The sequence below is a fragment of the Gigantopelta aegis genome, unplaced genomic scaffold (genome assembly GCF_016097555.1).
Source record: "Gigantopelta aegis isolate Gae_Host unplaced genomic scaffold, Gae_host_genome ctg2316_pilon_pilon:::debris, whole genome shotgun sequence".
Classification (NCBI taxonomy): domain Eukaryota; kingdom Metazoa; phylum Mollusca; class Gastropoda; order Neomphalida; family Peltospiridae; genus Gigantopelta; species Gigantopelta aegis.
Genome location: NW_024532896.1, coordinates 392 through 72480, shown reverse-complemented (window position 1 = coordinate 72480; position 72089 = coordinate 392). Strand labels below are relative to the sequence as shown.

Below are 72089 nucleotides of genomic sequence, written 5' to 3'. Positions count from 1 at the left end.
ATGTGTGGGTAACACAGAATGCTCTACAGAGACAATACAATAATATTCATGAGAAATTTAACCTACAACTTAACACACAATACTTTATATTATAATATTGTCATTCAATCTAGTGGATTTCTATAGAATTATTGACAGAACTAAATGACTCAATTTGTAACAGCTTTGAAGAACAAAATTCAGGTCCCCATATAATTATGATTATTATTACAACTTTATTACGAGATCTCTATTGTATTGCATGTTTTGTGGATAATGATAAGTTATTTCCTTGTAAATGTATTATATCTAATGAGTACAACTATTGCTAACCAGATAGATAATCATTGACACAATACATAGTACATTCACATATAAAATACTATATAAAGTAGATATAACAATGATTTTATTTAGTAAGAATATGCTATAGTAACAGGTACTAGTCTAAATGACAACAGTTTGTATTAATTTAGACTAATAAAACATACTTCTTTGTACATGCATGTGATGTATACACATGTACAACAGGTACATTTAAAATGTGTGGAAGTCCTAAGATATCTAGTAGACAGACTGGAGCTTCTCATTTGGTGACACATGGAGATTAGTAGTATATTTGATTTTATAAGTATTCTTCAATATCTAACTCACCTACACAGCTATTATTACCTATATAAACAGTGACATTTTTTACTATAATAGGAAATTAGACTTGATCAAACCTGTGCTATATTAGATAATAGGATGTTTTTAGTTTGAGGCTGTAGTGTTAGGGGACTATTAAGATTGTTAAGAGATATAATAATAGATAGCAATTGTCACACTATCTGATAACAACATCTGCTCAGATAACAAATTGAAACATGTGTGATGAGGATATCATAGTCATTTCATACATGCTAATTATGTATTCATAGACCCACAAATTAAAGACTTGTATTAAGAAACTAGTTTCTTGCACGACCAAACAATGCTTTGTTAACAAGATATGTATTAGAAAACAACGCTTATTACATATTCATAGACCACAAAAACAAGGCTTGTATTAAGAACAATAGTTTCTTGTACAACAAAACAATACTTGTTAACAAGATGATGTGTATTAAAAACAATACTCATTACATATTCATAGACATAAACATTATTATTTGTAAATCGTAGCCTTTAATTTACAATCTAACAATCATGGACAATACTCATTACAAAACACTGAAATCAGAAGAGGTTAACAGTAATCACTTAACGGCAATTTAATTTAATTTTGACCTTTAACACAAACAGTGATATCATAAACAAAGATTGTTAGTTAGAGAAAGTAATCAGTTACTTTGAAGTCATGGAATCACTATTGAGTGAGTACTAAGTAGCAACTGTACTTCTCTACATAGTTAGTGGGCTAATGTACATAGTTAGTGGGCTAATGTACCTAATCAGTGGGTGAATATAATTTCTACATGGTCAATAAGTGAGTGAGTGTACATATTTAGTGGGTGAATGTATTTCATATATAATAGTTAGTCAGTGAGCAAATAATATTGTAAGTGAATAAATGGTTAGCTTGAGTTCAGAGTAGAATAATTTGACAATAAAGGAATATCTTTGTTAACAATTCCAAGCAGATGTGTCAAAAAAATACAAGAGAAATCGTTAGCAAATTTAAGGAGATAAATAAATCTTCAATGGTCCTCAAGGCATACTTGGAGACTGAGCTAAATAGAAGAAGCCATGGAGTCTAAAGATCAATTGGTCTCTCTATATAGTTGTTAAATGAAGGTGTTATAAGACTGTCATATGGATAGAGTTCCTTTGATGTCAAGATATAAGTTAATTTATAAGTCGTTGTTCCTAACAATATATGAGGTTATCTATAGTTCTTAAATAAATGGCTCAGCAGAGAAAGCAGGTTTATGTCCCTTGGAAGAGCATAGCCTGAAGCATTTATTGTTTTGACTTTAACTTGATGGTTGAATGAATGGCTAAGAGTAGACATGGAAGCATACACTAATAACAAAACATAAATCACAGTCATACAGTCATACAGTCCAATTGCTTTGGTCTCCCTTACTATTACAGGTTCAATTTTGTCTGTTATAATTAACTGAGTATTGTAAGTAGTTAGACAAACAGACAAATAAAAGAAAAGCATTGGAAGAAACAGACAAGGCTGTGCACGACTGAGTGATAAGTTTATCAGTGATCGATGTGATGTTTACATTTAAGTTGCCTGCCAATAAAATTCATGACTACCAACTCAGAGTAAAATAGGTGACTATCTAAACCACAAAATATACATAACTAAACATTAGTTAGTGTTAAATTCTAATATCTGTCATAAGATAAAAAAATGTTATTAAAATAATATTTAATGACTTATTTTTTCAGTACTATTGTTATAATTTACTTGCTTGTTTAAAAAATATTTTGCTAATAGGTAATTCTCACACGCAGTTTGAAAATGACAAATATTTTGACAGTGTCGTCTCATTGTCCTTATAACAACACTTGATGACTGACCTAACAGCAATTAAACTTTTAACTCGACTAAAGTCATACTAGAAGTTTACATTAATACACACTTACTCCTCAAAATTTCACATATATAAGGCAAGGCTGTTAGTAACATATAAAACATTCTATTGAAATCACTCATGTATCAACTATGTTGATATAAACGAGAAAAGTCAACAACAATAAAGACAGAGTAAAATAAATTTAAAAAAAAACACAAAAGTAAAAACCCAAAGTATGGAGACAATTGATTTACTTAAAAGGAACACAGACTGACCTGCATGCAATGGTGTCACTTAAAGAATATCTGTGAAGTATACTTCCAAATCTTCTTGTTTAATATATACATCTACTCTATTGTTCACGACTGGCATACATCTCACTTATAAAGTGCAAACAATAATACAACAGCTGTAGTTTTCAGTACACTGCCTCCAAACAAAACCTGCCATTCTTTACAGCTAATATTCATACACAATAGTTGATAGGATAGCAAGCTACACGATACACTACAATTTTCACTTAGCTCCAACTGAGTTCGAACATCTATTATTGTAGGTTGTTTCTCACAATCAATACACCCTATAGCTGTGTTATACTACTCCTATCAGCAGAAATTCCTCGAAGTAGCCATACTGACGCTTTTGTTACAAATGATATGAATCAGCTGTTTACAATATTTCATGCTCATGTGAATTAAAATGGGCTACTGGGGTGAGAAAGCGAGCCTGAGGCGTTTAAGAATTTTTGAATGAGTATTTATTCAGAAATCTCACAATTCATACTTTTTAAATTTTTCTACAAATACTTTTTTTATGTTTCTCTAAAATCTCATTATTTTAATGTTCATTATTTTGTAGGTGAAAAACCATCGAAAAAAGAGACTCAGTATTGACAGGTGCTCAACAGATAGATCGCTGTTAAGAAAATGTCAAAATATGCCAACCTTAATCCCTATGAGGTAGCCCCTTTAATTAATTATATTAATATATATTAGACTAGCTCAAAACCTGTGTTCTAATTATAGTAACATGTAATGTGTATTTTTTAGTAACTAGAGAAGACAGCTGTCCCAATTATTACTTACTATTATTAGGTTTTAATGATTGATCCGGACACACCTCCTGACAGATAAGGAAGGCTTATCGTAAAGTTAGTAATCTAACATTATTATCATTATTAATATTGATATTATTAATATTGTTATCACTTTGTGTTAATTTTGTTTAAATTGTTATAGTTGTCATTCCTTGTTCATCCAGAACAAAATGATGAAGACAGGGATCGAGCTCAGTCTGCATTTGAAGGTCTCTTTTCTCTCTCTCTCTCTCTCTTCCTCCACTTACTTGTTCACATATTAAATCTTTGATCCATTTTTTTATCTTCCTATCTATCCATCATTCACTTACCTATTGATCTAGTTTGATCCATCCTCCATCCATCCATCCATCCATCCATGGTGTTATGAGAATGTTTACTTTTTATGTAATCAGATATCAGTTAAGGAATTCATTTATTACAATATATGACCTCATTAAGTAATAATCATTTAATTTTAATAAAATTATTTCAATAAATACCCATTACATTAATATGTAGACAGCCGTCTGTTAGGAACATTTTTACTGCCTATAAACTAATTATTAATTTATTAATTTATTAATTATAGTTGATATTCTTTTTTTCAGCTGTAAACAATGATACACGAAGTTGGAAGATCCAGAACAAGTAGAATATTTAAGGTATCTATGAGGAAGCTGTTGCAACAACAGAAGAAGGTAGTATATTATCACCTTATCTATGACTACCATATGTAACTTGTAGTACCTATTGAGGTTAGGATAGCATTAGTAAGCTCTAGACTAGTAAACATCATTACTTACCACGGGTGACCTAGGATAGCTACCATTAGTAAAGCTCTAGACTATAAACAGTCAGTACTTACCACAGTGACCTAGGATAGCTTACCATTAGTAAGCTCAAGACTAGTGAACATCAGTACTTCCCACAATGACCTTGGATAGCTAAAGTTCTAGACTAGTGAACATCGTACTTCTACAGTACCTACGATAGCTACCATTATTAAGCTCTAAACTAGTAAAACATCAGTACTTTACCACAGTGACCTAGGATAGCTACCATTAGTAGCTCTAGACTAGTAAACATCAGTACTTACCACAGTGACCTAGGATAGCTACTATTAGTAAGCTCTAAACTAGTAAACATCAGTAGTTACCATAGTGACTTAGGATAGCATTTTTATTTTTTCAGCTTAAAGAAAAGAGAGCTGCTGCAAAAAAAGAAAGGTGAAGATCTAATAGAGGAAGACAGAGACCCAGAATTGGTAAGTGCATGAACTAAATAACAAACACTGCTACGTACATCTTTTATTACGAAAAAAGACTGATAAAAAAGCCATGACTAAATTATTTGCCGACTCCCAAATCAGGAAAGGAACAACTAGAGGAGAGGGAGACTCAAGAAAAGTGAGAACTACAGTGTTAATGTCCAACAAGACAGCTGTTTATTTCAGTGACAGTATCTTAATAGAATTTTTACCACAGTATAAAGGACATTGTAGTAACACCTGGTACAATCTGTTTACTTAATAAGGATACTATTTGAATATCATAGTTAATGGAATATATATTTCTAATGAGAGTATTTTTATCATATATATATATATATACCTGTACAATGTCTTCTTAAATATGCTCATATTGAGGAGACATTAATTCTAAAGTAATTAATAACTCCGATATCTTATATTTCTTTAAAAGGAAGAGGCAGAAAAAGAGTTAGAAAAGAGGAACTTGATAAAATAAAAAGAGCAAAAGAATACGAAGAATAATGGAAGGCAGAAGACCAATTTACTTTCTTTTTGAAGTATCTTTTGTATTGATAGGCTACTCGTATTGAAAGAGTTAATAGTTGGAGAGATTTTCAGACAAAAGGACCAAAGAAGACAAAAAAAGTATTTGGATACAAACTCCGAAACATAAACAAGAAACAAGGACATAAAGTGGTCATGGAAACACACACACACACACACACACCACATGCACCACACATACTGACACAATACCCCTTCGTCTTTTTATTATGATATCATTGACCAGGTCATTTATTTTAACAAATTGTACTAAACTATAACCAGTGTTAACTACTCATAATTATAATTATAGGGACATCCTCTTGTCTAATGTCAGCCATTACAGGATTGTTATATAGTCCCTGGAAACATGATGACCATTTATATTATCATCCTCTTAAAGAAGTGAAGGATTGCCTACAATTGGTTATCTACTCTAGATTGTAGCATAGATAATCAACTCTGTCACCCACAATAGCATATCACACATCATAGTGTAAACTTAGAGGTCATCACACCTCTTTATGACTCGAACATTCTCAATACATTTATTTGTTTTCATAAAATCTCATATATTGTCAACATGTATTATACTATACATTGCCATATAAATCATTGAATCAGTTGAGACAGTTGCCTTCCAGCTCATTGAACATATCCCATTGATGCTAATTGTTTTGTTAATCTTTGTTATTTTTGGAAGAGCATCTTCACGTGCTTGCTTCATTAAACGCTATGAAAATAACACACATTATATTATTAGCACAGCTATTTATAGTAATAGTTACTATTTATAGAAATTTAGTAGACAATACTAGACATAGCTGATTTCTATTTTTAGCAGTGTTACTATATATAGTACAATAGTCTTACCAACAATTGTTTTTTCCTTTGATAATAAACCTTAGATTTAGCTATTCGTTTCTGTTCCAACCTTTCCATTACATCCTAAAGAGACAAAAACCAGATAGTTGCTATGGACAACAAAGCTATCAAATGTTACGATAAATGATTCACAAGATTAAATAAAACCAAAAGAATTCAATAACACAATTATCCTGTAATTAATTTGAAAATACTAACTTCATAAACACTAACTAGAACTAATAAAACTGTATAGTTACCAGCTGTTGTCTGTGGAAGACTAATATATAGAATGCTAGAAATATAAGTAGAGAAGGAAGCTAGTGAGAAGGTTTGAGCATAGTCGGTCATACTCATCTCTTAGTGTAGAGATAACAAGATTCACTGGTTGCTATGTCAACAGTTTAAAGATACAGTTTAATTCATATGTTGCTCTTGAAAGTTGTATGCAGTAAGTTAGAATAAAAACGTAACACACAGCACACAAAATAATGTATGACCACCTGGTACATCATATGTGTTTCACTGTGACCTTTGTAATGAATGTGATTTGTTACTCATGTAGAGTACTTTTAAGTAATTTTTACACAACAACACAATAATATAATAACATTGGTAAAAACACCTTAACATAATTACCAGAAGAAGTGGGTGTGGTTTACTAAATTCAAACACTAGAGAGAATTAGGTGGTGGTTTACTAAAACAGGCATACATTACTAAAATATACAACAATGTTGTGTCAAAGGTGTTTCCTCAGTAACCAGTTACAATACCAGAGGAGTGAATAGATTTAAAACACAATCGCTATCCACGAGGAATTAGCACACACGCAAAGCACAAAACCAGCTAAGCATGTGACTCTACCTCGTATCATGTAACAAACATGCTATTATCACATTATAAACATTACCTTGTATTTCCAGCCAACCTCATGCGATAATCGCCCTAAGTCACAAAACTTAAAGAAAGAGAATCAAAACAATAGATTAATTAAGAAAAGAGTTATTTACTTTTCTGCCTGGTTTAAGTCGAAGAACCCTCAAAGCTTGAGGTACAACTACTCTCTTTTTCTTGAAGTATTTCGGGGGAATGCCTTCATACACCTAATAAAATCAATATCATCACCAGACCACTGCCTAATTACATACCTCAAGCCTTCCTAAAGCAGCTGCACCTCTCTTTGTTTTATGTGGCAACATACCCCTCACTGTCCGCCAAAATATTTACCAGGAGCTCTGAAATGGATGGGTCCACGAGATGGCTTTACATTACATCTCAAACGAAGAAACTTGAGGATTTAACTAAAGGGAAAAGTGTGGCCAACATGAGAGCAACAACAGTTACATACAAAGACTCACATTTGTTTCTATAGAAACTACCGCTATATTAATATTTTCACAACGAACTATGACAATTTTCTGACCTGTAACAAGATGATAAATATTCATATAACATGGTTGCCATTTCATTACACTAAACTACATAGTTTCATATTAATAACGACACTTACCATTTAATAACTGCTTTGCTACTATAGATGCCAGTCGACCTAGTAGATGACCCCTTTACCATCAATAATAACTAACTATTAATAAATAGAAATACGTATTACATTTTAATCAACTTATAAAACTCAATTTATTGTTCACAATATCATCTAAGTTAAAATATATAAAACTTCATAAACGGACTTACCTCTTGAAAACCCATTTTCCACTACCCTAGACATGTGCTTTCAAGTTCACGCATGCGCAATCTATCACTTCCAAAAATTAAACATGGCGTCTCAGACTAAACATAGCAGAAAAGGGAGTGGGGCAAACCTCGGAAGAAGGAAAAGATTGTTATTGTAGAAAAATATGGACCTTGAGTTGCAGGATGTATCAAAATCTATTTTAAGATCAAATTTAGAGTTAGAAAGTGCATGTGAAGATAGAAGAACTCACCAACAACTGGATGCTTTGCAACATCCAGAAATGCTTGCCACACAAGAGCTAGTTAATATGTTGACTGCAAGAAAGGTACCCTTACCAGTATGTGAAGATGGATCACAAAGTCGTGAAACATTAATAAACCTGTTTTGGAAACATGTCCTTCCACGACCTCAGAGACACCCACATAATCAATACAATAGACATCACAGGAGTCATCAGAACTTGTCAGTAAATAACAAAAAGTCTGTGATTGGGAAGTAATGGAATGGGAACCTGAGAAGATGGTGGACATGGAAAAACAAGAAAAGAGTTCTGATATATCCAGTTCTAAATTACCACAGACAAGAAAAAGGTAATTTTCTTGTCTTTCTCTCATAACATAGGTCCCATCTTTGTAACTAAGGTTATAATAGTGTAGTTGAGACAAGTTTGACTGGTGGTGACCTTACTGGAGGACTTAACTAAGAGTTGAGGCTTTTATAGAAAATCTTTAATCAACAAAAAATAAACAGTAGATCGATCAAGATAAAGTAATAAAGAGACATTGTTAATGATAAGAATAGATAAGAATAGAATAGTTTTATAAAAAAAACAAATAAAGTGCCATATCTGGTAGATTACGATAGATAAAATTTCAAATCATGGAATGTTTGAAAATTTAAATAATGTTATATAAAAAACAAACCATGTGTCTTGCATGCATTTATAATTGTCTGACACGGCTACAATTTTTAACTCTCCAGTCACACTCTTTTGTCACAACAATTATAACACATTGACATTTCTGCACACATAAGCTTACTTTATCATGTGACTACATGTTTACATGTTAATACATATAATTAACAGACATATATCATTTTTGCAATCTTTTAAGTTATTTTTGTTTTTAGAAAATCAAGTCAAGATACTTTAATTACAGTCTCCTCACCTCCGCTAAAAAAACATCATTACCTGCTCCAATCATTACTCCTCTGGCAGTTTCTATGGCAACTAGTAACACTCCAGTACGAAAACTCAAGCGACCAACTATAAATAAAGCAACTGTTTCTGTAAATAAAATTATGAAAACTAGTAGTCAAATTTAAATTAAGAATTAAAATTTTAGTAATGTTATAGCTGCTTTATTAAAATCACTTCATGTTTCTTAGTAGTACACTACAAGTTTGTTCACTTATTTTTTCATCTGTATAATAATTACTGTTTTTATAAAAGTTAAAGTACACTAATATAAACAAAAAAGAGGAGGTTATTATACAAATTTTTATTGGGAGTGGTGTATTGAATTAAGTGAAAGAGTGATTGAATTGAATTGAAAAAAGTTAATTTCCCTAATTTTCCCCTAAACCAAACAAGACTCTGAATTTAATGGATCATGGGATCATTTATTAAACACTTGTATCACCACTACTACCAATAATATACTGCTTTGGTTGTCTACTACTTCCCTGTTCTACATCAACAGCCTCCATTTGGTATTCCTGTAAAACTGGAAGCTCAGTTGAAGAAAGATTTCTTTCCTCTTCATCAATTATTTGAGATCTGATATTCTGTCTACGTCTTAAACCACTATGATAGATTCTGTAGGTAGCACTTCTATGGCCATTTGATTATATTCATCACTAGCAAGTGGACTGTCTTGAGTTGAATGTGTATCAATGGGCAAATCTTTCTCAGGTTAATAGTGACTCTATAAATGGAATCTCATCGATTTCATCTTCAGCTTTATCAGTGTCTGATTCTAGTTGAGCAAGTAACTCCCCCTCAAGATTTACTGCAGGTTCTTCATTCAAAATGATTTCTGGTGTCACTTGGACTACATCTTGTACTTCATATGGTTGAGTGTTATACAATGTGTCTAGTTGAGCTCTTTGTGATGTGTGGCGAGTGGGATTGCCCTGTAATGGATGTAAGAAATAGTTATATCTTTTCAAAAACATTTGCATTGACCAGCTCTGCTTTTTCAGGATATTCAACTATGGGTTTAGTCAATCCAGTGACCATTATTTTTGGTGTGGTTATTCTCGCTATCACTAGCCTCATTGTCATCCTCATTCTTGTTTTCATCCTCATTCTCATTTCCATTGGTTTTGGTTTCAGTCTCTTTCTGTGTCTTTTTTTTCATCATCTTTTGGCGTATAAAGAATAGGAAATATGTATGTATTAGCAACTGTAAATGCAAGAAAGAGTGGCCATAACTTGAAACACCAACTCAAAATAAACCATATACCACCATACACAGACCAGTACTCAGCAACTGATACCAGAGTGAGACGAAGTAAGATACGTTGAAAGGTATGGAATATTTGCCAAGGAACCAACTGAACTAGTAGCCCCTTAACTTCATGAGGTGTATGTATTAACCAGGTTTGTGTAACTGGTAATACTAGAGTGATGAAACAACCTAGAGAAGGAAAGGACATTAACAAAAAATTTGTAAACAATTAACACTAAATTCAGTATACAACTTTATTACATACAATAGTATTGATACAATATATTAGATATATAGATAATACATAATTTATATTGCTCTAATCAAATATAGTGAACTAATATTAATATAATGTACTATGTTATTTAGTGTAGTACATTATGTTCAAATTTCTAGCATTCCAATTAATAAATAATAACAGTTGTTCATGATACTAGTATTGTTAATTATTAGTACTACACTGTTGTTAATTACTAATACTAGAATTGTTAATAATATTATTGTTTTTACTAATACTAGAATTGTTAATATTACTAGTACTATCATTGTTAATTGCTAGGGATATTAGAAACTTACAACAACCTACAATGGTTACTTACATGCCAAAGATCGCTGGAGTAATCGAAAAAACCATAACAAGTAATAAAACCACAATGCAGGCAGTTTTAATTCTTGTATTGTCTCTCTCTCCATAATGACATATCACTATGAAGTTTAAAGACGGCAATAAGTGCTAATATAGCACACACAAGTAGTTTTGTTAATGTTCTAGAAAGTCCTTGTTGAGTTACACTTTGCTGCCAAACAGGTCGATAGATTTTTATCATAAGGACAAATATATGTACATAGAGCCAACAACAGCTAATAGAGGAAATAAGAACACAGATCCATATGATAAAGTAGAGGACGTGGGTGTAGTTATCTGTACTGAGTGTTTTGTATGAGTTCATAACGGACAAGAGAGGAGACTAGACCAACAATAGCTACAAAGAGTATTGATATACTGGTGTGTGTGTCACGATATGTTGCAATGAGAAGAATGACTTTGAAGATACGCAAGATTGGTCTGTCACCTAAATCAGCACGTGAAGGAACTAGTAAAGAAAAGAAACAGCCGTAATAAAAATACAAATACAGAATTTTAAACTCTGAAATGTGCAGGATATCTTGTTAAGAATGATTTGACATCAACATCATTGATATAAAGGTTGTTTAATACAATTATTAGTATGGAATTAGAACTAATTTATATTATTAATATTATAACAAATATGGTGTGTGTATGTATTGTGTGTAAACAATGTATTATATTATGACTAACTGTAATAATACAATATTTTTAATAGCTTCAGTGTTCCAGTACAAAAGATAATTGTTTAACTCAACATATTTATTATATATACACTATTCATATCGTCATAAGACTATAGTGGTATAGTTTTAAGAGGGACTTTAGTCTACACACATAGAGAAGCTTTATATTGCAATACTAACAATAACTTGTATGCATATTGAATGGTACATGTTATGATCTAGCTTTAATGTGCCATACTACTAAAACTAACATGTGGGAGAGAAAGAATAACAAATTACGCGAACCATGCAGCAATACAGGGCATAGATACAGTTTACTTAGTAATATAAACGCATACCATTAACATATACAGTCGTTCAATTTCCGGGATTACGTCAAAGAGGGTTGTACAAAAAAAATGTAGGTAATACTAATTAAAATAGTAAACAAAGCTATCAATTCGTTATTAACCACGTGTAATGTCTAAGATGAATACATTGTGTGTAATTATGACTCAAAAACGTAAGATTTACAGGCAATAACTGGCGTATTGATATCATATTACTTACGTGGAAGATAGAAGATATCACGAAGAATTCGTGAAAGAAGATTGAAGGCTTTTGACATGGCTAGTAGCCATATAATAGGATAAAAAAAAAAACCACATCTTCCCCATTGAAAACTTACTTGACGATTGCGCATGCGCGGGCTTATCTAAAATTAAGGAAACATATTGGTTTTTCAGGTTTTTTTTTATTTTTAGTATAACATGTTTTCTAATTTATAATAATATGAAATAAAGTAATTGACCACACACATATATTGTTCATGTATTAGTATAAAGTGACTTTAGTTTTTTCACAACCTACAAAGTTATTGTATAATGACATTGACTGGCCACCTGGTTAGCAAAATGATCCGCCATAACTTCTCTTAATCTTTCAATCTCTTTACGATTTTCTTTGAACTTGTGAGAGTTGATGCTCAAGACGACAAACTCCTTCTTCTTCAACATCATGACCACTAGCCAGTGAAGTAATTGAAGTTCTTGACTGTACATTACCACCTGTTGATATGATATATGAGGATTATCTGATTGTGATCAAATTACAATAGAGTCTATCCATAGTAGACACTTAAGGACATTTTATTATGAGGTATTCTTACTAATTGTAAAGTTTGAAGTATAATGAACACTTGTTAATTATAGCCCTATACTAATACTTTAGTGTATTATACAACCTACTATATTGAGGACACTTGTTCTAGTCCCATACTATACTTTAGTGTATTATACAACCTCTATATTGAGGACACTTGTTCTAGTCCCATACTAATACTTTAGCGTATTATACAACCTCTATATTGAGGACACTTGTTCTAGTCCCATACTAATACTTTAGTGTATTATACAACCTCTATATTGAGGACACTTTACTAGTCCCATACTAAATACTTTAGTCTATTATACAACCTCTATATTGAGGTCACTTGTACTAGTCTCATACTAATACTTTAGTGTATTATACAACCTCTATATTGAGGACACTAGTTCTAGTCCCCTACTAATATTTTAGTGTATTATACAACCTCTATATTGAGGACACTAGTTCTAGTCCCATACTAATACTTTAGTGTATTATACAACCTCTATATTGAGGACACTACTAGTTCTAGTACCCATACTAATACTTTAGTGTATTATATACAACCTCTATATTGAGGACACTTGTTCTAGTCCCATACTAATACTTTAGTGTATTCCCATACAACCTCTATATATTGAGGACACTTGTTCTAGTCCCATACTAATACTTAGTGTATTATACAACCTCTATATTGAGGACACTTGTTCTAGTCCCATACTAATACTTTAGTGTATTATACAACCTCTATATTGAGGACACTCTAGTCCCCACACAATACTTTTACTAATACTTAGTACAACCTCATACTAATACTTTAGTCCCATATATTATACATACTAATACCCTCTATATTGAGGACACTTGTTCTAGTCCCATTATGAGGGTAGAATACAATAGACTATAGTAAGAGAAGGAGCTCATGACCTCATGCAGTCCTATATGGGAATAGAACAAGCATCCTCAATATAGAGGATTGCTTTAATTTAGAGTGACTTCCACATAAGGTTTTCATTATACTTTGTAAATATATATATCTTACCTGATACACCCAGTAATACAGAGACATTAGGATCTCTTCCTTCAAGTATGGAAGATGCTAAAACTAATGAGTGAGTCTAACTCTTCAAGACAAGAAGATAACTGTGTGTATGTGTGTGTGTGTGTGTGTGAGAGAGAGAGAGGAGAGTAGTATTTATTTTGAAATTAAGGACAGGCTATACCTCTTGCGTTAACTGTTGACTAAGTAGACCATCATCACTATAATCACTGACTGGACTGGCTCCTTTGCTCCCTCCCTACAATAATTGAAATTAATAGTCTCAAACCTATATCACTCATAGTCTCAGACTCATACTTATCAATGTCTGCCTTACAAATGTATACCATTCATAGTCTCAGATCCATTCCATTCATATTCTCATACTCATACTTATCAGTCTCAGACTTATATCACCTATAGTCTCAGACCCATACTAAAGTATGAGACTTGTACCTCTAGTTGCTTGTCTTGTAAACCATAGTGCTTTTCCATTAGAGCTTGATTCTGAGAGACTAGCTGTAATGAAATGTTACTATAAATAGTAATCTGTTCTATTTTTAGACTTACATCACCAATTGATGATTTTAAATCAATGACAGTTCCTTGACTGATTTGTAATTCATTGTTCAAAGCTGTCATCATATCCTGTGTGTGTGTGTGTGTGGTGTGTGTGTGGAGAGAGAGAGATTAGAGTAATCATTACAAGATTACACTAGACATTTCATACCGAGCTCTTCAATAGTTGAAGTTCTAATAATCTATTTCTTTTCGTCATTGCTCTGTATTGTTCTTTTAATTTAGCTGTAGCCTCTAGAAATCTTTGTCGATGTCTCTCTCTCATATCACGAAGATCTTGTCGTTGTTTCAATTCAACATCAGATAAAATCTATTAAAATAAATTGGTAAATATAATGTGTTTAGTAATGAGATATTATCAGTAATACAGTGATTATAATAACTAATTAATTACTGATCATAATAACTAATTATTAATATAACTCTTTATATATAATAACTAACTATTAATATAACAATAATACAGGATTTGTTTTTGTCTTTTGTTATTTTATTTTCTCTGTTATTTATTGCTATTTATTTGTTCAAATGAACTTAGTAGACAGAATTCATTAAAATCAAACTCTCCATGCGTGCATGTGTATGACTGTCTGTCTGTCTGTCCTCTCCTCATTCTCTCTCATGTTATTCCAACTACAGACATTACTGATCATTGGATGTACTATAATCTAATTAATTTAATTTCATTTGCTCCAATGAATGGAGGAGGACGACCAGTCTATCAGGTGTACTCACTTGTTGTGTCTTTGCAAATCAATTTTCAATTGTGAATTATCTGAATGTAATGTAACTATTCTTTGATCTTGTCCTTGAAACTCTTTGTCTACAATAGAGAACAAATAAATAAACAGAACAGTTGATGTATTTGATGATAATAGTCTAATAACAACATGTTTTATTTAACAATCACATTGTAAAGATCACACTTGTTATTATAGTACTATATATTATTATAGAGCCTTTGTTATGAACATATAATGTATGCCTATATAAAACTATATTATAGATGAATTATATTACAAATAAAATAAAATGTCAACTTAAAAATGAAGAAGTTAGTAAGAGAGTTCCATTACTTTATTATAATTATTGTAATAATTGGATTGGATTTATTAAGTTTGTGACAATTTGTTTTAACAATTTTAATATTACATGGATAATTATATAAATTGTTAAATTATTAAGATTTAATAAATATTTTAGCTATTTTCGAAAACTACTCTTAATTGACCTAGTAAAGGTACATAATGCTTAACAATAATAATAATATATAATACATAGATAATAGATGCTTAACAATAACTGATAAAATTGTTAAATGATAGTACACTGCTACACTACATTAGTTAATGATATGCTAAATATAATTCATTGATATTAAAGAATTCAATGTTATCAATATTACAATACTTACAGTAACTCTTTCCTCGTCTGCTCTAGTTCAGTATTTGTTGATTTAGTTCACTTAATGTTTCCTCCTACATCAATATAATTCCATTGGTTAGTGAAAACATTGGAGTGTAATTCAGGATTTTTTTTAAACTGTAATGTTCCTCCATTTTGGGCATTACCAAGATAATTTGTTTTAATAATCTGTTCCTAGATAGTAAGTTACTAAATAGTGCTATATGGTATGGGAAGTATGAGTCACTAGTCTAGAAATTCTAATGGTAGTTCCTAGGTCAGTCTAAGTCTGTACATCTAAAAGTTACTATGGTGTTATTAGGTCTGTCTAAGTATAATTTCACCCTTCTCAGCTACTATTTTACCTAGGGTATTTAATACTAAATTTCATATCTAAATTTTACTTGGTATATCTAGGATGGTCATAATACCCTATTTAAAAATTAATTACTAATGGTAGTTACCTAGGCCACTTTTCCAAAGAGATTCATATTAAGCTTTTAATGGTTTTTATACTGTCATTCATAATACTATTGTTTCATAGTTGAGTTACAATTGGGGTTCCTAGGCCTAAAGTTATGTCACCTCTAATTACAAGGATTACAAAGGGCACGCAAATATGAGGCCCATCTGATTACTAAGTATATTGTCATCAAATATGGGTTGTTATGTTGAGGGCCCACAAGGAGTTACCTAGTCCGTCAATATTTTCATATTAGAGCTTATAAGGCCGGTACCAGGCCCGCAAGCCTATTTAATTAAAAAATGGTTTTCCTTCAGCAAATATAATTAAAATTAGATTCCAAACCATTAATTGATTAATGAAATTTACAAGGTTTCTTTAAAGTTTTACCTTAATTTTTTACCCGAATATTTTTGTAAAACCTTGAAAAAAATAAATAAAAATTACCATCATAAATTAAATACTTAATTCTTAAATTTGTTGTTGAAACTCCTTTTTTTAGCTTTTGTTCATTTAAAACCCCATACCAAAAAAAAAAATAATTAAACATATTTGAAATCTTAAAATAAATTAAGCAATTTCTTTTAAAGTCTCAAGTAAGGGAAAATTTTTAATTAGGAAAGGTTTTAGAAATATAAATACCTTTAGGTATTATACAACCTATATGGGTCATTTTTCTAGTATATAATATTTTATTAAAAAATTATTAGGAAATTGAAGCCTCAATATTTAGGATTTTTAACTCTTTTAAGACATTCAAAAATTTCCTAAGGTGTCACAAGAGGGAAAAAGGTTTAAATAATTTAAAACCTTATTAATAATGTAACAAATGTTATAGAAAATCATAAGTTTAGTATACCCTAAACTGGAATAAATATAAAATATTTGTCTCAATTAATACTTAAATTTTTTATTGTGTTATTTAAAGGGGTAAAGACATAAGAAAACAAAAAGTGAAAAAATTAATTTTTCCTAAAGGATTAAACATTCTCAAATGAAGGTTACCAACAAAAAGGACAGAAAACAATTCCTAAAATTAAAAAAAATATAGTTTTCTCATTTTTTAAATAGAATATTTAATTTAAATTGTATATAAAATCCCAATAAATTACCAATTAACAAGGTTGCTCCAAGTTCAAGAAAGTTGGAAACATTTTTTTTTACAAGGGTTAATATTTGGTAATAATTTTAAAAAATAAGGCAAAAATGTAATATTGTGATTTTAAAATTACTGAAAAGGTTTATAGAAATTTGTAATAATCAAGTTTTTTGTAGACATTTCATTTAAGTTTAAAAAACTAAAGGAATGGTTAAACAATGTAAATTATAAAGAAATAATTACTTTATTTAGGGATTTAAAAAGTTCTCAATAATTTATAAAATAATTTAAACTTAAACGTATTAATTAAAGGGTTTATTTAATCCTTTAGTATAAAATTCCCAAAAATTAAGGTTCCCTTATTAAAAAACGTACTTTATAAGTCTTATATATTTATATTATAATGTTTCAAGAAAGTGAGTCCCAACTTAAGGAGTGTAATTGAATCATTGGGCCGGGGTGGCTGTTAAAAGAGGAAAAATAAAGAAAAATGGGATGAACAATTCCAAAAATTTAAGGGTTTCCTTTACAAAATGTTGTCAGAAATTTTAAGTTTTTAATAAATATATTTTTTATAAACAGGGGACCCTACTCATTACGTGGAATATCGTAAACCCCAAGTGGTTTATGATGAATTTGGATTTCAAGGGAATCGTGTTGAGCATTTTTAAAAATTTGAAAGAGGGAAAGAAACAGAGGAGAAAAACCCAAGGAGAAGGAAAAAAAAAAAAAAACAAATACTTGTTGTATATTAAATTTAAAACAAAAACTTTCCAAAAGAATCATTTATTTCTTTGTATGTCACCGCTCTAAAAGGTTGTATTACTTTCCCTTTGTAGTGGTTTTTGCGATAGGTGGAACTTGTTGGGAAATTGACTGACAATAAAAACAAACCTTGTGCCCCTTTGACTTGAATCTTAAATTGTGTATTTACCTTGGATGTCTGATTTCCTTTGGTTTATTTAAAAGTACTTTGATCTTTCTTTTCATTCTTTGCAGCGGAATTGTATTTTCTTTTCATAAAATATAGGGGATTAAAGAACCCTTTGTTTACTTTAATTGCATCATTCCCCCCTCCTATTCTTTCAAAATTACCATTATTTTAAATTTAATTGGCCCTGTTAATTAATCTAAACTATCATTTGTTTTTTTACTGGCCCATTTCCCCCTTTTATAAATTATATTGGTCCTTTTTAAAGGGCTTTAGGAAAATTCCCACTGTGAAAAGCTTATAACCCCAAAAGGGCAAATCCCTTAAAAAAACCCCTTTTTTGGGTTTCCCTTGGGTTTTTAAAGTTTAGGGTGTGGTTTTTGGGAATGATAGTCGAGGATGAGGGGGGGAACAACAAATACCCTTAGTTTGGGGATTGGTAATCTGGGAAAGTTGTTGCGGAAAGAAAAATTCGAAGATTTCGAATGGACAATTTTATTTAAGGGGCTAGAACGGGTTACCACTTTGTTGAATTACAGCGAAAATAACCATTTGTAGGGTCTTAAACCACAATTACCCTTTATTAAGGTTATGAGAGTTCTCTTTGTCATAGTATTTGAAAAAGAAAACGCCCTAAAAAGGAAACTCAAACTTTATGTTTATAGATTTCAAAATTAGGCATGGCAATTTTAAATCATAAATTGTGCCCTTTAAATATTGTTAATAAATAACAGCCTTTTGGTTCTTACATGGCTTTAATAATGGAATTAAAAAATTGGGCCCACCAAAGAGGCTTGGCCATTTCAGAGGGAGTTTGGGTTTAGGCGAAATTATTTCCCATTGAGAAAAAAAAAAGGTTAATCTTTATAGTTGTAAAGACCCGAAAAGTCTAGTTAATTGTATTCAAAGGAGGTTATAATAATTATTTAAATTGATAAATGAAATTGAGATATTATAGGAAAAAACCCATATTCATTCCCTTAATTTTAAAGCAAATGCTTTGGGCAGTAAATTAATTAAAAATGGATGGAAAGGGACATAGAAAAATTTTCCCGGCAAGAAACTTTACCAAACAATTTTCCGGCAAATACTTATGAAATAAAGTTGTTGCAACAACTTACAAATATTTCAATTTTCACAAAAGGTTTAAACAAAATGCTGAAAAAGGTTTAAAGACTTCAATAAGCCTGTTTAAACTTTAAATAATGATTGAGTTTTTTTTTCCTAGATTATATTTAAATGAAATTTTCTTTAGAGAAAACACAAAAATAGGTTTGTCGTTAATAGGCTTAAGGGTTCCCATCCATTAAAAAACAAATAAGGAGCCAGAAAAATGATCAATTTTATATTGTCGTTTATCATCAATGATAAGTTTAAATGTTCCCCAGTTTTCAAGGGCCCTAACGTTAATTAAGCTTTCCTTAATATTTCTGCAGGGTGGACCAAAAGGCATCCGCTTCTTACCAGGGCCCTGTAAGAATGGATTGTCCAAAGCCAAAAAGGGATTTCTTTAAAAGGAGTATGAATTATTTCCAAATTAAACGTAAAATAAATAATTTATAATTTTTAAAATTCCCTTTAGTTTTCTTTTTAACTTTTTAAGAGATTAGTGTGTTAATTTCTTCATCAAGGTATTAAAAATTATACGGCAATAGCCCTTTAATGAAAATCTACTTTTTAAATAAATCCTAACCCACAACCACCAAACAAAAACTTTTTTACAACCAGGGGGTTTCCCCCGGGGGGGGGGGGGGGGGGGGGGGGGGGTTTTTCCCTTTTTGGGGGGGGGGGGGGGGGGGGGGGGGGGGTTTTTGGGGGGGGGGCGAAAAAAACCCCCCTTGGGGGGGGGGTTTTTGGGGGGGGGGGGGGGGGGGAAAAGGGGGGGGGGGGGGGGGGGGGGGGGGGGGCGCTTTCGTTTGGGGGGGGGGGGGGGCGGGTGGGGTTTTTGGGGGGGGGGGGGGGGGGCCCCGGCGGGGGGGGGGGCCCCCTTTTTTTTTGGGGGGGGGGGGGGGGGGGGCGGTGGGGTGGGGGGGGGGGGGGGTTTTGGGGTTTTTAAAAATTTTTTTGTTGGGGGGCAAACATTTTCAAAATGGGTTTTAATCAAGACTATCACACTATTTTTGTCTGATTCGGCTACAAAGAACCTTAATGTACAAATAAATCAAAAATTTTATTTAAAAAAACCCTTGTATGTTTGCCCAAACGATTCCTACTCGCTCACCCACTCAGGCTTCCACTTAGGCTCCAGGATTCCCTGCTATTGCTAGCTGGGACCGCCACCTGGCTTGGTAACCCTCGTCCGAAGACGAGGTAATCCTGGCTGGAGCATCGCCCTAACTTAAAACCAGCCGTACGGGATTCCAGCTCTTAGGGAATGTCGCATTCAGGAACCGGGAACCACAAATACACCAGCCTCATCTCGTTTAAAGGGAGACTACCAGCCCTATCCTAGTCGGCCTTTCGGATACTCCGTAGAGTATGCTGGTAACCATCTCAGAGGTCTGATGCATTGCAGAACGCTGGCCCACAACACACTGGCACTCATGACTGTTCAAGTTTCTTTTTATATGTACTTACGATTTTGTCTTCAGCCTCTTGTGGGGCGGCACCTTGTACGGTTATGAATCTTATTAACGGCAACTATGAATATGATTACTAGTATCGATGAACAGAAAACTATCAAAACAAAAACTATACTTTTAACGGCCAAGAATAAAACTAGTCCTACTTAAACAAACTAGAACAACACTACTAATTATAATAATTTTTATCATATTTTAATTTTATAGGGGCTTAAGAAATACCTAAACACTCTTCTTCATTATCTTTTTGTTGCTTCTATCTAAATTTATAACAACTCCTTTAGTTCCTCGAGTGCTCCAGCTTTGGATAACTTTCTCCAGCTAATGGCTGCTGACTTACCTTGTTGTAGCTATGATTAGCTAATTACTATATAGGGTCAACCTAAGACTGTCTATATAACAAAAATGGACATTCATAATTTTATGCCTCAATTTTATAAGAAGTGGTGGCATAATTTCAAGCTTTTAAAAAAGTGCAATGTAAAAATATAGTACATCAAGAGAAACCAGGTAAATAATAAATTATAAGTAAAAAGTTAAAAATACCAGTTAAACAGATTTTGGATATAATAAATCTATATTATCAGTCACAACGAGGGACAGAGGTCAACTCTCTTCTGGAGGTGGAGATAAAGAAAGAAGTTAGGCTTCATTTTATCCCTCTTATTTTGCAGTAGGTGTAAGATCTTCAGGTAGTTCTAATATTAACTTCTCAATTGTACACTGATCTTGTGAAGGGACAATGTCCTGATCTTTGGTAGTTTGTTAATCCCTTTGTCGTTATGATGTCCATATGCGGTTGAATGACCTGAAATCATTTTCTTCAGACTGACCATATAGTATACAGATATATGTGTATACTATATGGTAGTCATAGTATTAACCTCATCTGTTAGGTAGTCCATTGTAGTGAGACATATAATTTTATTCCACAAATACACATATACAGTTTGCACATGCATGGTCAGTATAAAAAGTGGGTGGGGCTCAACTGAGAAACTAGACTACTGCTTCTATGGTCCGTATTACAGGATTTCCATATCATTGTACTGTGTGTGGTTAACAAATGCAACATCTATAATTGACAGAGTTCTATAAGCTATATGTACACCAGTACATGTATAATATAGTGATGTAAAAGTTAATGATGAATATTATATTGAAGTGGGAGAGAAAGGAGTGTTGTAAAACATGAATTATGCCTGTACTATTCATCACAAATTTCAAACATTTTAAATCTTAAGCTGTTTTCAACTAATTCCAGCTCAGATCATCACGTTGTAAGGTACTCTGCAATCTCTTCATTCGTCGCAATACTTGAAGACTCTCTGGTTGTAAAGGACCAGTTCTCTCATATCCCTCGTCTCCAGAACTACCTCCATAATATGAAACTCTATCCTTTTTTGATTTGACTGTCGTTATAATTTCCACTTCTCCATTCTGAGGAACAGACACGGAAGTTTGAGTACGAGGATGACCACTTTTAGGAGTGGTGAGTTGTCTTTTTCCTGTAGCCTTCTCTCCTTGAGTAATTTCTTTACAATTTGTATCTGCTCCATCTTGTCTTCTAGTTTATTGACAACTTGACTAAGTTCTGTTTTCTAAATCATTACATATTTCAGCAGATGAAGAGAGTGAACATTGTCAGCTGATTGCTGTTTCTGTAATAGCTGAGCCAATTCTTGATGCTCACTAGACAAGAATAAATGGATGAATGAATGGAATGTCAATGCTATGAGGATGGATGGATGGATGGATATGTCAATGGATGAATGAAGTAGTAAATGAGTCAAGAATGGACATATCAAATTGGACAGAGAGAGAGAGAAAGTGACTTACAAAGTTTAATCGACCAAATTCTGCTTCAAGTGCCAACAATAGTCTTTCCAATTCATCACTTGAGGGACCATTAATGGTTGCTGGTCTCTTCTTTGCTCCTCCCTTGTTTGCAGGAGTGGTTTTCTTTCTTATCCCACCACTAACACCTATATTAGCTGCTTGAGCTCCACAGAGAATAGGGCTATGGTTCTTCATAAGAGAGAGAACTTTCTGATAATTAGCAGTTACAGAATGTGAAGGACCAGTAGACTAGAAAAGAATTTAGAATACTCTCCGTCATTTCATATGTCCATTCTACCATCCATCCCATCCCATTCATTCTTACTTTGCCTACAACAAAAGGTACATCCTTCATATTGAGATGATAATGTATTCCAGGTACTGGTTTATGATGACATAGCACAGGAGGTGGTTCCTTTCTCTTTCTGACAGCAGTCTTCTTCCTTCGTTCACAAGGTAGACGATTTTCAGTTCGAACTAGAACCTGTTATAATTAAAGGAACAGATGGAGAGACAAGTTATACAAGAACACACCAACAAAATAATGATTTAGTAACTTACCTCAGGAGAATATCGCTGTGCCTGTCTTCTCTCCCAACGTTCTTGCAACATTTCTCCTTCCAAGTCATCTAACTTAGACTGTGTGTGTGCGAAAGAAAGAGAGAGAGAGAGAGAGAGAGAGAGAGAGAGAGAGAGAGAGAGAGAGAGAGAGAGAGGAGAGAGAAGAGATAGAGAGAGAAGTAATGTTATAATGCTATAAACCTAATATATTCTAACTTACTGATGCTGATATCTGTTCAGCTTCTAGTCTAACTTGTTCATTCTCTAATTTCTTTAATCGTAGTTCCGCCTCCTTGTTAAATGGTGATGTATCCTTCAAAGGAGACGGTGACTTCATTTTTTTCAATAGTTTCTTGTGTTTTAATTCAAGTTCTTGGTTTCTGGTCATGACACTTTCCCTCGCTGTCTCTGATTGTTTTAGTCTGTCCTTCATAACTTGCAGTTCACGAGATTGCAGGGCAAATCTTGTGTCTAGTGATTTGAGACGATGAGTAAAGTCTAAATGGACAGATAAAATGGATGCATAAAGGACTTTCAGTAGATCCATAAGAGTTAAATGGATACATAAAGATATGTTTGAAAATGAATAGATACATAAAAGTCAAATTGATAGTTCTACCTCCATCCATTTCAGATTGAAGGGGTCTGGGAACTAACGGAGGGGTTCCTAAATCACTATCATTATCAGTACTACTGCTATCTTCTTCTCCCCCATCTCTTCGTTGATGTGTTGCCTCACGTCTTGTTTTCCTCAGTTATCGTTTTAATTTATCAGCAGCAACAGCTCGGTCCAAACTCTAAATGACGTATCTTGTCTTGTAATGACTTCAAGGCTCGAATGACAGCTATAAAAATAGAAGGAAAATGATAAACTTTTTTTTCATCTTTTCAAAAAGAATTAGAAATCCCATATGATTATGTTTGATTTTCCACTAGAGTCCTCACAGAGACATATGTTGCCCAATTTTTTGGTCCATTATTAGTCTCCTATCTATTAATACTCCTACTCAGAGTTGCTTACCTTCAGTGATAGTCAAGTACATCTAACTAGACCACTTGACTATCACTGACCTTCATCATTTATTACAGATATTTATTATTATATAATACTATACAGCCATTGGTGCTGTTGCTGTTCACTTCTTACCTTCACTTTGCTCTCCTTAATACCAGGATTTTTCTGAGGTAGTGGTTCATTGTGTTTAGCAAACACTTCTGTGAGAGGTTCATATTCTCTAGCTAAATGTGAAGGTCCGTCTAACACTGATGTAGAGCTGTAGCCAGATATTAGAGAGGCTGTGTCTGAGGGTTGACCTACTTCCTCCATTTCTTCTCAGTTGAATCACTTACTTTTTTGGTTTCTTTCAAACAGGGAGGGTCGCTTTATTTGTTCTACTGCGCATGCTCAGTAAGTTTAAAGTTAATAAGTTATTATTAATAGTTATTATTTTATTTTAACCCTCCTTAATTTCACGTGGAAATCCAGTTTTGAGTCAGTCATGGCCTTGTCTCAACTTAGAGCACTTTCTAGAGGCGTTCATCAGATAAACAAGCGGTAAGATACAATTCCCTAACTATAATTCCATTAGATATCTTCTTAAATTGACTCTAATATCATCATATCAACATTATATGTGATATTTGATCAAATATCAAATTATTCATGTTATCTCTAGATTCTTACACGTTAGTGGAGTATGGAACAACAGAGCAAATCCTCTAGAAACAGCTCGTAAGTAAAATATGATCACTAAACTAAAAATTACCAAGCATCTAATGGTTTGTTAAAGTCCATTATTTGATATATATTATAATGAATACATATAATTAGTGGGTGTGGTTTGTTATTATAATGTACAATGAAGTACAGACTTCAGCGAGACCATTTAACATATCATAACAATATAATAATCCTTCTATTATTACAGGTTGCATTAATGTCAATGATAAGATTCATGGGTACACAGTCAAAACAGTAAGACAATATATAATTTATAATAACTTTTATGTTTATAATTATAATATTTGACAATATATTTAAAAAAATAAATGATTCTTATAAAAGATTATTATATTAAACATTGTTACTACATATTATTAATTTTAATAAATCTTTTTAATTTTATTACTGGCATTCCTTAGACATTACAATATACAATAATATATTAATATAATTATTATTATTATATAGGTTACTGATATATCAGACTTTAATTTAATAGTGGTCCAACTACAACACGATCTTACTAAAGCACAACATTTACATTTAGCCAGAGCTGATTCCAATAATGCATTTGGGTGAGTTTATTATAATATATCTGTGCAATTTAAAAAGTCTCATTCTTATACTGGTAGTGTGGGTTTCAGGACAACGCCTATGGATAGTACTGGTGTCTCTCATATACTGGAGCACACTACTCTGTGTGGGTCTAAGAACTATCCTGTACGGGACCCTTTCTTTAAAATGTTGAGTCGATCTTTGTCCACTTTTATGAATGCATTTACTGGTAACAAATTGTCTGTCTGTCTGTCCATCTGTTTATCTATTGATCCATTTTTCAAGCTATTGTTACCTCCATTTGTTGTTCATCTATCCATCCATTCATATAGCTAATGACTGGACCCTATATCCATTCTCAACTCAAAATTCAAAAGATTACAGGAACCTACTCTCAGTCTATCTTGATTGTATTTTTCATCCCAATTTGCGTGAGATGGACTTCCATCAAGAAGGATGGCGATTAGAACATGAGAGCCCTAACGATAAGAACTCACCCTTAGTATTCAAAGGTGTGGTCTTCAATGAAATGAAAGGAGTTTTTGTAAGTATTCAGTAACAATGGCAACCACTTTGTATTTTCAATATAGGGTAACCCTGAGAATCTGTTTATGATGGAACTTCAACGGAAGCTTCTGCCAAGCCACACCTACTCTCATGTTAGTGGGGGTGCACCATTGAAATATCTTAGACTTGACGTGGGAAGCTCTGAAGGAGTTCCATTCTAAGCACTATCATCCAAGCAACTCACGGTACAATACTATAACTATGTACTGGACTGAATGACTCTCTTTCTCTCTCTCTCTCTCTCTCACACACACACACACACGCACGTGCGCGCATATATCCATATACACAGTTTCATCACATATGGTGATATGCCTGTACTAGATCACTTACAATATATTAATGACAATATTCTCAAAGGGTTTTCACTAAGTACTCCAAGTCTCGAAATACCTTTAGAGTCTCGCTGGACAGAACCAGTATGTTTGTTTATAACTGACTTTGACACAGTATCCCATATTATTTATCTAGAGGGTCCATGAAATTTCATGTCCACCAGACCCTATGGCACCTGACCCCAATAAACAAACTACAGTGGGTGTGGCTTTTTTGTTGGGCCCGTAAGTATGTGTTATTAAATCATTGTCTTGTTTATTAATAGTTATTAGAATTACTGATTCTTATCAGACTCTTGTACAAAATATTATATGTAAATTACTTACTGATGGACCAGCATCTCCCTTTTATCAAGCTCTTTTGGACGCTAATATCGGAGCTGATTACTCACCTGGTACAGGGTGAGTTAAATGGATGGATAGAGGAATCAATGAATGGATGGATTTGGATCACCATTTGTGCCTAAATTTGACCCAATCCTCGAGTTGATCCATTAATTCTTCTGTTCCTCTAGATTCAATGGAGAAACTAAAGAGTCATCGTTTTCCGTTGGACTACAAGGTATTGCTAAAGATGATGTAGATAAAGTGACAGATATTATATGGAAGACACTGGAGAAGGTAGCTGAGTAAGTCAAGATTAACGTCTGTCTTGAACTCTCTCTCTCTCTCTTTCTCAGGGAAGGCTTTCCAGAGCAGAGAGTCAAAGCAATGCTTCATCAAATAGAAATTAGTTTAAAACACCAGTCATCAAATTTTGGTCTTGCAATGATGATGGTAATCTACAAACAGTGTCAGGACCCTGTGAAAAACTATCAGTAGGGTCCTGAGACTACTTTAAAATTTATGCCCCTCAGCTCTTTTGATTATAACTCAATTATCTAGTATCTTATGTCGCCATGGATACATGATGCCAATCCCACTTCTATACTACAAGTCAATCAAACTGTAGAGAAGTTCAAGGTAACCGTGACGATGCATGGACATTCAATTATACCTAACTCATTAAAGGAGCAGCTGCAAGCTGACCCCACTTACCTTCAACAAAAAATTAAGGAATATTTCTTGGACAACAACCATCACATGACATTAGTCATGTCACCTGATGTAAGTACAATCATGTGACCTATTCGATATTTCATTTGTCTGTATTATTAGAGTAAGTACGAGTCTGAACAGAAAGCAGCTGAAAAGAAGAAACTAGACTACTTGATTAGCAATTTATCAGAAGAAGAAAAAAATAAAATATATAATGATGGTAAATTAAAATAATGAATTAATTGTGACCTTTGTACTCTATTAATTTAAGGACTTCAGTTACTGGAAGATCAAAGCAAAGTACAAGAGGTCACTAATTTACCAACATTGCATTTAACTGATGTTGATAAAACCACACCCCTACAATATTATATCATGAAGATCATGGTAAGATAGTACTTTATTTTTAACCCTTTTATAACCAATTTGTAATAATATAAACTTTTTTATAGAATGTACTCCTATTCAATATTGTTCACAACCTACTAATGGGATTACTTACTTCAGGGCCCTGAGCAGTTCCAGAACCTTCCAAAAGAGCTTAGACCCTACATACCACTATTTTGCTATGTCATAACAAAGTTAGTAAATGTACCGGTGATCATGTGACAGTCACATGATCATTGTACTTAGAATGGGTACAGAAGATATGGATTATCATCAAATTGCTGAACAATCAGATTTATATACAGGAGGTAGCATGTCAATAGGTACTCATGTTATACCTCATCATACTACAACTAACCAGTTTGAGCAAGTAGGTATTGAAACATTTAATATTATATATGATTTATGTATCTCTAGTCTCATACTAATACTTTAGTGTATTATACAACCTCTATATTGAGGACACTTGTTCTAGTCCCATACTAATACTTTAGTGTATTATACAACCTCTATATTGAGGACACTTGTTCTAGTCCCATACTAATACTTTAGTGTATTATACACCTCTATATTGAGGACACTTGTTCTAGTCCCATACTAATACTTTAGTGTATTATACAACCTCTATATTGAGGACACTTGTGTCTAGTCCCATACTAATACTTTAGTGTATTATACAACCTCTATATTGAGGACACTTGTTCTAGTCCCATACTAATACTTTAGTGTATTATACAACCTCTATATTGAGGACACTTGTTCTAGTCCCATACTAATATTTTAGTGTATTATACAACCTCTATATTGAGGAAACTTGTTCTAGTCTCATACTAATACTTTAGTGTATTATACAACCTCTATATTGAGGACACTTGTTCTAGTCCCATACTAATACTTTAGTGTATTATACAACCTCTATATTGAGGACACTTGTTCTAGTCTCATACTAATACTTTAGTGTATTATACAACCTCTATATTGAGGACACTTGTTCTAGTCCCATACTAATATTTTAGTGTATTATACAACCTCTATATTGAGGAAACTTGTTCTAGTCTCATACTAATATTTTAGTGTATTATACAACCTCTATATTGAGGACACTTGTTCTAGTCCCATACTAATATTTTAGTGTATTATACAACCTCTATATTGAGGACACTTGTTCTAGTCCCATACTAATATTTTAGTGTATTATACAACCTCTATATTGAGGACACTTGTTCTAGTCTCATACTAATACTTTAGTGTATTATACAACCTCTATATTGAAGACACTTGTACTAGTCCCATACTAATATTTTAGTGTATTATACAACCTCTATATTGAGGAAACTTGTTCTAGTCTCATACTAATATTTTAGTGTATTATACAACCTCTATATTGAGGACACTTGTTCTAGTCTCCATACTAATATTTTAGTGTATTATACAACCTCTATATTGAGGACACTTGTTCTAGTCCCATACTAATATTTTAGTGTATTATACAACCTCTATATTGAGGACAGTTGTTCTAGTCTCATACTAATATTTTAGTGTATTATACAACCTCTATATTGAGGACACTTGTTCTAGTCTCATACTAATATTTTAGTGTATTATACAACCTCTATATTGAGGACAGTTGTTCTAGTCCCATACTAATATTTTAGTGTATTATACAACCTCTATATTGAGGACACTTGTTCTAGTCCCATACTAATACTTTAGTGTATTATACAACCTCTATATTGAGGACACTTGTTCTAGTCCCATACTAATACTTTAGTGTATTATACAACCTCTATATGAGGACACTTGTTCTAGTCCCATACAAATACTTTAGTGTATTATACAACCTCTATATTGAGGACACTTGTTCTAGTCCCATACTAATACTTTAGTGTATTATACAACCTCTATATTGAGGACACTTGTTCTAGTCCCATACAAATACTTTAGTGTATTATACAACCTCTATATTGAGGACACTTGTTCTAGTCCCATACTAATACTTTAGTGTATTATACAACCTCTATATTGAGGACACTTGTTCTAGTCCCATACTAATACTTTAGTGTATTATACAACCTCTATATTAAGGACACCTCTATACTAAAATGTCCAATCTTCCTAAGTGTCTATTATATAGAGATGTTACACTAATTCTATACTAATGTATCTATTGTTATATAATATTACATAACATAGGCTGTGTACTTCTCTTCTCACTGTTTGGATCGTCATTTGCCTTACATGTTCTCTCTCTGGGAAGATATTTTTAAAAAGTAAGTTCCTTCCTTTTAAAAAACCACTTACTTGGCAACTCTCTATCTTACAGACCACGCCTCCAGGATGAGGAACGTCTTTGTGCACTTATTGCTATGTCAGCGTCTGCTCTAGCTATGTCAGTTGCTGATAATGGTCACACTTATGCAATGTCTGCAGCAGCTGCTACTATGACTCCAGCTGCTGAACTGGCAGAAATTTTGGCGGGGTTAACACAAGTCAGTATTACATGTATATATATGTAATGTTTAATACTATTGTTTTTATATTGGGTTCAAAGGTCAAATTTATGAAGGAGTTTAGCCGAACATGCTGATTTGAGTCGTGTACTACAGAAATTATCTTCTATTGCTGTTCAATTATTGGATACTGGATGTATGAGGTACATGTAGTTAGAAGATGGGTATATTATGTACATGTAGTTAATGGGATATATGTACATGTAGTTTAGAAGATGGGTATATGTATATGTAATTAGAAAGGGATACATGTAGTTAATGGGATATATGTACATGTAGTTAGAAGATGGTATATGTAATTAGAAAAGGGATACATGTACATGTAGTTAATGGGATATATGTACATGTAGTTAGAAGAGGGGTATATGTACATGTAGTTAATGAAGTGAATAGGAAGAGATAATTTATGGTAGATTGAGTCAGAAGGTTGTAGAATGAATGAATTAAATGATAGACAATTTTAAAAAGTTGCTAAAACCACAAGATGGATAGACTAGAAAATTTTCTTTTTTTTAGATGTGCATTAAATATGACTGAACAACAAAGAGACTCTGTATCAACAGCAATGAATTTTTCCTGGACAGTTTGCCGGGAAGTTCTACAGACACACCCATTTTCATGGAGGTAACTTTTACAGGTAAAAATGTTTTCTAAATAATTTATTTCAGGAATCAGAGCACTCTCCTATAACAAGCCACACCCACTACCAGCTTCCATTCCCAGTAAACTACGTTGCCCAATCTTATAAGACTGTTCCTTATACTCATGAGGACTCCCCACGTCTCATAGTACTAGCTCGACTCCTCAGTTGGAAATACCTCCATAAAGAAATAAGGTACAATAAATAAGACATGTACATTTACATGTGTATCTACAGAGAAAAGGGTGGAGCTTATGGAGGTGGAGCCAGACATGGCGATGGAATATTCTCCTTTTTCTCCTATCGGTAATACATGTACATGTACCCTTTGTTAGATACCAGAACTTACACATTACAAAAACGTTAATTTAACATGTTTATATGTAACTGAAGTAATTAATATTATATAATTCACTTACCATTGTTAGCAGAAGTATAGAATCCTTTATGAAATGTTTCTTCTTCAAAAATTTATTCAACTTTCACAGTTAAATGTTGTTATTATTAAATTTTTATTTTTGTCCAAGGGATCCTAATTCATTAGAAACACTTGACCGTTTTCAATCTTCTATTGATTGGGTAACTAAAGGAACATTCTCACAAGAGGATGTCGATGAAGCTAAATTGTCTGTGTTTTCACAAGTACAATAGTTCTTTTGAAGAAGACGAGTTATCCTTTTCCTCTTTCCATACATGTTCTAGGTTGATTCTCCTGTAGCTCCTGGATCGAAAGGTGCTAATATTTTTTCTTAGAGGGTTAACAGATGAATTACGACAAAGAAATCGGGACAAATTATTTGATATTAGACGTGATGACCTCGTGATTACAGCAAAGAAGTATATTATAATTAATATTAATATATAAATCTTTAACAATATAATTGTTTAGGTATTTGCAGGATGCTGAGGTTAAAGGGTCTGTGATTATTGGCCCTGAGATCAAGACCCTTTCCCCAGATTGGAGAGTATCAAAACATTTTCACTCTAACACAAGTACACTATTTTAATATTATATTTGTATATATTATATAAAATGTAATAATAATATTATGATAATATAATTATTGACTGTGGTAGTACCTGCCACTAAACTTTAGATTTACAGAATTGATGTAACTTGTCACCTGTTTCCATGGAAATGTATTTGGAATTTAACTAATATCTTCAATAATCTGATTGAGTTTATTATGTAACACATTTAAACACGCAATAATTGTTTACAAAATTAATTAAAAAGAATTTCACCTCCTCTGTCATTAAACTTTGTATTAATACTTTAAAGTTTAGAAAACAAAAAGGTTGTAGGGACTTGGTTAATTTAAAATATTGCAAACATTTTACTGGAAACAAAACTTTCCATTAAATAAATTTAACATGTCTCCACACACAGTGCTATACCCATTCCCCCGCCAATGCAAAGAGTAGCCACACCTTTTTTCCCACCAGTTCTCTTCAAAGCATAAAGAAGTGTGACAAGAATACGACAACCTGATGCTCCAATAGGATGTCCCAAAGCTGTAGCTCCACCCCAATATTAACCTAACAAAAAGTACAATCAATGCAGCTGTAGATTTAAGAAAATTGCGCCAAAAACATTAGTTTAAAATGTAAGGCAACTTTCAATAACTTGCCTTATTTTCATCAAGACCCAATTCCTTGATGACAGCTAATGACTGTGCTGCAAAGGCTTCATTCAACTCAAAGAGGTCGACATCATCTTTGTTCCATCCTGCCTTTGACAGCTGCAAATTTAGATAATTATTTTCCATTTGGCGTTAAGTAAACTCACAGCTTTTTTAACAGCTGGTACTGGTCCCATACCCATAACACTAGGATCAACACCAGCATGAGCCCATGATACAATCCGAGCTAACGGAGGTGAGCATTTGAGTTTCCTCAAGTGCTCTTTAGATACCAAAACAACAGCTGCAGCACCATCATTGATACCTTAACAAACAAAGTATTAGAAGAGGTTCCTAATATTAGGTTATGTATTTACCAATGCATTTCCAGCTGTTACTGTTCCACTGCTGTCCTTAATAAAGGCAGGCTTGAGTCGAGATAGTGATTCAGCTGTTGTTCCATGACGTGGGAACTCATCTGAGTCAACTATATTAGGCCCTTAGAATAAGGAGTAAAGATGAACAGACACAATACAGAGAGACAAACCTTTTCTTGTCTGTATTGTGACTGGTACAATCTCGTCCTTGAAAAATCCCCGTCTTTTGAGAAGTCTCTGTTTTATTTTGAGAGGCAGTTGCAAATCGATCCTGTTTCCTCTCGCTAATATTGTATTGTTTAGCAACGTTCTCTGCTGTGATACCCATGTGGTAATTATTAAAGGCGTCCATTAGACCATCTTTCATCATTGTATCAACTAAGGTAGAGTCACCAAATTTAACACCACTCCGCATATGAACAGAGTGTGGAGCCTGTGGTAGTGGTAAACAAACAGGTATAAACCTGCCTCATACTGTACAGGTATATTTTCAATGTTACTAAAAATATCTCACTGTTACTAAAAATATCTCACTGTTACTAAGAATATACTACTGTTACTAAAAATATATTTTTATTTACTGATAATGTTTACATAATAAAATGTATGCTACTATCAGACCTGACTCATATTCTCCTGACCAGCTGCTACAATCACATCAGCATCTCCACACAGAATACTTTGAAAACCCATAGCAACTGTACGTAAACCTATGAAAGATAACTTTATAATCTTCTGCGAAATATTCTCTGGTCACCAATACAAGTAAACTTAACAAATCTCTCTCTCTCTCTATCTACCTGAGCCACATAACATATTCACACCAGTTGATGGGACTTCCTTTGGGATACCAGCCAACATGGCTGATTGACGAGCAGGATTTTGACCTTGAGCAGCTGTGAGTATCTGACCGACAAACACCTCTGAGACCTAATGTTACATTAATTGTAATTTAAATAAAAAGTTATTTTTTAAAGAACCTTTTTTTTGATATTTTTGCTCTCTCCAAAGCAGCTGTAATGGCTATACTTCCAAGTTCATGGGCTGGTAGAGTGGAGAGGTACCATTAAAGGAACCAATGGGAGTCCGAGCAGCACCAACAATAAAAACATCTCTGTTTGCCATTACAAGTCGATAATGAACACTAGATCTATAAGAATATTAATTCTCTATTTACTTTATAATATGTCATTATGTAATGTTTATTTTTTAAAACAACAGCAAATATATTTGTATTGTCACTAACTATTGATATTTCTGTTGAATCTGTGTTTTCCTCTCTTGGTATTTTAGAATCAGGCAAGTAGCTTCATTTTTATTAAAGACAAATTAGTACTAGGGTGTGGCTAGTTCTACACGTGGGGTCCCTGCCTGTAATTATTATTTGTGGGCGGAGTACTATTTTAACTCCATTTTTGTACTTGTATATACTGTATATACTGTAGAGTTAGTATATGAAGACGTCATGCAGTGAGGAACGTACTTGTATCCCATTTTGACCAAACTAAAGAAGTCATCGTGGTCTATCTTATATTCAGAAGAGATTGAAGACTACAAATTTAACCTAATAAGGAATGAGATAGTTCAGTTGAATAATGTAAAAGTCCAACAATACATATTTCTGATGTAGACGACGTTTGCTCACTCACATAGTAAATGGTGAGATGATATTAATAGACAACTCCATTAGTCCTATACTCTACATTGATAATATAATAATGTAGTTATCTCTATAGAAAGGATTGGATACTCTATTGATAATAAGAGAGGAACTAAACCTTTATACAGTATAATGGACATGAGATCACTGGATGTAGAGATGAAATATTATGAGATGTAAGTTGAAGACAATAATTATCACCTCTCCTCTCTCTTATTAACTAGACTAGGTACAAGGTCACCAGTTATACTAGATGTTATACAATCACACACATCAACTGATCCTAATAATTATTATTATTATTTTAAAACTGTAGGTTTAGATGTAGACTCATTCTCTGATGCTCCTTGTGTCCCAGGTCAACCATCATCCACAAGAAACCATACCATCATTCATAGATTATATTCCTAGTATATCCTTTACATATCAAACTACATCATTATACCTCAATATACTCAACTAATAAATCAACCTCATCATGGAATAATGGAGGTTTTACACAAACTAGTAAGTTTTAGTGCATTATAAAATGAATTAAGACATTATATTTAATTCATTAATTTTAATTGATTTATTTTTAGTTAAATCTTCAATAGTTATACATTCCTCAATTGTATTACATAGTAATATATATATATTATTATTTATTATTATTATTATTATTATTATTATTATAGATACATCTCTTACTCATTTCAATGAACCTGCCCCTATTAATCAAACTAGTAAGTTTTAATCTAATAAATCATTAATATAGGATTATCATCTAATTATCTAGATCATTCCTTGATACCTCCAAGTAGAACAGAGTATCCTCCTCATCTCATTAATATAACACAATATACATCATTTAAATCAACCACATTATTATACATTACCAGGTCCCAATTTTAATAGTACAAATACATGAACTTATCTCTCACCTGCTACTTCCCTTCATTATGATGATATTAATGGTCATTTAGTTCAATCTACTTAGTCATTACCATTAACAACATCATCCTTTGAAGTAACAAATCAAGATTTACATCATATTTTGAGACTTTAGTTCTACTATGTACTAGTATTGTTTAGTATTTTGTGATGGAACTATTTAACAGTTATATTACTATGAGACTCACAGTAACGTAAGACTGTCTATTGTGAGACTAGTGCTGTTAGTGCTATATCAGCCCCCACTAAATATTACTGAACAATATTATATTATAATGAGCTCCACCTAATAAAAGGTCAACTATAGTATAGTAGTGTGGTCGTGTCAGCTGGAATTCATAACTTGTAAATATTCATAAGGTGCTAAACAGCCACACACCCTAAATATCAGATCTAGAGAGACACCTCCTCTTCCCCGACCCACAGCATTCTAGTTCATTAGACTATATCTTATTTGCTCTCATAATATTAACTATGGCTGCAAAGGAACTACCTCAAACTCAACATCTAGGTAACATACAAGACCTGATATAACTGTTAGTTATTTTAATATCTTACTTCTCTTCGTTTAGATATTTCAGATCTTTTGAAGAAGGTTCCCCCTAAACATGAACTACTCAAACTATTAGCTGATATTAGTCACTTGTGGCATGAGATCAGCTTATCACTCAATGTTTCTGACAGAGTTTTGGGTGGTTTAAAACGTAGCCAAGAGAGTGATGCCATCAAACTCTCTGAGGTCATTCATAGCTGGTTAACTACTACTGAGTCACGTCTTGTTACCTGGGAAACATTAATTGATGCCATCAAGGGTCCTATTGTTAAACATATCAGGAAGGCTAATGAAATACATCAACATTTAACTAAAGGTAAGTTGATAAACATTTATCGATGTAGTCAGGGAATATGTGTTTATTCCTTAGTGAAGGAAAATATTCTCCAAAATTTTATTGAAGAGATATCACAGTCTCAGATTAATCCTGTAAAAGTGTCCCAGCTCTTATTTAGTGAGAGATGTATTAGCAAAGAAACACTTGATAAGATGGAGTCATTGAAGGGCTCCCCAGATGAAAAGAAGACAACTCTGTTATTTGCTATACATACAACAATATCTTTAGACTGCAAGAAGTTGAAAAGTGTTACAAACAGTACTGTCCAAGTTTGAAGAGACAAGATACCTTCTGAGAAAATTATTAATGAATATGGTAAGAGGTCAATTAAATAATTTATAATTAATACTTATTGTTAATAGGTCAAACATTTCCAGATGACCAGACAACAGTAGCTAATGTTCAAGAGGTAGTAATGACAAGTTATAGTAGTCATGAAGATCATGCCAGTGACATTTTACGTTGTCATTATGGTACTCTCTCTCAGTCTCTTCAATATCCTGTTAGAGTAGCACATTGCCTCTATAGAGAGGGAGTCATTACAAAAAACTATACTAGCAATTATAAAATGTACTGTCAAGTCTGGAAAAGGATTATCATCCTCCTTACAAAGTGTACGTCATGCTGTACATACCAACTATCATAATCTGGAGGTCTTTGCTAATGTACTCTTAAAAACAAACTAGCAATGTATCATGTGCTAATGCTATCATACAGGATTGTCGTGAGTACTGACATAGACTTTACTTTTGTTATAAGTCTATTTTAATAGGTAAAGCATTTCCTGACTATGACTTACAAGTAGCATATACTGGAGTAGTGAAGGGAGTCAAACATTAGGTAATTACTATGAGAGATTAACTTCCATTTAAATTATTTTTAATGTATAGATAAAGTCTTAAAACCTATTCCAATTCCTCGAAAGTTAGACACCACATTTGGGTCAATCCGAAAAAAATTTGGAATAGCCTTCAGTAAAATCCGAGAAGCAATTAACCAAAGTCCTCCACCTCTGGATAAATTGATGTGCTTTTTTTGCTGATAGTTATCCTCACCTGAAACTGAAATAACTCATTCAAAGTCCATTGATGATGTCTTAAATGTTGTACGTGATCATTGTACATTGATCAATATCAGTTGTCTGGAGGGTATTGTGGAGAGATTTGATATCAAAGAAGCTGAGACACATATACAAGCATATAAAAATGTTGTACAGTCATTTTGTAAAGAAAAAAGCTTTCTTTGTCTAGAAGAAACCTTCAAAGAAAGGAAAGTCATTCTCTTCTCAAATGTGAGACAGCTGTATTTGTCTTAGACTGGGATCCTAGCAACTACACATTACAAGATATACGAGATATTATTGCTGAATCAGTTGAGGATAATGTACAGATTCGTGTCATTAGAGAGGGCAAGTCTATCATTGTCAACTTGTTTTTTCCGCTCTGTCTAACCACATCAATTATTGCCAGAGCTCAGGAGACTCTTGAAATAATGAAAGAGAAAGGATTACTTCAACTTACAGTTGGACACTGTGTCATTTATGATCATAGAAGAGACAAGGTAAGAGATGAGTAGTATTAGACAACAGTTACTACATGTGTTGTTTATTGATATATAGGAGGTTAGAACTATTGTAGAAGAGAACACAAAGGAGTTAAGAGTCAACTTGAACTACAACAAACCATCAGTAAAAATGATGACTATGGAATTATCATCTGTTAAAAAAACAAAGTGAAGGTATTTGTCCATGTAGTCAATAACCACTATTAAACTGTCTATTATCCTATCTGTGTGTGTGTGTGTACTTAAATGTTACTTCTTAACTATATTCATGAAATTATGAATTTAATTTGTAATTTTAATTTACTAAATATAGTATAACTGTTTTACAACTCAATATTATTACATAGAAATGAGACAAATGAAAGAAAAGGATATTGAAGATTTAACATCACAACTAAGAGATAGAGACAAACAAATTGAGACATTAAAACAGAACTTGAAAGGTAATTGATATTAATAAAAAAATTAATAATTAAGTAGAAGATTAAAGGAAACTCTAAAAAGAAAGAGACTAAATCTATTAGAGTAATTGGAGCTAACATTATGTTACTCATTAATTACACAATAGTATGAAAGACTAGTGGGACAGTATCAGACTATATACTTTAACACTTAATGTTTTGGGTTTATGAGGTAGAGATCATTATAATATCTTAATATAGGACTGTCTCACTAGGTACTAGATATTATATATTATTGAGTGAGTGAATCTAAACAAGAGAATGTGGTCAGTTATATAACCTTAGTACTGTGGGTTTAGTTATAATTGTAGTAATGAGATTTATAGCTGACTGTATGGATTAGTGATTGGTATATCAGGTAATGATAAAACTCACATTCCCACTTTTGTAAGCTTGTCTTCTGATAAACCTTCCATACAGTTGGAGACAAGTCTGTTTGTAATTAATTATATTAATGTTAAATTAAGAATATACAATTATATAATATTAACACATCATGTGTCACTTGTCAATACTTGGACATTATTTGTGAATTTTCATTTTTAGCTACTGAGAAGAATTGTTTTTCAGTTGAAAAACAAAGAGAAATAGAAGAACAACAGAAGATAAATTGACATTACAACTAAGAGATAAAGACAAAGAAAATGAGACATTAAAAACAAAGTTTACAAGGTAATTAATATTAATATAACAATAAATTTTAATGAGAAAAGATTATAAAAATAAAGTCAATAAATAAAGATAGTAATATTTGTTAATAGTTGTCTAGTATACTAAATTTGTACATGTATATTTAAATTTGTTTTCTAACTTATTCTATTTGAGATCATGAATATAATTTATCATACTGAGTACATGTATAATATAATATATTGTATAATATTGTTATATATAGAAATGAAAGAAAAAACAGGTTGAAGATATGACATCACTTCCAGAAAGAAAAGAAGGTATTATTAATACAATAGCTATCATTAACATAGTTCATGTCACATATTTGTCAATAGTTATATATACATTGTGATCACTTGTATTCTCTTAGTTATTGAGAAAGAATTTGTGTCAGTGGCTGCTGAGAGACAGAAAGAAATAGAGAAATTACAAGACATAACCACATCATTGACATTACAACTACGAGAGAGAGATCAAACAGATTGAGGAATTAAAACAGAGTTTAAAAGGTAACTATTATAATATGTACATGTTGATATTATAATATTGAGTGAGTGAATCTAAACAAGTGAGAATGTGGTCAATTTATACAGTCTTAGTACTGTGGGTTTAGTTATAATTGTAGTAATGAGATTCATAGACAGCTGTATTGCTAAAGTGGAAATAAATGACAGAACATATTAACTGAGGTGAAGTAATGTGGTTTACTTTGTAAGGATGTCTTGTATAGAATTGTCAACTTGACCTCTAACTGTAAAAATGAAAATTTATATTCTAACAGTTGATGTAATGGTTTAAATACTTTAAATTGATCAATAAACTATTGTAATCTACAATGTAGTTAGATTTGGAGTTAAAATATAGTGACAGTCCTCAAATACATTGTCACTATTGTCTGTCACTTGTCATTGTATATTACTTGATGTAGTGTTAACCTCAAAGACTCATAAACCACTAACTGATCAAGGACTTGAAGAGACCCAAACAAAGTCTAGTCAAGAAGACAAGTACATCTATCATTGAAACTACAGGTAATAATGTAAATTATATTTTATAATTATTCATATAGTCTCACTATCAGATTTAAAAGATAAGAGTTCAGTTGAAATCAAAGAGTCAGATATTGAACAGTCAGATTATGATGTAGATGATAAACAGTCAGATCATGATGTAGATGATGAGCATTCAGATATAGAAGGTATGTCATATTATAAATGTATAATACTCAGTGTATATCATAACAAGGCTAGATTTTATTTTCAAGTTTTTTAACACTGAAATGATTCAGTTAATATATCATTCCAATAGTACAGATGTTAAATGTTATATGAGATGATACATTTTATTATTATATAGATTTAAAGTCTCCATTATCAGAACAGTTTAAAAGAAAAGAGCTCATTAATGACAGGTCGTGACATCTTGTTACCTACTGCTCAACAACAAAGATATCAAAGTAGGTTGAATTTAAAATTAGAGACCATGTGTATGACATCATTGGTAAATTCCTTGTATTATCAATAACATGACTATTGTCTTGTGACATATTTTTGTACGGTTGTCTTGGTGATAGTTATAGATTGTCATATATAGTATGGTGAGGTCAGCCCCTTTGCTTAGAGAGAAATGATGTGGTAGCACACACTTATTACAGTTGATGAAAAGGAATTTAATTTTATGTAAAAAGTGTGATTAATTTTATTATGTGTTAATATCATAGAGCAACATAATCAACTCAGTCTCTTTCTCTTGAGTTGGTTTGTGAGACTACAACATAATGTTTTATTGAGTTAAATCAACATGACTAAATGAAAGATATTGTAATACAATAAAACAATGAAAGGACAAAGAAGTCAATATTTCATAATGAAACATCTAATGATGTTTGTTTGGACTTTTTTTTTATCAAAGCAGTTTTCAGCCACACCCACTAAAAAAAAACAGGTACAAGTCAATTTGTTCAGGAATGTTAGTGAAAGAGACAACTGTACTATAGTATGGACTAACTGTACTCTTCATCCTCTCTAAGCAAAGGGGTTGGCCTTACCAGACTATTTGTTACTATAAATACAATAATTCCAAATTAAAATAATTTAATATATCAAGGAAAGAGTCAAATCAATTGATAACTCATTTTATTTGTAATTCCTTCTACTTTTGTTTATATCTATTAACATGTACTGCTCAATATAGTTAATGTACTTAACCACACCCACCAAACATTTTTTGTGACGACAGAGCATTCCTATGTACAACGTAGAGAGATACATAATTTCCTCATGTAACAAACATATCAACTCAATTCTGTACTCAATGAAATAGAATGTAATAATGTTTGTTTACAATACATATTATAAAGACACTGTAGTCTTGTGTCACTGATATTACAGTAACATTGGACCACACAAGACAAGACAACTCAGACTGTTCATTTCAGTCTCTATTCTTTACCTATTGACAACTATTATCAAATGAACTTTACACATTTCACTTACTATTAACAACAAAAGTATAACATGTTAAGAAATAACAAACAAGAAATGTCTAAAGAATAATTCATTTGCAGATCCTGTATTAGATCAAAGCAGTTTTTAGTCACACTCAACTATAATTGTCAGACATGAGATCATAGGCTACCAGATAATTCCTCTCAAAGCAAAGGGGTTAGCCTCGCCAGACTAAGTTGATATACCAGAAATCCATTATATAGTAGTGTTCTGTTAGTATGATAGGATTGTTCCTCTGTAACCAGTAGAACATACTAGACCTCAAATTTAACAGTAAACCACGCCTCCTGTAATTCGTTGCCATAGTAACCGTAGTCAGTAAACAGTAACAGCTTCCTTTCTTCTTCAGTGTATTGTCTGTGTATTGTAGTGTGTTATAGTATATATTACTATGTGTGTACTATACTATATACTAACTCTGTTTTATAACAGGAGTCACTGGAAGTGTTCAGTGGAATGATGTTATCAATATTGTTTGACTCACTAGTCCAAGTGTATTAGAAAAGTGAAGATGTTATAAGTAAATTAATAAAAGAACAACAAACAGGAAAGAATGGAGTATTGATCTCTGGTCATCATCTCCTGAAAGTACTGCAGTTATTATAAACAATCTTAATAAGTGTACAGTGAGGAGTCTTCATATATAGGAACACTTCATTGGACAGTAAGTGTGTATCGATATTATCAGAGATACTAAAAACTAATAAAACAATAAAGATACTACAACTGTTGTCCTCTTCACTTACTGGTGGTATCAAACAAGTCAGTGATAGTCTCTTTAATAATAAAACACTTGAACAGTTATGTTGTTTAATGTTACTGATATCACAGATGAAGATATAACTCACTTATCTACTATGTTATCAAGTAATACAACTTTAAAAGTACTATATCTCATCAATGTAACATCACTGATAATGGAGTCCGATATATCTGTGAAGGACTTACTAAAAACCAAACATTGACTACAGTTGAACATTGGAGGTAATCATCAGATCACTTCAGTTAGTACCAGTACAATAGTAGATCTAATACAAACAACTACATCATTGACAACACTATATCTCTACAATACTTCACTAAACAATGATGATATCAAGACAATATGTACATCACTTAATAAAAATACTACAATAAGGGAACTAGTCTTATCAAGACACATAGAGAGTATTGTACGAAGTTAGACAGTTATCAAGTTATTAAAGACAGACTTGTTTTCGTGTAATAGTAAGTAGTTTGTTGTTTATTCTTAATTTCTGTCTTCTCGCTCACTTTTATTTTCTCTTTAAATTTCTTTTAACTTCATTTTCTTTTCTTTTATTAACAATTTCTTTCTCTAACAAACTAGTAGAACAATAAAAATAGAGCAGTTTTGCTTGACACTTACTTTTCTCTAACGTCGCACTTTTTTTTGCTGTCTGACAGCTGCTAATTTGCCGCCTGTAATTATTATTTTTTGGGTGGGGCATTAATTTTAACTCCTTTGTACTTGTATATATGCTCTGAAGACGTGATGCAGTAAGGAATGTACTAACTTGTATCCCATTTTTGACAGACTAAAGAAGTCATCATGGTCTATCTTATATTCAGAAGAAACTGAAGACTACAATTTAACTATAATAATGAGATCAGTTCAGTTGAATAATGAAAAGTCCAACAATACATATTTCTGAAGTAGAGACGTTTACTCACTCACATAATAATAACTGGTGAGATGATATTAATAGACAACTCCATTAGTCCTATACTCTACAATGATATATTAATAATGTAGTTATATCTATAGAAAGGATTGGATACTTTATTGATAATAAGAGAGGAACTAAACCTTTATATACAGTATAATGGACATGAGATCACTGGATGTAGAGGTGAAATATTATGAGATGTAAGTTGAAGAGAATAATTATCACCTCCTCCTCTCTTATTAACTAGACTAGGTACAAAGGTCACCAGTTATACTAGATGTTATACAATCATACACATCAACTGATCCTAATAATTATATTAAATATTATTGTTTTAAAACTGTAGGTTTATATTAGTAGACAACAGTAATAAATCATTATAATAGTAAGTTATCATATTATAATTCTCCTCATTATATTGTCTTGTGTTAATAAATCATTTTCCACTTTTAATTGTCTTAATGAGCAAAGTTTATAAAGAAATATTACTTCCATTTTAAAGTTTTCACAACACAAACAAGACAACAACAATAATATCAATATATATATAGTATAAGATATACTCTGTTAAGAAGACATGTAAATATTGTTGTAGGTGGAGGTTGTAAGTTGAACAAAATCAAAAAATATTATTTTGTCAACTTGTAAAGTTCAAGAATGAGATAGAGAAATTTGCTCACTCAGGTAGATCTAGTGAATGTTGAGATGATGTTAAAGACAAACTCAAGGAACAATATTATATCTCTAATATAAAGGAGTCTCTACTGAAGACAAGAGAGAGGACAATTGATAAACTGAATACAATATAGTATGTGGAGATTGAATACTATGTAAAGTAAAACGAAATATTGAAGACAGTTATTACCTCTCTGTCTCCTCCTCCCCATATAACCATTAACTAGACTAGGTATAGAGATCACTGGTATTGATCTTATATCAGCTGTAATTGATACACGTTCACAGCTGGTCCTAATATAAGTCAACTTTAATGAACAAAGTTTATAGTTGCTCTCATTATAATGTTCTCATAACACACAATACAACAATAACAATGACTTTTATAATGTAAAACTCTAAAATTATATTTGTGTCGTGGGCGTTTCTTATAAACGTAGGCGTTTGATCAATATAGATAGCACTGTAGTATACCAAATTTTATCCGAACCTTTCTCTCTCAGTGTCTCTCTTCTATTGTCTAAGTTAACTAAAGTAATAGAGTTTTCTTTTATGACAATAGTGGATTTTATCTAACAATTAAATAAGTAATGAGTAATTAAATTATTGAAACCATATTTTACTACAAACAGTAATGTTAGGGAGTTTTTGATATCCAGTTGAGTCGTAATGTCTGAGCCCTTCTCTCTCAGTGTCTCTGTCCTTTTGTCCAAGCTAACTAAAGTAGTTGATTGGTATGTATTGGGTCTGTCACGAAAAATTTGGTCCGGGTGCAAAATTTGGACCTAGGACCAAATTTGGCAACAAAAAGTCTGCAAAATTAATTCCGCCTTGCAATATTTGGACCCAGGCGTCTATAACTTGGTAAAGAGAAATGGAATTTGACACATACAAATTGATTTATCACTTCTTATGTTGTATGTACTTAAATCGAGAGCTTTAGCCACCTGGGTGAAGTTTTCAAAGTGTCAAAAAAGCGATGTCACAGCAGAGAGAAGATGGGAACCTGACAGAGGAAGCAAAACTACATAGAAAATGGAACTTATGGCTCAGATTGTTCCGCTAAACAGGAAGAGAAGCATTAGGAAAAAGGCTGGCAAACTAGCAATGAAAGAAGGAGAAGTGTACTATGAGAAGAAAACCAGGACAAGTTTGTATTATTTTCTCCAGTTTCTTTTTTTATTGTCTTAAAATATTTATGATAATATTTCTGTTTTCAGTGGGTGAGGTATGTACGATCAGAGACTGAAAAGTTACGAATTGTGCGTTGTTGCCATGCTGACCCAACATCTGGACATCTTGGTGCAAAAAAGACCTATAATATGTTGCTGATATGAAATTCAGAGTATACTGCAAGTGTCGTCAACCAGAAGAGGGTAGAATGATTGAGTGCAAAGACTGCAAAGAATGGTATCATGAAGATTGTGTTGTTAAGTCCCAAGTGTCATTTGGCAGACCAACAGTCACATATCATGGATATGTGACTCTGTATAAAAACTCTTAATTAATTGTAACATTATCTATATAATATAACCTATAATTACATAACTTGTAATGACTTTATTTAGATTAAATGCTAAATCTTATTATAATCAGATCAAATTGGACTTGGGGACCAAGTCTTGCTGCCAAAAGTAGACCTAGGTCCAAATTTTTGTTGCAAAAAGTGGACCTATCTCTAGGAACAATTTTTGCAGTATAGGTCCAAATTAGGCAGCAAAATTTGGTCCTAGGTCCAAATTTAACTTGCATAAATTAGACCTAGGTCCAAATTTTGCATGCAAAAATTGGACCTAGGTCCAATTTTAACTAGGAACAAATTTTCCATGACAGGTCTTCATCTTAACATTCATATATATGAACTGGATAAGATTCAGAAACAGTTTCTATTAAATGAGGGAGTAGAGCAAAGTAAAGCAGAGATGTTAGATATGTGGTGAAGAAGGAGGAAGAACCTCATTGGAGAGTAATAATAGATACTTTTAGAGAAAACGAAGAAACTATGAACTAGCCCAGAATTAAGAGATCTGCACCTTGATGAGGATGAGTCTCAGTCTCATACGTTACTGTTAGCACTTATAAGAAAATGATATTGATGAAAAACTGTTCATTTGTTATAGAGAAACCAGTAGTAACCAGTAGTAACCAGTAGTAACCAGTAGTAACCAGTAGTAACCAGTATGACCAGTAGTAACCAGTGGTAAAAGCTTTCACTCATTTGGAATCAAAGTTTGCCAAACTTATCACTGATATCAAGTCTGGTCTTGAAGCCAAAGACGTCCTACTTATAGATCTTAATTGCTACATAAAGGCCAGAATGGGTATATGAGGCCTTCCTATATCAACTAATTATGATGAACTGTTTGATATTGTAGTTCTATCATACTATAGTTTTCTTAATACATCACTGCTAGAAAATATTGTTAATGAGTTTCTTGATGGTAGTCCAGTACAAGTTAGTCTACAAGAATATGAGAGAGAACTAGATTTGTTTAAGAGTTCTACCAAGATGGAAGAACTTGTTGATACTGTGGTAACCTCTGTGCAGAAGGAGACAGGTACAGCAATGGTCGTGTGTTGAAGTTAGAAGGGTGTTGGTGAATGTGACATTAAAATATTTCCAACAATTAGTGAGGAAATATTTTCAGAGAAAAGTCAATGTTTACATCTTGTCCGAATTGAACGAGGTTGTGTATCTATTCAGTGGACAGTTAGTGAGTGTATAGTCTCTTCTCTTGTCTTCTCTCTCTTACAAATCAAAGGACAGAGTTTATGAAGTATGTTGGTGTTATTAGACTGACAATAGATGATAGTAGTATTTAAACAGGAGAGTAATAATATATAGCTTTTGTCTGTTGCTATAACTACACTGTAAAAATTAAATTGTTATTTTAACAATTACTTTGTAGTTTACATTGTAGATTACTATGATATATAGAATTTTTGTGAATTACTCATTGTGTAATTTGTTGGCATATAAATGTACAACATAACGAGAAATTACACAATGAGTAATTCACAAAAATTCTATATATCATAGTAATCCACCGATGTAAACTACAAAGTAATTGTTAAAATAACAATTTAATTTTTACAGTGTACATAGGAACAAGTCCATTTGAAACAGCTGCCACTATCAGATAACTATTTATTAAAACACCATCATGGTCTAAAATAATTTGTGTGTTGTTGTTATTGTATATTGTGTTTGTCATTAAAATGATAGTGTGTTTTATGACAGTAGTGGTTTTAATGAGTAATTAAAATTATTGAAACCATATTTTACTACAAACATGACATCATTGTAATATTAGGGAGAAACTCGGTTTTTGATATCCAGTTGAGTCATAATGTCTGAATCCTTCTCTCTCAGTGTCTCTGTCCTTTTGTCTAAGTTAACTAAAGTAGTTGATTGGTATGTATTGGGTCTTCATCTTAACATTCCTAAATATGAACTGGATAAGATTCAGAAGCAGTTCTTATTAAATGAGGGAGTAGAGCGATGTAAAGCAGAGATGTTAGATATGTGGTTGAAGAAGGAGGAAGAACCTCATTGGAGAGTAATAGTAGATGCTTTAGAGAAAATGAAGAGCTATGAACTAGCTGAGGAATTAAGGGATCTCCATCTTGACGAGGACAAGTCTCAGTCATCAACATCAAACGTTCATAATAAGGAGGGTCATCAAAGTGATGTTAATCCCATATTAGTGGAGAAGCAAGGTGTCAAAGCCTTCTCTCGTTTAGAGTCCAAGTTTGCAAAATTGGTTACTGATACCAAGTTCACAATCAAAGATAAACAAGGTCCTCTTGAACAGTTACACAGTTATATCAAGACAAGATTGGATATAGAGGATCTTCCAGCTCCTAACAACTACTGATGAATTATTCAGTATTTCTGTTCGATCATACTACAGTTTCCTTAATATATCTCTTATAGAGAATGTCATTGATGAGTTTCTTGATGGTAGTCCAGTACAAGTTAGTCTACAAGATATATGAGAGAGAGCTAGATTTGTTTAAGAGTTCTACCAAGATGGAAGAACTTGTTGATACTGTCATAACCTATGTGCAGAAGGGGAAAAGTACAGCAATGGTCGTGTTGAAGTTAGAAGGGTGTTGGTTGAATGTGACATTAAAACATTTCCAACAGTTAGTGGAGGAAATATTTTCAGAGAAAAAGTCAATGTTTACACTTTGTCCGAGTTGAACGAGGTTGTGTATCTATTCAGTGGACAGTTAGTGAGTGTGTAGTCTCTTCTCTTGTCTCTCTTACAAATCAGAGGACAGAGTTTATGAAGTATGTTGGTGTTATTAGACTGACAATAGATGATGTAGTAGTATTTAAGCAGGAGAGTAATGATATCACCTCACTGTCTTCTCTTCTAGTAAAGGCAATTGAGTGTTGTAGTGTGGATGTGTGTGTGCTTTCTTCTATCTATTGTGTTGACCCAAACATTAAAAATGACAAAGGCTGTTATATTTTATTGCGTTCATCAATGTTGGTTTGTGATCTTTCAAACAGAGACAAGTACTATACCATCATTGATGCTCTGTTAAATGTTGGAGCTGATCCTAATGTCACCGACAATGAAGGATACACACCATTACTTTATGCTGTGATGTATCAATGTTCAAGTATTATCAAGCTTTTATTAGATCACAAGGCTGATCCAAATATTCACCCAAGTGAGTACATACCTCTAACAATAGCAGCAATAGAGGGGAATTGTGAAATAGTCTTGTACTTGTTAGATGCTGGAGCTAACCCTGATGTTTTGGACTCTGAAGGACAAACACCTCTATTGATAGCATGTTATTATGGTCACACATCAGTAGTCTTAAAAAATGCTCAAATAACATTAATATTAATAGGCAAAAGAAGGATGGGTGGACTGCTTTGATGCTTGCAAGCAAATATAAGCACTTGGCTATCGCAGAAATTTTATTGATGCTGGAGCTAATGTAGATATTGTCAATAAAATGGCTTTACAGCTCTTATGGTTGCCTGCAATTGCTCAGAAAATGTAAGTATTGTTCAATGTTTACTTAATTCTGGAGCTAATCCTAACATTCTAAGACATGAGAGTGGCTGGGGTCCAATTCATTTTGCTTGTAGCCAGTCACCTGATCCGGAATCCTCTTATCTCTTATTGAGGCAGGTGCTGATCCTGAAATTACAACTAATCTTGATAACACACCACTTATGATAGCATGTGAACAGGGTTTTGAGATAATAGTAGACATATTACTGAACTAAATGTTTCTGTTAATTCTCAATCTCAACTTGGTGGTACAGCATTAATAATTCTGTCCTGACTTCGAACAACATTAAGATTGTACAGTCACTGTTGTCTGCTGGTGCTGATGTTTTTCATATGATAATGAGGGTTACACAGCTCTAGACTATGCATTAGTGTTAAATAACTCTGAGATAATTGAAATTCTTTCAATACACACGAGCTACACTAACATAGAGTATAGACAACCAATTAAATCAGAAAAACAAGTACAAGAACTCCTCCTGATGACCATTGGATGAGGATTTGACTACCATCTCATTTCCTATTAATCTCAATTGATGAGATATAAGGTGCTATTGAACACCCTCTCCTTTCTGTCAAACCTCAACAACAACAATAACAACAACAACAACAACAACAACAAAACAATACAACAACACCACCAACAACAAATACCAACACCACCAACAACAATAACAACAATACCAACAACAACAACAACAACAATAACAACAAAGCACTCAATTTATATTTTTATGTTATATAAACATAAGCTTTAAGTCAAGATTATTGTGTGTTCTACAATATACTACATGATATCGTTATATATATTTGTAGCTGGCGAATTACATTTAATAATAGAAGTCTAATATAATTAATAGTGTTGTTCTAGTTTGTTTGGACTAGTGGGATTTGTCCCTTCTGTATGATGTCTTAGATGGTTACATCATATTTGTAAGAGATTACTAGTATCCCTATATGAGATGAACTAGGGATAGGGCTGATAGTCTCCCTTTAAGCTTGGAGAGGCTTGGTGTGTTGTGTTACAGTCCCAGTTCTACTCAATTAAACACTCTCAAGACATCACAACTCAACAACAATAGTGTTATAATAACTTGCACAAGGTGATAATCAGCTTTGTTTTAAACTTGATTTTTTTCTTCTCTTATTTAAATATAATTTAAATAATCTTTTTATTAGTATATTTTTATAGAATAATAATAATTCAAAAAAATCTAACACAGCTGGTGTACTGGACAAAGTATTGAAAACTCGCTGTTCAGTTTTTGCTTGCACTTTTTCTAACATTGTACATCAAATGATGATGAAATGAAGTGAAAGTTAAACCACACCTCAAAGATATGTCAACCCAATCTTGAACACATTGCAATGGTGTCTCATCAAATCCAGCATACATGGCTGGGTTCTGTAGAATCCCACGAGCAGCCTAAACCCATCTACCACCAGTATAAGTTACTGTTTCTATTTATATCAGCCTCAGTTTTAATATCACCATTAGCTAAGACTGGTATACTGACATTTCTTTTACAAGTTTAATGGCCTCTAAACTGACTGTTTTGCTCTTTGTAATGTTGTACGTCCGTGGACTGTTATCCAAGCAACACCAACTTTCTCAGCTCTCCTTGCTAATCAAACAGTCTGTCTAAGAAGGAACCATAGTTGAATAAATAGTACTATATATATATATAATAGGATGTATAGTAAAGTAGGGGAAGGGTTAAAAACTAAACTCCTTAACCAATGATGTATTAATATACATTTTCTCTGACTACACAAGATACATAATAGTTCAATAATAGTACTACAACATTGATATAAATAACTAATTACCAAACATTGGCTGTCTAAATGGAATTAATATATAAAATTAAAAGAATACAGATTTTATTTTATTGACCTTAGATCATCATGTACTCGTATCTTTATAGATATAGGTATGTGGGTGTGTCTCTTGTGCACATTGCACCATCTCACAGACCAACTGCGGCTGAGTGATAAGATACGCCCCATATTGTTCCTGCAATGCCCAGCGTTGAGGACAACCACATTGAGATCAACACCATCTACATAAGGAGCTACAGTGATACAGCTTTACTGAAATCATCAGCATTATTAGCTGCAAACTGTACTATTAGAGGTCTGTCTGTAGAGTCTGTGGTAAACTCAACATCCCTTGCTTTTTCAGAATTGATAAAGGATTCTGAGATAATCATAGGTGTACAGGCCACGTGGCAGCCATATTTTCTTATAGTTTCTGAAAGGAAGCTTGGAATATCGCACCATAGGAGCACATACTCGTACAACTGTTTTGAGCCGAATAATTTTAAAATGTCAGTTTCTTTGGAGCTCTCTACAAGAGCCATAAATTACACGTGAAGCCGCGCCCACTCAATAGACTGTTTTGACTCCACCTATTACAAGATGGCGGATTACAAGTACAAGTTTATAGTTAGTAGACTGAAAAACCTCCAGAAGAATGTGGAATAATTGAGGTATGTAAAGTAGACAAATGTGACTAGCATTTCTTTCTATCTCTCTAAAATACTACAGAGATCTAATGCTGTAGAGAAATGGGGAAGTGCGTGAATGCTGTGAACGGACTGGTTGAACCATTCAGGTTTACTCCCAGAACCACTGCCTATTGCCTTATTTGGGCATTCCTAGTACCTCTTTGGATTACTTAATATCATAAAATGGGAAAGACGTAGAAAAGACATTGCTAAAGGCAAACCACCGACACCAATGTTGTAGGAAACAATAGTATCTATGGCAAAACTATCTCAACTACTGTATGTCAATTAACCATGTTAATAAAATTGATAACAACAAATTAAGTGGTGAACATAGTATCATTTAAATTTTTGATTGTCTAATGTCTATGCAAGACAACTCTCAATGTTCTAGTAGTATGTTATGAATATTAAAGTTTAAACTGGTTGTTATGACAATATTACGTGTTGTAAAACCTTAATACCCTATTTAAAAAAAGCATTACATTAATTACCCATTGTTAATTTATCACAAACATAATAAGTCTATTGTAGCCACTCTCTTCTTTTAGACAGTAGGAATAGTTGGAAGCAATATGTTCATAGGTTGTGTATCATCCCAGGATTAGATTGTTCCAATTGACCTTTACTCCTTACATAAACGTTTCTAAATATAGTAACATGCTTTCTAAAAATAGTAACATGTGCATTGTATTGCTAACTATAGCACATTACACATCTGTTGGTTGCTATTGTGATACAGAGTCAGTGAAATAAATACTGATTTAAATGCTATCTTTAAGGAATAACAAGGGGATCAATAGACAATCTGCTACAAGCCAGATCATCCTTGTAGCCATTTCTAAGTTTTAAGTAATGTATAATTTGCAATTTAACTTTAATAAGAGTTTAATAATAATAATAAACAGGTTATAATACAATATATAATTTCATCAAAAACATTGCAACTAAAAGAATAACTTAAACCCACCTCCCCTTCCAAGAACCAACATTGTCAGTCATAATCCACCTTCTTATTACTAGTCAATTCGGGTGAAGATGTGGGTGTGGTTTTGTGCATTGGGAGTAATTGAAAGATTACTAGTAGTACGACGAGGGCTTGAGTGACTTCGTCATCGAGTTCCCCTCGGAGTCACTGAAGTACTCATAGCTACAAACGTGGGGAATAAGTAGCATCCCCTAGAAATGTAGTTCTATAGAATAAGACAAGAGGATGTCTTTTCAAATGGTTATTAGAATATACAATATGTTTTTATAATGTGACAAGAATGAAGTAATACTTCGTATACTCTTTGAAGTGGCAGGATATATATATACAATGTATTTTGTATGGAGGTAACAGTTGAGTTAATTGTTTAATTCTGATAAATTTTTAAAAACTTTTTATGTTGAAAAAAAAAAAAAACCAAATTTGAAAAAAAAAAAACGTTTGTGAGTTACCATTGTTTACTTCTATAATACCAAAAAACTAGACAATGTGTGAAGATTTTTTCTATTGCCAATTTCTGAATCATAAACAGCCAATAAATTAAGGCTAGTACCTCCCTAACACACATATAAAGATAAATTCCTTCCTAAACTATGACCTTTTATGATGTCATGGTTAGTAAGAAGTGCTTACTGAAGTGACCAAGGAAAACTATACACATTATTAAATAATAAAAGTTTCCAATTTGCACAGTTTTAAAAATTCCGCTATAAAAGTGCTTGTACTGTTATATAAAAGTATAATAACTTTGCTGTGCTTGGTGCCAAGTGCCAATAAATACATTACATGTATTTTATACTATGTACATGTATTTTATATACTTACAGCTAATTTTCCACATGCTGCCTAAGATAAGACCCTTGATAGGGTGGAGAGAGGGAGACATTGGACGTGTGGGTGCCCTCAGGATGATATTGTACACCAACAAAGTATGGGTGATCTAATTAAAGGGGTGTTGTGGTGGTTTTACTGTTGGTACAGTTACTCACCTGATATTCCATATTTCCATTCGATTTTGTCTGTTCACATCGTGACCAATAAAGGACATACCTTCAAAGTTTTCAAAATTTGATATCAATTGAGGATTTATCTAAACAACATATGTAAAGGACATGTTAAGTAGTACATGTACATTATGAGTAATTATTTACTCATAACGATGGTCTGTGTTCTCTCCTCAACAAACTCTTGGGTTACCATACAACTTCCCTTAATAACAACAATATACTTCATTACTCATCTATTTATCATATCAGTCCATCTCTCTCCTCTCTCTCTCTTTATTTACCTAACACAGTATCTTTAGGTCTATAAGATGGTTTTCCTCTTTTCCAATCTCATCGTACCCCCCATATTTCCAGGATTATGTTCAGGCATCTCTATGACAACAGGATGACTTGTCTTATCATTAAACTCAGTGGAATTAGACATCTAAACAACAACAACAGTAAATAAATCAATTTTACTCAAATAGTATTATTATATATTTACTTCCATCCTAGTACATTCCTGGCAAACTCTATAGCACAGCTATCTGCATACCAAGACACACACCTACATGAGACGAAGAGAGAGACTAAAAGATGGCGAGCTGTCAGAACATTTATCAAAGTCAATTGTTGCCTCTATTCAGACTTAAAAACGCTCGATTTTTTCATAAAAACATCAATTAAAATCAGAACCAAGTTATATTTACATCATTACAGAGCAACTGTTGCTATGATACAACTTATGTCGTCATTTTCACTTACCAAAATGGTATCTTACGTTCTCTAGCATACCGGGCTGCCAAGATCTTCCTTCAATTCCTCTAGAGCCAAATCCCCCAGGAACAATCATCCTCTATTACAAGATGAAATATCTTCACTAAATGACTATGTAAACTTACTGTGCCATACAAACACTGGCCCCAAGCTTTGTGATAAGTTGCTGGATTTGAGGCGATTCATTTCTTCTTCTAAATGTTCAGCCTCTACATAACTAAAAAGAAAAACAAAAATGACAAGCCTCATACTCATAATTTCATTATTTCACATTGTAACTATCAACTAAAATCCTCATATCATACTATCAGATCTCATATTTGAAAAACCATATTGTCATCTCATCCTATACTATACATCATGTATAGACTCATTCTCATACCACTAGTTTTAGTTTCCGTCTGCAAGCCAGGAGCAGTTCATGTTTCAAAGCTTTGATCACAGATGTATATGCGTCTTCCCAATTTAGTATATTTTCCTACACAAACTATTTGTACTTGGTCTTGATTGCTGTCGTAACTATAGTAATAAAAAAAGTATTACATTTTTCTTATAAGTATATAGTAACAATACTAACAATTAACATACATTAATAAATATATTGAATAGGAAAATTCAATATTGACCTGTATTGTTCATTTTTTATCAATCCAGGCATTTTCCTGTCTATCTTTCTTACCGATCTGCCAAGTTCTTCCACTTCAATAAGAAGAAAGGTGTTCGAGGTGTTGGTGAGGAAGTTCTAATCTTTTAAAAGGTATTTTAGTACAGACTGTTTCTCGAGAAGATAGAGGAACACGATAAATTGATGGACAATCTTGTACAGCAACAACTGACAAAAATAAAAGAATGGGCGATTTACCATGCATGATACCAGTATGAATATGAATATATAATGAGGTAGGTACTATGAAATATAATGAGGTAGGTACCACGAACAAGTACCTCTTTATCTACTTGATCTGGTTTGGACCCGTGACAAAAATTTGATATGCTTATTCTTCACAGATCATCAATTGGGACGTTGACTACGACATAACTATCTAAAGAATGCAAAAAGAATATGATGACCTTGAACCTTTACAAAGGTAATATATAATACATAGCATACAATTATAATTAATACTACATACTATATATTGTAGGCTAATTATCTTACAATATCTGGTGATAATTCCTAGTCCTCTTAATTGTCTGACACTTTTGAGTTGGGTTGGGTCTTTTGGTTCCCTGTATTTCCGGCTGTATTTAGAATGAGAAAATAAAGCTTTATATATTATCAATAGAGGAACTATGGTAAATATGGTTAACAGTCATATGGGCAGTATTGTATGGTTATTTAAAAAGTTGTCAGTTTTTTCCCCCCCCCCCCCCCCCCCCCCGCCCCCCCCCCCCCCCCCCCCCCCCCCACGTCCCCCCCCCCCCCCCCCCCCCCCCCCCCCCCCCCCCCCACCCCCCCCCCCCACCCACCCCCCCCCCCCCCCCCCCCCCCCCCCCCCCCCCCCCGTTTTTTAACAGAATAAAGTTTAAACAATTAGTTTGTACACTTCAGGTGAGAAAAATTCGACCATCAACAGCAAACTACCACCCCACTAAAAATAGTAAAAAGTTAACTGTAATTATTATATACTCTAGTTATAAACAAAGTTAAATAACCAATATATGGTGAATAACGAGGTTAAGTAGAGATCAAATTACCTATATAATTATTGGTATAAATTATTATTGAATATAGAATATTAATTAATATTAGAATATGCTTTAAAATCTATTTTCACACAAATGTCTCCATTTTCACACCTTACATCCATTTTAACACTTCTAAATCCATGAAACACTTCTACATCATTTTCAAAACTATATATCAATTAGCAACAATTATGCCAGTCCATTTCAAAATTGATGAACATGTCCAAGTAATTATATACATTCTCCTTTACCTCTGGTACTAAAGCTGACCTGAATGTTACAAAAACTGCATCAGTCCCAATTTTAAACCTGGGAATTGTCTGAAGGCTTCAATAAAAGGCATTCCCTCAATCTTAACCAATAGTAACCCCAAGTAAGAAAAAAACTTAAAAAAGATGATCTAATTGTGTTTTAAACAACATTACTCGATGGACACAAACCTGAGGTTGTTCTACGGCTTTGTCTACTGGTATCTTAGCAAACATTCCTCCACCCAACTCTGTATTGTATCAGTTGATATGTGGTAAACCTAATGAGGCAATAACGAAGTCAGGGAATCCGAGAACATGTATATTAAATTACATGATAACTAGGTTAACGTGTATAATATGTAGTGTCACTAAACTCATGTGTCGCTGAGCACTACATTATAATAGAACAAAGGTCAACAAGGATTATCGAATTCTGAGTTAATACTATTAAAGATGGAAAATGTTACCTTGTACTGGTTTTCCGAGGTAGTCCCAAGCCTTTCTTTGTTGAGAACGTGTGTTGATAAACTTCCCAGTTAGTAATGTTGTTGTCGCGTGTTAATGTGATATCAAGGAAACGTCATAGTTACCTAGATCGAGATCAACTTCTCCACCATCATCTAAACAAAGACTTCACTACAGCAATGAGAGAGAGAGAGGGAGGGGGGTCATACTAACTAATAGATTTGTCATTCATCCATTAAATGTTATCCAAATTAATCATGATCCAGTACTCTTTATACTCAATGGCCACACAAGCGGTCCTTTCATAATATCAACTTCAATCGTTCCACATTCCATCCATTTATACCCTACCATCTTGTCCATTTAGGTCCATTACTAGCTCTATTATAAAACTCTCTATCAATAATCCTTTGTTATTCATACCATAACCTTATATACTCATGAAATCTATTCATTAATTTACATCCTCAAATACAACATTTACCACACATACCATGTTCATAAGGAGAAAATGTTTCCAGCATCAATATTAAGATAAGGATCAATTTTAATAGCAGTCACCCGTAAACCAATTGACTTTAAACAATGTCCAATACTGCTGGTAAATAACTCCTTTACAATACCACTGATAACTCCACCACTAACTAAGATATATTTCATATCTTGACTCAATGGTGACTCAGACTCAGCCATCATATTGCTTCTAAAAAAAGAAAAAAGGAATATACATTAAAGATGATGACCATCGTGTTGCAACAGCAATTCATGGATTCCATAGATGTGTTGTCATTACATAGGTTCAGGCCAAAACGACATGGCTTTTCTTCTAGAGCAATTCTTATCCAATAGTTAATACGATATAAAAAACCGCCAAAAAATACTTAATAAATATATTCACTTAACAGTTAATAAACAATATATGGGATATTTTATAACATGTACCTTAGATAGAAGGACTCCACTAAAACAGAAAAGAGAGCGATAGCGTTAGTAGGAGTGCGAAGAACTTGAATTTGTGGAGAGGAAGGTAGAGAGACAAGTACACAGGAGAGAAGTAACTCCACTACAACGACATGACGCGGTTATTTACAATTATATATAGCATGTGCTCAACCCACAAGCATAATTATCAATCAGATTTCACTAAAAACTAATTTGGGTTTCCCTCTAGCGCGAATCTGTATTTTAAATACCAAACACAGCTGCTGTCTCTCAGTTTTTAAGAAGACAAATATATTGACCACATGTCCTAACACTTCTACAAATACTAATCTTCCTATAATGTCCGATAAGAACATCCGAGGGAAGCAATAGAGGTCACTACAGTAACCGTGGTTCCAATAGAGGTTACGTATGGCAATCGTGGTAGTTGGCGAGGTCGTTGGTCAGGGGGGACAATGGAGTAGAGGAAGAGGTTGGCGGGGTCGTGGTAAACCAACAACAGAAGGAACTACAATATCAAGAGGAACACAGGATACCTCCCAACCTCCACCAGCAAAGAGACCCACACTTAATTCAGACAACATTGACAGTCTTCCCGTCACACACTGGAAGACTATCTACCTACAGAAAGTACTTATTATCTGTCCCATTTATTAAATATTTATTAACCATTTATCCATAATCAATATGTATCTATCTATCTATTTATTCACCCATTCATCCATCCATCTATCCAAGTTAAGTCTTGTTTCTATCCTTCTTTAGCTTATACATCGGAATAAGTGGTCTATCAAAGAAGATCAAAAGCCTTTGAATTTTATTTTACAAACCACATACCTCAATACAATAATGTATGTACACATTACTACATAATATAAATATGTACATAGTGTCATGTAATGTTGTATGATAAATTAGCCATCCATTCATAATGTTTTAATCCTTTGATTCTGTTTTTCATAACTCATCTAGGAAGACATTGATTTCAATAAGTCTATACCAGTTAACTATATAGAGTTGTTAGAAGCTCCGGTATAAAACAACATGATATACTCAAATCATGTACATGTGTAACTCCTATTTTAAATACACTTCATGTACTTGTAGATATAAGTATAGAACACACATATATATATTTTCTCTTTATAGAACTTAAGGAGACAATACCAGATATCGGTAGTGATATCAAGAGTAAGTCCAGAGTTATTATTAAACTCAATGGCGTTAGCTTTTCACACAGTAAGATTATAATATTGAACTCTACTTGTTTCAATAAGACTTACCACATTATTATTGTCCATCTTAATACTCCTCATGACATGAATACAATATGTGTCTATATAATTAAACATTTTATCTGTCTATTCTTGAGTAGGTTCTAGAGAAGACACTTGGAGTATCTAGTGAAGGTGAAGATGATATTACAATGAGGGAGTATCGCTGACCAATGATTAAATTCTATATAAGGTAAAAGCATACATATATAGGTAAGATAAAATACATCATAGAGTATTAAAGTAAATATTCTATGATCAATGTACACATGTACATTCAATGAGTATCCAACATTTGTATTGAGAAATTATAACCTATTATTAAAATGTATATATACTTTTAAAACTCATTAGATATATCTACAATACATGTACATATACATATATATGTACATATACATGTACATATATATGTACATATACATGTACATATATATGTACATATAATGTACATATACATGTACATATACATGGTGTATGTACATGTGCATGTATAGTAACTGTAATTGAGATCACTTAATGACAGGTGCTCGTTTTTGTTTGTTACAAGATAATATTACATGTACATATATATGTATATGTACATGTACATGTACGTGTGTGTGTATGTAACTGTAATTGAGATCACTTAATGACAGGTGCTCGTTTTTTGTTTGTTACAAGATAATATTACATACTATGCTGTATTTATCAATAGCACTTACTTGCTGTTATAGATATATGTGTTGAGCCATTAACTCCATTACGAAGTATAAAGGCTCCTTTGTTTGGTAAATGTGTTGCTGTAAGTGGTACTGTTGTTTAGAGTGAGTTGTATACGACCTTTGGTGACTAGAATGGCTTTTTCAATGTGCTATTTGTAGAGAAGTAAAATGTAGGGAATTAAGATAAGGAGGGCTGTAAGCTCTCTCTCAACTCTCTCTCTCTCTCTCTCTCTCTCTCTCTCTCTCTCTCTCTCTCTCTCTCTCTCTCTCTCTCTCTTTCTCTCTTTTCTCTCTCTCTCCCCTCTCTCTAGTCTATTCCACTGCCTGATGGTAAATATTCTCTGCCAACAAAGGTATCATATACAACATTAACTATAAGTACAAGGTGTTCTCTATTTAGTGTCCTACTGAAGAATGTAGAAGTAGATTGTTTTACTCCATTAAGACAATCAATTATGACAGAAACAATTGATTGGCAAACTATCAGGTAATTAATGGAATCTTAAACAGAATCCTCTGGAATGGAATGGAACCTCGAAATGGAACCCTCTGTGGAACCTATGGAATCATAGAACTAGGAGGTTAAATCATGACATCATTCCAGGGTGCCATGATGTCATAGGTTCTACCTAAACATTATGGAATTTTGGGGGATTTTTATAAGCTTGTGTATTTTTCCTTACAAGAGTTTCTATGGTTACTAAATAATTGTAGATTGCAGGAGAGAGCAAGTGATGATCATCATGAAGCAGGGCGTATTCCAGTACTATAGACTGTGAATGACAGCTGATTTAGTAGATAGCTGTGTGCCGGGAGATATGGTGACTGTTACAGCTGTAGTCAAGGCAACTGGATCACACGATGATAGTATGATAGTCACATGACTCATTGATATAATATTGTTTCAGATCGTCCTAGAAGTTCCAAAGACAAATGTATGTTTCTTCTTTATCTACATGCAATCTCCGTGGTTAATAGTAAAACGTCTGATGATGGTATGACCGATGGAACACAGGAGTTCTCAACTAAAGTACATGAATTATTATTTTAATAGTATTTTATTCGATGTTGGTATTTGTAAGGATTGTTACGCTATACAAGAGATACATAGTGATAAAGATGTCTTCAAGTTGTTAGTAGGGTGAGTGGAATTAATGGTTGATAAGTTGTTAGTAGGGTGAGTGGAATTAATGGTTGATAAGTTGTTAGTAGGGTGAGTGGAATTAATGGTGGATAAGTTGTTAGTAGGGTGAGTGGAATTATGGTGGGATAAGTTGTTAGTAGGGTGAGTGGAATTAATGGTTGATAAGTTGTTAGTAGGGTGAGTGGAATTAATGGTTGATAAGTTATTAGTACGGGGTGAGTTGAATTAATGGTGATTGATAGATGAAAGAGATTAATAGGTAACTGTATCTTTATCATGTTTAGATCACTATGTCCTACCATATATGGTCATGAGGTAAGACATTATTAATTAATATATTTCCATTACTTTAACATGTCATTCTCAGTTAGTAAAAGCTGGTCTTTATTTGGGGTTTATTTGGAGGATGTCAAGATTTTTCAGGACAATCCAAAAGAAGGTATAATGCATTACTATATAATGTCATGGTTACATCATTTTACATTTGAAAATATTTTTCCCTTATTGTATAGCATGTGTTGTCCATAAGTGGTAATCCTCATATATTAGTAGTTGGAGAATCCAGGCTTAGGAAAGAGTCAGGTGAAATGTTAACATCATATGATGTTTCATCGTTATCTGAAGTCTTCTCATTGGAACATACTCTTTCTTCTAGATGCTCCAAGCAGCTGCTAATGTTGCTCCACGTGGTGTCTGTTTGTGGGTAATACTACAACATCTTCAGGTTTAACTGGACCTTACAAAGGAAACAGGAAGTAATGATTATGCTTTAGAAGCTGGTGCTTTAGTACTTGGAGATCAAGGTCATTGAAACCTAACCTTGTAGGAGTACAGTTAGATCACCATGGTTACCAGACAGCTTAGACAGCTGTTTATAAGCTGCATGAGTACATGAGTATGTATATGGTATTGTGATATTTGGAGGTATTAATGTAGCCATTATAAGAGGTTTGTTGTAGTCTATATTTTATCCAGCTGTTGTTTATTGGGATATATTATTATATATATTAGATACTTCATTCATTGGGTCTCATATATATAGATACTTCATTCATTGGATATACATCGAATCTCACTAGATAACTTATTCAATAGAGAATTCTGTTGCTGGGTAACTGGGTTTTTATTTTATACTGAATACATGAGAACCAATGTATAAAGTATCCAATGTATAAGAACCCATGTATGAGATCCAATGAATGAAATAGTGAATTATCTAATAATGTGTTATCAATAAATAACTTACACAATGATGTAATTATGACATCATATTCTATTTATAGGTTGTTGTTGTATTGATGAGTTTGATAAAATGGGTACACAACATCAAGCATTATTAGAAACTATGGAACAACAGAGTATTAGTATAGCTAAAGCTGGTATTGTGTGTACGTTACAGCGAGAACCTCTATATTAGCAGCTGCTAATCCTGTGGGTGGGACATTATAATAAGGCAAAGACTGTCTCTGAAAATTTGAAGTAAACAGCGCTTTAAATAAGTCTATTTGTGACATTTATTTGATAGAATGAATAGTGCTCTATTGTCGCGATTTGATTTAGTGTTTATTCTGCTTGATAAACCTGATGAGGGTGTGTGTCCATAAATATGGATGGATGGATGGACAGATGGATATATTACTGGATGGATGGACAGACGGATATATTAATAGATAGACAGGTAGATATATTAGTGTATGGATGGAGATGTTGGTATATAAAAGGATGGACAATGGACATGTTGAAATGTATTTCCTTCAATTCAAATTCTCAGGAAATGGACTGTGTTCTATCAAAGCATGTTATGTCTCTCCATTCTGGAAATAAACAGTAAATGAATGTCTTAAGTTTCCTTGATTCATACTTTCTTTAAACTAGGCCCTTTCGTGCAGCTGTTGCTAGAAGAACATCAGAGGTAAGAACATTATTAAACTGTTTTTTTTTATATACTCAATAATTATTGTTTGTTAGGGTGCTATTGATACCTCGTCAAACCAGTCTGTCCTGTTATCTGATCAAGATCGTCCACTCGGGGAGAGATTGAAGGTATCACATGGAGAAAACTTTGATCCAATACCTGCCCCACCTATTGAGAAAATACATAGGTAAGAGGGGGAGTGGCCAAATAAGAGAGCAAAGTCAAATGGTATATGATAAAATGACACTGCAACTTTAAATGAAATGAAAAATGGCAACATTCAGATAATTGCGCTTTATATGTGTAAATGAATATATTATCACTAAACTTACTCAAATGTTGTCTCAACAATGATTATTTTCAATTCAAGTTACTAAATTAATAATTTCATGACACCTCTTCATATATTAATGACATATGTTCATGACAGGACAAGAACATATCAAATATCATACAAATACAAATTTAACAAGCATTGGATGCACAGCCTTATACTACACTAAAATACCTAAATAAAATTCAGCACCATGGCAACAGTGTAGTTTCAGTAAGTATGTGTTAGATACAGGAAGGGCAAGAATGTAGAAAGATAAATATTTTTGTAGAGTAAATAGTTATATTGCTCATAATCTTAACTCAATTTCCTGAAGTGGAATCAGTCAAAGTAAACTAATAATATAATGTAATATAATATATTATATTATTCTTATACATATTAGGTTATGCTAGAAGATATGTCCATCCTCGTCTTAGTTCAGAGGCAGCCACGCAACTACAGGAGTTCTATTTAGAGTTACGTCGACAAAGACAGACTGGTGACTGTACACCAATTACTACAAGACAATTAGAGTCTTTAATAAGATTAACAGAAGTAAGAGAATATTGTAATGAACACATTTTTGGGTGGAAACTGCCTGTAATATAATGTATTAGTATGGGGAATAGAACAAGTGTCCTCATATAGAGGTTGTATAATACACTAAAGTATTAGTATGAGACTAGAACAAGTGTCCTCAATATAGAGGTGTACACTAAAGTATTAGTATGGGACTAGAACAAGTGTCCTCAATATAGAGGTTATATAATACACTAAAATATTAGTATAGGACTAGAACAAGTGTCCTTAATATAGAGGTGTATAATACACTAAACTATTAGTATGGGACTAGAACCACTTGTAGGGGAATTAAGTGATATAGAAGATTATAAAGCTTATTACATTAAATAATAAACTTATAAAATTCAATACACTATTATACTACAACAATAAGTTATTTATTTCAATAACTTTTACTATTACTAGGCCAGAGCACGTTTAGAACTCAGAGAAGTAGCATCTGTACAAGATGCTAAAGACATCATTGAAGTTATGAAGTTTAGGTTTGTAAATGGTTCTAATTGAAATGAAAATGATATTTAATACGTCCATCTTAGCATGCGTGATACTTTTAGTGATGAGTATGGGTTTCTAGATTTTCAGCGGTCTCAGCATGGGGTCTGGCATGAGCCAAAAAAAACCAAGCAAAAAAATTTATATCAGAATTGAGTCATATGGCTGACCACACTAACAGTTCTACTTTTACCTGGTCGCAGCTAAAGGAGATTACCAAGGTAAGTTCAAAAGAGGAATCCCTTTTCCTTTGAAGCTCCCAATACTTGTTACTTCCTTTTTGTTTTAGCGTATTGGACTTCAAATAAAAAACTTTGATGATTTCATCTTCTCTCTCAACAATCAGGTTATCTTTTAAAGAAAGGTCCAAAGCTATATAAATTACAAACAGCTATGATTAATGAACGAGGACGTGTAACCATGGTAACCCTTGTATGTCTGTCTGTCTATGTTAGACTCCAATGGTAAATACAGGTCAATTATTCAATGTAGTTACATTCAAGTTATACATCATATATAGTCTATGTATTGTGTTTGTATGTGACTTAGTCAATTCTGTTATGGTGTGTGTGTATATTATAAACAGTAGTTTCTATGAACTATAATGTTATTTGAAAAAGTGTCTTATTCTATTATCAGTAATATATCTGTGTCTTACATCATATCATTAAATAAAGTTAAACTTGTTTGTAATTGCCATGTTTCTCTCTAAATTCTAAGTTAATTTTAAATAACTATGTAGTTTTATTTAGTGAGTGTAGCATCAGTCCGTCTTCATAACAAATAATTAAACAGTTATAATTTATTAATTTATTAACTTATTAATGTTATTAACTTTTTATTGGCAGCATATAATATTAATAATAAATATATAACATGAAATAGTGACACTTCAATATATATTTCTGTCACTCAAAATGTTCACAAGTTACGTATATCACGGGTTCTGAGGGAACTTTAATCTGATACCATCACTAGCATTAGATACTATAATTTGACAACCTAATCTTGAGCTATTGGAGAGAGAGAGAGAGAGATGATATGATTGTCATGCAAAGACTAGATAGATCCAATTCATATTAACAACCTGCTCATTTTCCATTCCAATCATTCACATGTCCATTTGATAAAGAGATGAATGGATACATGGAAGAAACATGGACACATATCTGATCATGTTAATGAATAATTCATTAAACTAATATACCTAATAGTTAGTAAGGACAATAGGAATGGACCAATGTTGTACATCTATTTATCTCTTCAATTATTTATCAATTCTTTCATCTCTTTCCTTTTCTATCCATTCATTTTGTTGACCCTCTTTCTGACTTAGTTTCAGTCAGACCAAACGCTAAGTCTAACATATCTTGTTCCTCTTCAGTAAGAAGTCTGGTAGTTTTTTATCAAACCATTCTTTGTCAACAATAAGATGACTGTTGAACATGAGAGTGTACCTCACAAGCACCTGTCAAATGTAAATAACATATTACCATAGCAACAGTACATGATGTCATACAAAATACAATGACATATGAACACTACTGGATAATGTTAGAGGGTTTTTGCTAATAGGGTTTTGACATAGTGTGTGATGAAGTGGTAAATGTAATACCTTCTAAATCAATGTCGTATTCTTTAGCTACTCAAGTAACGAGTCACCAATTTTAGCATCAATCGTCATTCATCACCATCACGATCTACAAAGGTGACTTTCACACTACAAAGATAATAAGAGTGGAATATAACACCTCAATGATAAATCTTAACCTCCTACTTTAACCTTTGACCTTTACATATAATAGTGTCATTATAGTGTGATGTACCACAAAGATCAGTCTAGATAGATTACTAAACTCTTACAAAATCTTATGTTTAACAATGGACTGTGTTTTATATCAATTAAATTAATTCAATTAACTATTGATTACATATTATATAAATTCAATTATATCTATTTTTGGTCTCCCTCGTCTACTAAAAATTTGATCATAACTTACGTTTTTAACTTTTCTCTTTGGTTTACTACTGTCGTACTAGACATAAATGCTATAGGTTTGTCTTGTTTTGGTAATATAATCATTTTTATAATATGAAGTACGTTGGATATTGGAAGAGGTGTTAAAAAGTGGCTAACAGATCTCTCTCTTTCTACGTTTTCTTGCCAATGTGAAGACGTGGTCAGACATCTCGTTAACAGAAGGCGTTTCCAAGTTCGTTGCACTAAGTCTTAATGCCATCTCAGAAAAGGTATTGCCCAGCACGTCAATATAATGACGTCACAACGCATCACTCTTAGCTTATGTAATTTCATTTAATTATCATGTGGTTCTTTCATCATGGCTCACATTTTGGCAGAGGGTTAGAATTAAATAAAGCACTCTGATTCTCAAAAATACGCCCCAGATAGTAATGATGCTATCCAGAAGTTTTAAACCACGCCTCCTTGCAATACCTCCTCAGCCAGCTGGAGAAAGAACTTTCCTTACTGTATCCAATGAACCTCCAATGATCATGTTAATCCAGTGAGCAAGAAGCAAACAAACTAGTGTTGAGAGATTAGTGGGTTATCCTACGCCATTATTAAGCCTTCGGCATTTAGTTGGGAGTGAGTTGACACAAATTATAGTACATGTCCGTCGTCTAATGTCTAGTCAACATCCCATTATTAACAATCTAAGTAAGTATTTAGGATGATATGTTTTGTTAATAGTAAGTACTTTTGTAAAACTATCCATTGTGAAAAGGTAAGAGAGTTTTGATAATAACACAAGGAGTAGCCATATTTTTAACCCCTTCACTTCACCACACATTAAGGTCTACCTTTCCAAGTGATATACACCCATAAACTTGGCACAGAAATATGATCGTAGCTATAATTTATAATATAATTCTATCAGTGTTTAATGAAGTATAAGACAAACAGCTAACAAATAGGTAATATTATAAAACTAACCTTTGATATATCTATTACTACTATATGCTAGCATAAAATATTATAAGAAACTTGTAATCAAAAGTATTACTGTGTTCCAACTCTTACTCTACATTATCATACTAATAGATAATGTTCCCTATAATAAGGAATGTACAGCATAAAGTTAATGTGTTTCTGATACAATAAATAAAGACTCCATTACATGTTAATGTAGCATTAAATCTCCCTCTTAAAATAAGTATTTAGGATGATATGTTTTGTTAATAGTAAGTAGTTTTGTAAACTATCCATTGTGAAAAGGTAAAGAGAGTTTGATAATAACACAAGGAGTGCCATTATTTTTAACCCCTTCACTCACCACACATTAAGGTCTACCTTTCAAAATGATATACACCACATAAACTTGGCACAGAATATTGATTGTAGCTATAATTTATAATATAATTCTATCAGTGTTTAATGAAGTATAAGACAAACAGCTAAGAATTATGTAATATTATGAAACGAACCTTTGATATATCTACTACTACTACTCTAGCATAAAATATTATAAAGAAACTTGTAATCAAAAGTCTTATTGTGTTCCAACTCCTTACTCTACATTCTCATACTAATAGATAATGTGCCCTACAATAAGGAATGTACAACCTAAAGTTAATGTGTTTCTGATACAATGAATAAGACTCCATTACATGTTTAATGAAGCATTAAATCTCCCCTCTTAAACTAATTATTTTAGTCTCTTTTTACCAATGACTCAACCATCGACCTTAAACTGTAATTAGTATTAATTAAGTTTTTAAATTAAATACTTGTGTGCATTTCACAGATGGTTTTTTGACAGTCCTGAGAGTAGTCAAACACATGGCATGATGACATACTCAAGCAAAAGCTTTAAATCTGTTTGACTCAAGTCTTCTGATGTTGATCAATTTGGTACTATTACAGGACAACGCGCTTGGCGGAAATTACAGAGATGATTCACATGGCACACATGATTCACAAAGAGGTCGTAACCTTGGAAACAAATCAAGACAACGATTTTGAACTTCTAAAGACTTATCATTTGGTAATAAAATTGGTGATACTGGTGGGGACTTGTTACTAGCTCGAGCTTGTAAAGAGTTAGCCCTGCTCTATATAAACCTCAGTTAGTGAATACTTAAAAGGATTTACATATGTAGAGATTCTAAAGTGTTTTAAGAAGTATTTATGGATGAACACTTATAATTGACTTATGACATAATATTTCCCACATATTAATTCCTATGTTTGTTATGATAGGAAAAAATTTATGTCAGGTTTATTTCTTTTGTAATTATTTATATAACGTTATTGTATTGGTATTCTATGATTAGCAGAGTATTGTAAATATTATCATCATATATTATGTATGTGTCTTATAAGGGTTTGTGTATTGTCTATGTACAGGATTTACTTTTTATAATGAGGATATATACAACTAAATCTTAAGTGTACATATAGTTTTGAAGACTGGTTACTGTTACATGTTATTTGGCAGTGTTGTTGACCTTTTTAAAATATACAATATAGTTGTTAATTTATATTATAAACCAAATATTAATTATGATATAATATGTTACAAGATTATAATTGTTGTTTTCTCCTTATAGATTTAAAGCTAATATCATTAGCTATTAGTAATTTAATGAGGAAGATCCCTACAGGAAACTCCTGACTCAACTTTGTCAATAACGGAATCATTGTCACCTTCACTACATTCATTAGGCACCAATAATTCAATACCTAGGCAACCTCGTATATCCCAAACTGCACTCGAATATTTTAGTAGTCTTTTAAGTAGCAGCTGTCATTGTTCTGCTATATTAGCAGAATTAAATGATGACTCCAAGATCTTGCAAAAAACGTTTGGTAAACACCTTTCAATGTTCCAACAGGTGAAACATATATTTAGTAAATTAAACTGCTAACTGGAAGAATAGTAGAAATTCATAAATATATCTAGCGTGAGAAATACTTAACTATATTTTCTCTTTTATAGACATCAAAGGAGATAACAAGAAGTGTAAGTACTTACATTTTAATATTTTAAATACTTTTCTCAATTATAGCAATATACAGACAGTGCTTCAAAGACGGATAGTGAAATATCAGCTGTATATCATCGACATTATCGTTTAGCTCTATATACTTTTAGATCAATTTCCAGTAAGCGAGGCTAGACATGTTCTTGAAGGCTTATTACTGCTAGCACTATTCATTAACTAATGAATTATTATATAATTTATTTATTAATAATATAAAAAGATATGTTGAACAAATAGAAGCTCTTTAAAGAAGGCAATTCAATATTCTTGCATGCCAGCTTCAATTGTGCGTGGGAGAGGAGCGACTGCCTTTTGATTTTAATAACGTTTTGAAGTTTGTCAGAGCACAAAAGTGCAAAGTTATGGACCAAGAAATGCTTGCTTCTAAACTCGCGTTCTGCAGACGTTCCTCGTCTTGACATTGTTTTATAATTGTCAGTGTTGTATATATGAACTCCCACAATGTAGAGAAAGTATCTTTGGATTATCAATGGCCGAATACGGTAAGTAAATTTTTTGTGTTTATTAATATTGATCAAATGTTGTTGTACAAGTATCGTTTGGAGAGAAACGAGTTTGTTTGTTAAGGTAGTATATAGCATATGTATTCTTGTTCAACTTTAATGTGAAATATTTCATCTCTTCACTCTTAGAGATTAACTCCACAACAAATCGTCCTCCCTAATCCAACGCGTGTGTTTCTCAACAAATACTGAGGAGTACAATGGTTAACAATGTGACAGTCAAAATTACAGCAAGTGCATCACAAAATGGAACTTTTTGTACAGATATTCTGCTGAACGAAACACAAGCATGTACTCAGAATCTCTCTAAAACAGTTATGTACGTGAACTTGAAAGAAATCGTGAACAGCTTTGGAGAAATCCAAGCTAACTTCACAAGAGATGGTAAAAATCCTGTTACCTTCAGGATTATTTTATGGTAAGAGATAATAATATAATGTTGTATATGTAACATTTAGAATCATGTATATACAGGTTAAATTCTAATGTATTCTTTCTTTAAAACAAGAGATGTTACATTAATTAGTTGTGTTTATAGATATATATATAGCCATTGAAGGAGCTGATATTAATATATGTAATTATATTACTTAACGAGCATTCTTTGTTAATTAAGATTTTTCTGGTGATAAAAGCCTGACACATATTTGGTTATTAGTGTGTGGTAGCTTGTTGTATTATTATTATTATTATTATATGAGTAATTTCAGGATGTTACAATAATGGAATGTTTTTAATAATTATGATTTATTATAATAAGGACAGCAATTACAATAAACATCATAACATATGTATAATTTACTATACTACATATTATAATGATCATATGTACATTCCATAGTGCATAGAATAGGTACAATTCTGCTGACTGTATTACTGGTAATACTTTGTACTAAACTATAGATAATAGTTATAGTGAATTTTATAGTGTTAAAGGTTAAATGTTTGTGTTAAAATTAATGTTAGCAAACTGTTAGTGTAAGTGTTGTCATCAGAATCATCTCACTATATACGAAAATGTTATCGTTCTCTTTTTATCTCTGTCTTCTCACCACACAAACAACATACAGCTCCTAATGGCAATATATGTCACTCAATCAACACAACTCACAGTAAATCCGACTATAGTGGTCAATCTTCATGGTCAATTTATTCCACACAAGATATTACTTATCAACACATTGACAAAACAGGATGGTCTCTTCCACTACTAGACTGGTACTTTACAATATCAGATATAACTGAGTGTATTCAACCAAGAACAATAATATTATGCCAGACGCCAAGGTCAGCTACTGTGTCTGTCTCTAGTATTAACATTGAAGACACTGGTTAAACCGAATTTATCATGAAGATTCTCAATTTACATCATCTGTAAATGTCCACAGGTAAGTAATTTGTTTCTCCATTATCCTCTTTGTCTGTCACATTATGAAAAGAGAACAAATAAAAATTGCAAGAGTCTCTTGTCTCTTCATTTTTATTTATTCCCTTTTCTAAGTATTAACTCGTTCCTAGTCACTTGTAATATTAGACCAGCGGTTGTAGTTAGGAGTTTTCTATATAGCATCTATCTTCCAAATATTCATCATCCGTTCATCCACCATGGCAATCCATTCATTCAATCATCATTATCATTGTCTGTATTATAAGTAATATTTTGTCTCCTTTTTATGTCTTCTCGATGTTTTTTAGTTAAAGTGGATTCTAATGGTAGGTAAACAAACCACTATCTTTTACCTACATGTCTTTATTATTCAATAGCTCCTATTCTTGATACTGTGGTACTGCGCAATCCCATGGTAACTAGGGCTCGAGTTAATGAAACAAAGACACTGCCATGTGATATTGTTGCTCATCTCGATCACCATCTGTGTATTTTACAATGTCCCTCTAACTAGCAATGGAATATACACCATCAGTTTTCAACAGGATTAATAATTACAGCTGTTTATATTAGTCATGCTGGTTTGTAATAAGTGTGTAGCCAGTAATATGTGTTTGGAACAACAGAGAGGTATATTGCTCTCATAGTTGGAGGTTAGTGTATACTTGGAGAGAGAGAAAGAGAGAGAGAGGGAGTGGACAAATGATTACATGGATCCATACATAATGAACTATAAATATTATGATCCTTTTGCCAACATTCTTGATCTCTAGTTAAGCTGCTATCTAGTAACATATGATAGCATCAGTTGTATATCACAATACACAGTTGCAATATTTTCATTACTATAACACAGTTAACGAGTGGTATATTGACGCTGTAATGTTTGGCTTAATTAGACAATTATAAATGGAGGGGTGAAGGCATGTAGAAAAAGAAAGAAAACAGACAAACAGGGGACAACGCAACAAATAACGC

General features: G+C 32.7%; 1 protein-coding gene and 4 pseudogenes across 1 annotated transcript; 2 read left to right on the top strand and 3 right to left on the bottom strand.

Moving 5' to 3' along the window:
* Positions 1–5999: 5999 nt before the first annotated feature.
* Positions 6000–12686, bottom strand: LOC121391400 (annotated as a pseudogene).
* Positions 12687–25010: 12324 nt separating this feature from the next.
* Positions 25011–31933, top strand: LOC121391399 (presequence protease, mitochondrial-like). The gene is given in 15 exon segments (XM_041523046.1): positions 25011–25045; positions 25681–25820; positions 25924–26135; positions 26182–26274; positions 26276–26343; positions 26767–26895; positions 27174–27270; positions 27505–27600; positions 27803–27840; positions 30242–30407; positions 31097–31263; positions 31306–31374; positions 31596–31710; positions 31771–31809; positions 31811–31933. Coding segments are annotated over 15 exon segments (1587 nt in total).
* A 504-nt stretch (positions 31934–32437) lies between these two features.
* LOC121391398 lies at positions 32438–34192 on the bottom strand (annotated as a pseudogene).
* Positions 34193–50370: 16178 nt separating this feature from the next.
* LOC121391396 lies at positions 50371–54495 on the bottom strand (annotated as a pseudogene).
* A 3682-nt stretch (positions 54496–58177) lies between these two features.
* LOC121391395 lies at positions 58178–64616 on the top strand (annotated as a pseudogene).
* The last annotated feature ends 7473 nt before the right edge of the window (positions 64617–72089 follow it).